Source organism: Ranitomeya variabilis, chromosome 4 (assembly GCF_051348905.1).
Source record: "Ranitomeya variabilis isolate aRanVar5 chromosome 4, aRanVar5.hap1, whole genome shotgun sequence".
Taxonomy (NCBI): Eukaryota; Metazoa; Chordata; class Amphibia; order Anura; family Dendrobatidae; genus Ranitomeya; species Ranitomeya variabilis.
The window spans coordinates 295,711,800-295,772,747 of NC_135235.1; the positions used below are offsets into that span (position 1 = coordinate 295,711,800).

Genomic DNA, 60,948 nt, shown 5'->3' on the forward strand with positions numbered 1-60,948 from the left:
TAGGGGGATGTCTGTATATAAGGGGGATATCTGTATATAGGGGATGTCTGTAAATAGGGGGATGTCTGTATATAAGGGTGATGTCTGTATATAAGAGTGATGTCTGTATATAAGGGGGATGTCTGTATATAGAAGGATGTCTGTATATAAGGGAGATGTCTGTATATAAGGGGGATGTCTGTATATAAGGGGGTGTCTGTATATAGGGGGATGTCTGTTTATAAGGGGTGTCTGTATATAGGGGCATGTCTGGATATAAGGGGCATGTCTGTATATAGGCGATGTCTGTATATAAGGGGCATGTCTGTATATAAGGGGCATGTCTGTATATAAGAGGATGTCTGTAAATAGGGGGATGTCTGTATATAAGGGGGATGTCTGTATATAGGGGATGTCTGTATATAAAGGGGATGTTTGTATATAGTGGGATGTCTGTATATAAGGGGGATGTCTATAAATAGGGGGATGTCTGTATATAAGGGTGATGTCTGTATATAAGGGGGATATCTGTAAATAGGGGGATGTCTGTATATAAGGGGGATGTCTGCATATAAGGGACATGTCTGTATATAAGGGTCATGTCTGTATATAAGGGGGATGTCTGTAAATAGGGGGATGTCTGTATATAAGGGGGATGTCTGTATATAAGAGGGTTGTCTGCATATAGGGGGATGTCTGTATATAAGGGGAATGTCTGTATATAGGGGGATGTCTGTATATAGAAGGATGTCTGTATATAAGGGAGATGTCTGTATATAAGGGGAATGTCTGTATATAGGGGATGTCTGTATATAAGGGGGATGTCTGTGTAGATGGGTATGTCTGTAAATAGGGGGATGTCTGTATATAAGGGGGATGTCTGTATATAGGGGGATGTCTGTATATAGCGGGATATAAGGGGATGTCTGTATATAAGGGGGATGTCTGTATATAAGGGGGGTGTCTGTATATAGGGGGATGTCTGTATATTAGGGGGATGTCTGTATATAGGGGGATGTCTGTATATAAGGGGGATGTCTGTATATAAGGGGAATGTCTGTATATAAGTGGGATGTCTGTATATAGGGGGAAGTCTGTACATAAGGGTGATATCTGTAAATAGGGGGATGTCTGTATATAAGGGGGATGTCTGTATATAAGTGGGGTGTCTCTATATATGGGGGGTGTCTGTACATAAGGGTGATGTCTGTATATAGGGGGATGTCTGTATATAAGAGTGATGTCTGTATATAAGGGGGATGTCTGTATATAGAAGGATGTCTGTATATAAGGGAAATGTCTGTATATAAGTGGGATGTCTGTATATAAAGGGGTGTCTGTATATAGGGGGATGTCTGTATATAAGGGGTGTCTGTATATAGGGGATGTCTGTATATAAGGGGGATGTCTGTAAATAGGGGATGTCTGTATATAAGGGGGATGTCTGTATATAGGGGATGTCGGTATATAGGGGGATGTCTGTATATAAGGGGGATATCTGTATATAGGGGATGTCTGTAAATAGGGGGATGTCTGTATATAAGGGGGATGTCTGTATATAGGGGGATGTCTGTATATAAGGGGATGTCTGTAAATAGGGGGATGTCTGTATATAAGGGTGATGTCTGTATATAAGAGTGATGTCTGTATATAAGGGGGATGTCTGTATATAGAAGGATGTCTGTATATAAGGGAGATGTCTGTATATAAGGGGGATGTCTGTATATAAGGGGGTGTCTGTATATAGGGGGATGTCTGTTTATAAGGGGTGTCTGTATATAAGGGCATGTCTGTATATAAGGGGCATGTCTGTATATAAGGGGCTTGTCTGTATATAGGGGATGTCTGTATATAAGGGGCATGTCTGTATATAAGAGGATGTCTGTAAATAGGGGGATGTCTGTATATAAGGGGGATGTCTGTATATAGGGGATGTCTGTATATAAAGGGGATGTTTGTATATAGTGGGATGTCTGTATATAAGGGGGATGTCTGTAAATAGGGGGATGTCTGTATATAAGGGTGATGTCTGTATATAAGGGTGATGTCTGTATATAATGGGGATATCTGTAAATAGGGGGATGTCTGTATATAAGGGGGATGTCTGCATATAAGGGACATGTCTGTATATAAGGGGCATGTCTGTATATAAGGGGGATGTCTGTAAATAGGGGGATGTCTGTATATAAGGGGGATGTCTGTATATAAGGGGGATGTCTGTATATAAGAGGGTTGTCTGCATATAAGGGGATGTCTGTATATAAGGGGAATGTCTGTATATAGGGGGATGTCTGTATATAGAAGGATGTCTGTATATAAGGGAGATGTCTGTATATAAGGGGAATGTCTGTATATAGGGGATGTCTGTATATAAGGGGGATGTCTGTGTAGATGGGTATGTCTGTAAATAGGGGGATGTCTGTATATAAGGGGGATGTCTGTATATAGGGGGATGTCTGTATATAGCGGGATATAAGGGGATGTCTGTATATAAGGGGGATGTCTGTATATAAGGGGGGTGTCTGTATATAGGGGGATGTCTGTATATTAGGGGGATGTCTGTATATAGGGGGATGTCTGTATATAAGGGGGATGTCTGTATATAAGGGGAATGTCTGTATATAAGTGGGATGTCTGTATATAGGGGGAAGTCTGTACATAAGGGTGATGTCTGTAAATAGGGGGATGTCTGTATATAAGGGGGATGTCTGTATATAAGTGGGGTGTCTCTATATATGGGGGGTGTCTGTACATAAGGGTGATGTCTGTATATAGGGGGATGTCTGTATATAAGGGGGATGTCTGTATATAGGGGGATGTCTGTATATAAGGGGGATGTCTGTATATAAGGGGAATGTCAGTATATAAGGGGAATGTCTGTATATAAGGGGAATATCTGTATATAGGGGGATGTCTGTATATAAGGGGGATGTCTGTGTATAGGGGGATGTCTGTATATAGGGGGATGTCTGTATATAGGGGATGTCTGTATATAGGGGATGTCTCTATATAAGGGGGATGTCTGTATACAGGGGATGTCTGTGTATAAGGGGGGTGTCTCTATATAGGGGGGATGTCTGTATATAAGGGTGATGTCTGTATATAGGGGGATGTAGGATAGCTGCGGAGACACCATCACGTGTTTCTCAACGCAAGCAGTGAATATCCAGGCCTTTCCCCGGGAAGGAACAACCACGGGAAGGGCAGCATCCAATACAGGAAAACCACCTATGCCAAGCATGGTATCCATCCACAGACAGCTGTTTCGGGGTGTTTGCCCCTCATCAGTGTGGAGTAGGAATCTGGCTATTAGGAGCAGTGCCTAGTAAAAGGCTGTAAAAGAACAGATGATTGGCCTCGGGGAGACCAAAACATCCAACACCGCGGAGACACCATCACGTGTTTCTCAACGCAGTGATCCAGAACACTGCCCCCATCCCTTATGGGAAATATGCAAATGCATGTAGGATAGCTGCGGAGACACCATCACGTGTTTCTCAACGCAAGCAGTGAATAGCCAGGCCTTTCCCCGGGAAGGAACAACTACGGGAAGGGCAGCATCCAATACAGGAAAACCACCTATGCCAAGCATGGTATCCATCCACAGACAGCTGTTTCGGGGTGTTTTCCCCTCATCAGTGTGGAGTAGGAATCTGGCTATTAGGAGCAGTGCCTAGTAAAAGGCTGTAAAAGAACAGATGATTGGCCTCGGGCCTGGCTATTCACTGCTTGCGTTGAGAAACACGTGATGGTGTCTCCACAGCTATCCTACATGCATTTGCATATTTCCCATAAGGGATGGGGGCAGTGTTCTGGATCACTGCGTTGAGAAACACGTGATGGTGTCTCCGCGGTGTTGGATGTTTTGGTCTCCCCGAGGCCAATCATCTGTTCTTTTACAGCCTTTTACTAGGCACTGCTCCTAATAGCCAGATTCCTACTCCACACTGATGAGGGGCAAGCACCCCAAAACAGCTGTCTGTGGATGGATACCATGCTTGGCATAGGTGGTTTTCCTGTATTGGATGCTGCCCTTCCCGTGGTTGTTCCTTCCCGGGGAAAGGCCTGGCTATTCACTGCTTGCGTTGAGAAACACGTGATGGTGTCTCCGCAGCTATCCTACATGCATTTGCATATTTCCCATAAGGGATGGGGGCAGTGTTCTGGATCACTGCGTTGAGAAACACGTGATGGTGTCTCTGCGGTGTTGGATGTTTTGGTCTCCCCGAGGCCAATCATCTGTTCTTTTACTGTATATAGGGGGATGTCTGTATATAAGGGGATGTCTGTATATGGGGGATGTCTGTATATAAGGGGGATGTCTGAATATAAGGGGATGTCTGTATATATGAGTGGTGCTTGTATATAGGGGGATGTGGCCAAAGTGGCTACCGAGAAGCTGTGTGCACCAAATTGGCTACCAAGGATTCCTGCATGCAAAAATGGCTACCCTGGGGCAGGGCCCTGCATGCCAGACATGCTCCTGAGGTTCATTGGTAGCTGGCAGCGCTGTTCAAGCACCATGTATTTCTTTCAGGAAATGCCCATCTAGTATTATTATTCGTTTTTTTTCCGGAATTAATGCGTCCCGAACCGCTGCATGCACAGACTCCAGTGAGGCGTCATTTCGAAGCCAGCGTCCATGAGAGGTGTGCTAAGTATTTTTCGTGTCGATCCGATTTGTAGTTTTTTAAAAAATTGCATTAAAAAAAAAAATTCCCATAGGAAATAATGGCGAACTTTCCATTACCCCCAACTTGACCTTCCAAGATGGCAGCTATGCAAATGTACAGTGTCCATTTTAGGACATGATCATTTATCAAAGTCAAACATCAGAATAAAGTGACTGACACCCTCTCGTCCCGCGTGTGAAAAGTGCACCCCCATTCCCGTGGGTGAAAAGTAAGTGTGCCCCCGCCCCCCAAATTGGACCCCCGAGTGGCCCCGCCCACCAAATCGTACCCCGAGTGGCTCCGCCCTCCAAATCGGACCCAGAGTGGCCCCGCCCACCAAATCGGACCCAGAGTGGCCCCGCCCTCCAAATCGGACCCAGAGTGGCCCCGCTCCCCCAAATCGGACCCAGAGTGGCCCCGCCCCCCAAATCCTCAATCCTGAGGGGCTACAACTATCAAACCAGCGCCTGAGGGGCACCCAAATGTGAAAGTCTTGCAGGGGCAGCTCAGGCACCATTCCAAAGCACTATCTGTAGTTCCTTCAGGAAATACCCATCTAGTTATATTTGCTCTTCCTTCCTGCTGAGCCACTCGGGGCCTTCATCTCCTCGTTAAATTCCCTCTTAAAGCGATCCCTCAGTGACCGCCACCGCTTCCTAACCTTTCCACCTGTGAAGACAAGAATGAAAAGAAAAAAAAAATTTGTTAAATGCAATACATTACATTCAGCTCAAAACATCACAGAAAAGTGAATACTTACATAGTTTGCTCTGCTGCTGTGGATGAAGGTCCTCCCACCTCGGAAAGATGTTATGGCACACTTCGTCCCAGAGCCGACAGGTTACCCTGCTATCGGCATGCCTGCGGTCAGCCATGTTCCACAGCGGCTCCCGCTCGCGAACCTCCTCAATGAGACAGTCGATATCTATGTCATCATCAAAGTCTTCGGCGGGAGCATGCTGTGAAGCCTGTGCAAAAAAAAGAAGAAAAAAAAAAAATTAATACACTGAAACACAAAAGTACCAATAGAATCCCCCCCCCAAAAATAAAACTCACTGATGGCCGACCGCGGCGACGATTCTGCCGACTCTGGGAGCGGCTGGGAGAACCTTCACGGCTTGCTGAATGTTCAGCAGCAGCAGCAGGAGCAGCAGGAGACTGAAATAAAGGAAAGAAATTCTCTTTAATGTAGGCATATGTTTTCTGTGTTTAGTTATGTATGAAAATCTGTTTTGTGTATTGTGCAGTGTGATTTGTGAAGCAACTGCTTCACCACTACTTACACTTGGTTCCTCCTCCACTTGCATCTCTCTACCCGTCTCGCCCCCTTCTGACAGCTCCTCATCTGATTCAGCTTCCTGTTTAAACATAATTTATGCATGTAGTGATCAACAAAAATGTAAATTAAAAAAAACAAAAAAAAAAACAAAACCATTTTTGGTGTTAACTTACCAATACACGCTGTTGCTGTGGAGGAGGGCTGTCAGAAGAGGACACTGTGGCGGTAGCAAGGCCAGCGGCTGTGGTCCTGGTGTCTCTGTAAGTTAAAAGACACTTGCAATCTGCTCTACACATTGAAGTAGCAGATTTGGGGTCTTCAAAACTTACTTTTAAAGATTTGTGGCTGTGGTCCTGGTGGGCTGGTCCTGGGATGACGACAGGCGGCGGCTGTGGTCCTGGTGTCTCTGTAAGTTAAAAGACACTTGCAATCTGCTCTACACATTGAAGTAGCAGATTTGGGGTCTTCAAAACTTACTTTTAAAGATTTGTGGGGGTGGTCCTGGTGGGCTGGTCCTGGGATGACGACAGGCGGTGGCTGTGGTCCTGGTGTCTCTGTAAGTTAAAAGACACTTGCAATCTGCTCTACACATTGAAGTAGCAGATTTGGGGTCTTCAAAACTTACTTTTAAAGATTTGTGGCTGTGGTCCTGGTGGGCTGGACCTGGGATGACAACAGGCGGCGGCTGTGGTCCCTGGTGTATCTGTAATAAGTGTAATGGATTTACAGTTAGACCACCCCCCGAACTAGGTAATGTTTAACGATAAACACCCTGCTAAAATGATGTGAGAAATGTTCATTAAAGGTGAACACCAAAACCCAAAAACAGGTGTACATTATACCATTCATTTCCATGTCCCTAAAAAAAAATATTTTGAAATGTGAACCCACCATGTAAAAATATATTTACCACATTTTATTTTCAAAAATCACCTCCGCCAAAAAACCTTTAAAGTAAAACCTTTATTAAAAAATGAGCCCTCAACCAACTCTGTATTGCATGTGTAACCATTGGTACATACACCAGTTTTAAATTTACCTTTCTGAAATGATACTGCAGCGCCCCAGAGTCCTGGTCGTTGCAGTACTGTGGCTCCGCCGCTATGGGGAGCTATGGTGCGTCTGATGGCACTGAAGGAGTTCATCTGATCAGGTATCACAGACACCAATACATTTCACAGTCGGGCCTCCGGGGGGGAGCTAAGGGTTCTATTCACTAGGCCACTCCCCACCATAGTGGGTAAACTGGGGGTCAGGCAGGAAGTGAGATCAGAAAGCTGACTGGGTTGGAACCAGGCAACACCTTGTGGCAGAGGGTGTTGTGGGGGAAGATACAGTAGGGTCTCTGTCAGGGGTGGGATCCTGACAGAGGCTTGGCAACTTGAACGAACGTAACGGGACCGTGCCTGCTCAGGATAGCGGCGGTGCCCAAGAAAGGATCAGAAGCGAGATAGATTGTGCTGAGTGAGAAACGAGATCAAGCAATAGGAGAATACCAGTAGGGGTCGTGCTGTAAGACCGAAGCAACACCCTACTGAGGCGCACTACCGGTGGCCGGAACGCCGAGGGAGTATTATAACATTCAGCTTCAAGCAGTACTCTAAACAGCGGCAGGGCAGTCAGTCTAAGGCAGGCTGTCTAACTTAAATCACCTATGCAGTCTTGGGGGGCAACTTGTGGAGAGGGGCGACTCTAGGGTCCCGGAAGAGCTCCGAGCCTACCCGTCAAACGGGTGCCGTTCCAACCAGAACATCAGGGAGGGACGGAGGATTAGCAGAACATCATCTAATCGAGTTGTGAGGGAACTTAAGAAACAGACACAACAGTTGTGGGGACTTTCTGTAAGCACAGCAGGGAAGGACCACAACACATAGCGCTAGAAGGAAGGCACAGATTTCCACCTGTGAAGAGAACTCTGGAGGTGCCATTGGACCGGCCGGACTTGCGCAGCCTGGTGAACCGTATTCTGGACTGAGGACCCAGAGATCTTCAGTAAAGAGGTAAAGAGACTGCAACCTGGTGTCCTCGTTATTTACTGCACCGCACCACTACAGCATCACCACCATCATCCATATCTATTATTTCACTGTACGCCCCTCGGCAGGGTCACGGACCGGGGCCTAGCCACCGTGACAACCCCAGAGCAGAGACTCAGAGGCCCGGTACCGGGTACCCCTCGGCCCTGCGGCAGTGGGGGCGCTACAACACTACGGACATTTTTTTAATAAACATTTTATTTTTTTATTTTTTTTTACATCACAATTAGGAGCTGAAATGCTCTTTATTTTAAATACAAGTACATCAACTGGGAATGGTTTCAACAGTAATAAGAAAATCAAAACTTTTAAATAGAAAAAAAAAAAACGCACGCTCACACATTCAAACCACATGCTGCACAGACCACTATACTTAGTAAATACATCAGAAAAAGGCAATTAACCAATTAAGGCATGGACAAATGCACATGCAATCAACAAGACGCACACAAACATGCCTGCAAGCACACAGGCGCAGTCATAACACAAGCATAAGGGTATGTGTTCACGTTCAGGATTGCATCAGGATTTGGTCAGGATTTTCCATCAGTATTTGTAAGCCAAAACCAGGAGTGGGTGATAAATGCAGAAGTGGAGCATATGTTTCTATTAGGGTATGTGTCCACGTTCAGGTTTGCTTCAGGCTTTGGTCAGGATTTTATGCAAGTAAAATCCTGACCAAAACTGCACCTGAGGTCACTGGCAGGTCACCTGCGGTGTGCCTGCGTGTTTTGCTCATTGTAGCAACATGCTGCGTTTTGAAAAAACGCACCGCGCATGCGTTTTCGCGGCAAAAACGCATGCGTTTTTTAACGCATAGTGGAGTCGGGATTTCACGAAATCCCCTCCACTATGCTCTAACATCTGGACGCTGCGTTTTTGACGCTGCGGAAAAACGCAGCGTCAAAAACGCAGCGTTTCCTGAACGTGGACACATACCCTTATACTTTTCCTCTCATTGTTCCACTCCTGGTTTTGGCTTACAAATACTGATGGAAAATCCTGACCAAATCCTGATGCAATCCTGAACGTGGACACATACCTATACCCTCCCACATGAACAGGCATAAGATTGGCGAAGGCATAATAAGGTGCAGGCACATGAATACATACATACAAAAGCACACAGCCGTACAAAAATACACATATACACACACACACACACAAAAGCACATAAACTTTATGCAAATACACATATGTACAAAGGCACAAAGGCGGACCCAAACAGAAGTCGCATACGCACACACACGTAAAAAAGGCTGACAGTCCTCCGGCTGGAGCTGAAGCCAAATCTCGACGGACACGACGTATGACAATCCGTCACAATGCGTCGCCAATACAAGTCTATGGGGAAAAAACGCATCCTGCAAACACTTTTGCAGGATGCGTTTTTTCTGCAAAACGACGCATTTTTACGTATTGCAGTTAACGCTAGTGTGAAAGTAGCCTAAGGGTGAGTGTCCACGGTAAGTAAACGCTGCGTGATTGACGCTGCAGCGTCAAACACGCAGCGTCCAGATGTTCCAGCATAGTGGAGGGGATTTGTTGAAATCCCGTGTCCACTATGCGTGGAAACCCGCACGCGGCGGCCCTGCGTCTCCGGACATGCTGCACATCTTTTCAGATCGCAGCATGTCCGTACACCTTGCGGGGACGCAAGGCATATCACAGGGCCCTATGGCGAGGGGTGCGATGATCCCGGATGTGTACTGTACACATCCGGCACCATCGCGTCCCAGAAAGGGGGCGGGGCTTAGCGCCGAGCAGCTTCGCCACTGCGGCGATACCGCCGGCCATCCTGAGCGTGGACACGCACCCTTAGTGGCTGGGGCGACAGTTCCCATTCAACCCTTGTCTGGATGAGAAATGCTCAGGTCACCAGATGTTTTTGTCATTGCAAAACTTTAGTTTCACAGTGGAACATTCTGCTGGGGAGTGGCAAGGAAATGGGGATGCCCTGTCACGGGCACCACAGTGGCTTGTTAGGTCCTGCGTTAAGTGGGTTCTAACAGGCAGTGCCAGTGTCAAACTGATACGCATGTACTACTGCACATGAGGCCTATTGTAGTGCATGAGTCCCTCAAAGTGAAAAATAGGAAAGTCTAATAGTGAGATTAAGTAAAAATAAATTTAAAAAAAGTTAAGAAAAATTTGTAAAATAAAACACGCACAAAAGTCAAATCCATTTTACTGCTAAGAGCACAGATTTGGAGTACATACAAAAATCAACTAAACAAAAGCACAAGATAATGGGCATCACCGTGTCCAGAATGACCTCATCTATAAAACTGTCACTTTACTTATCCCATCTGCTGATCTCCATAAAAAATAAATACATCAAAAAATGTTGATTTTTCATAATACTGGCAAAATAGAATGCGATCAAAAAGTCATATGTAAAAAAAACAAAACAAACTAGTAACACTGAAAATATCAGATTGTCCCACAAATAAACAACCCCTCATATGGCTCTGTTTGCCAAGAAATAAAAATATTATAGTTGTCGCAGTTTCTTTAGAAAAACTATAAATCTGGCATACACGGGCGGCTGTGCCAAATGTTGATTGAACAAACAAAAAAAACCTAAGAGAACATGCAGAACAAAAGGGACAATATTTCTCAATGTTCACTAGTAAAAAAAAAAAAAAACTGAACTGGCTCATTTCCCAATAACTCAAAAACAGAGTTCCTCCTCCCTGCAGGGAGTCACGTGATTGCTGAACCATTTCTGTACAAAGCTCTTCCGTACTTTCTGAACTAGCGGGGAGGAAATCTCAGGGTAAGTCTGATCTCAACTCGGTTACTAATGATCTACAGCGCCTGAACCCCAGACTGATACATTGTGTGATACTTTACTGTCAGGAGAGGAGAGAATCCTTGTGTGATCAGATCACTAAACTGACACATTGTAACCACCACTCAGCTCTATATGGTCTGTACACAGAGGGTGGATATGGTGAAGTTATCATCCACTGACAGCAAAAAGGGATCTTGGAAATAGAGAAAAACTTAAAACCAAGGCCCACTTCACACGTCCCCTTAAAAAAAGTGTAGCGCCCCCACTGCCGCAGGGCCGAGGGGTACCCGGTACCGGGCCTCTGAGTATCTGCTCTGGGGTTGTCACAGTGGCTAGACCCAGTCAGTGACCCTGCTGAGGGGTGCGTACAGTAATAGATGTGGATAGTGGTGGTGGTGCGGTGCAGTAAATAACGAGGACACCAGGTTGCAGTCTCTTTACCTCTTTACTGAAGGTCTCTGGGTCCTCAGTCCGGAATACGGTTCACCAGGCTGCGCAAGTCTGGCCGGTCTGATGGCACCTCCAGAGTTCCCTTTGCAGGTGGAAATCTGTGCCTTCCTGCTAGCGCTATGTGTTGTGGTCCTCCCCTGCTGTGCTTACGGGATAGTCCCCACAATTGTTGTGTCTGTTTCTCGTGTTCCCTCACAACAACTCGATTAGATGATGTTCTGCTAATCCACCGTCCCTCCCTGATGTTACGGTTGGGACGGCACCCGTATGACGGGTAGGCTCGGAGCTCTTCCGGGACCCTAGAGTCGCCCCTCTCCACAGGTTGCCCCCTATGTCTGCATAGGTGATTTAGGTGAGACAGCCCGCCTGTGACTGACTGTCCTGCCGTTGGTTTGAAGTATTGCTTGGAGCTAGATATATGAATACTTCCTCGGCGTTCCGGCCGCCGGTTGTGCGCCTCAGTAGGATGTTGCCTCGGTCTTACAGCACGACTCCTACTGGTATTCTCCTTCTTGCTTTGATCTCGTTTCTCACTCAGCACAATATATCTCGCTTCTGATCCATTCTTAGGGCACCGCCCCTATGCTGAGCAGGCACGGTTCCGTGACGTTCTTTCTTGTTGCCAGGCCTCTGTCAGGGTCCCAAACCTGACAGGGACCCTACCGAATCTTCCCCCCACAACACCCTCTGCCACCAGGTGTTGCCTGGTTCCAACCCAGTCAGCTTTCTGTCTAACTTCCTGCCTGACCCCCAGTTTACCCACACGGTGAGGAGTGGCCTAATAAATAGCACCCTTAGCTCCCCCTGGAGGCCCGGCTGTGAAATGTATTGGTGTATGTGATACCTGGTCAGATGAACTCCTTCAGTGCCATCAGACGTACCATAGCCCCCCTTAGTGGCGGGGCCACAGTACTGCAACGACCAGGACTCTGGGGCGCTGCAAAAGTACACTCAAGAAGATCCGTTTTTACTATGTGTGGGTCTTCTGTTGGCCGTCCATGTGTACCATCCATGCTACATCTGTGTACTGTGTGTACCATATTGTATGCCATCCATATGACACATACTGGAATAGAAATTACAGATTTTTGTGCATATAGATATAGATAATGAACAGCAGCAGCGTTTCCCCCAGTGAATTTAGCGAGACAATGACCCAGACAAGACATGAATAACATGGTCCAGTGTTGCTGGCACTTGCAACCTCAGTAAGGTTCTCAGGTACCTCAGGTATTCTTTCCCTCTCTGGTTCATATTTCTTACATCAGTTATTTTGCACCTTTGCTATGCTTTTTTGAAGTTGATCATTTTACTCCTTAAGTTAGAAAAGCTCAACAAAAACTTTTTAAGCAAAATATTAGAAATATTTACAGGTGTGTGACAGTTAATACATTCAATGTAATTTATCTGCTGTTCGTTGTTGTCTTTTTAATAGTCATGTCTACAGTGGTACCAGATGCAGGTGGAGTCGTGGTTATCTCCCAAGTGAGACCACAATATAATCAAGGAAATGGACGTGAAGAAGTAGAGTCCTGCGATGCTTCCACCAACATGCCCAAAACAGTTCTTGCTTTTTATCGTGGAGAACCCGAAGTTCTGGGGGTACGTCCATGTCATATAAGTCAGTAGAGATGAGCTGCTCAGGGGATATCTAGTTCACCTGTAGGAGAATATTTTGCACATAGTACATAGTAAGGTTGGGGGAAACATACACATATCCATCAAGTGTAACCAAGTGTCGGGAAAGGATATTGAATGAAGGGAAGGGGTATAAAACAACAATAATGAACCAATCTAACCCAAAAGAGTTAATTTTCCCTTCTGAGTCTGAGTGTTGAAAAGACATTGAGAAAATGTAGATATTTACATACTGGAAAAATATATATCTTTGTACCGTGTTAGCCAGTGAATAGAAAATATTAAAATTTTAGAGTCCTCAGTGGTTGATATCTTTTTAATGGCTAACTGAAAAGATGGTAACAAATAGCAAGCTTTCGAGACTACTCAGGTCTCTTCATCGGGCATAGACTAATACAAAATCTGAGGAGTCACATATTTATACACAACAGGACACAGTAATAATGCAATAGATAAGACAAGTGACGTGAAGCAGAACTATCAATGTGTGACAAGGAGAAAACAGTTGTGGCCATAAATATTGGAACAGTTCATAGATGAGGAGTGTGAAAGTTTTATTGTCCTGTGATTGAGGTCTGGTTCTGTGTTGTGATGCCCCCACAAGGTCTGAGGAGCACATTCATTCCTGCACTGAGTATGTGAAAGGTTATCATAAGTTTATACTCACAAATTTTTCTGTCTCTCTGAGATTTGAAGTTACCTTTCAATACAAGTAATTTCATGTCCATGATGCTGTGATCTGGGATACAAAAATATTTGGCCACAGGTAGATCCATTCTTTTTTCTTTTATTGTTAGGTGATGAGAATTAATTCTTCTTGTAAGCTTATATAATTAAGTCCACCACATTAGATGTGATGCGGCTAAAAGCACCTGGGATCTTGTAGTCCTGATGTGAATTGGGGATCTTTACCTTGTCCGTGGTCATTATAAATGGATAGGTTTTACGTTTTTTCTGGTTGCAGGGAATGGTTCTTGTAGCTGTTGGAGAGGACAGGGAGCTCCTGACAATGATGCTTCTTAGATTTGGGGGCTGCCTAAAACACAGAAGGGGGGTTTGGAAATATGGATTGTAGTCGGGCATCTTTTTATAATGAAGGTGGTAGTTTCCGTATAGCTCCCCTTAACACCTCCAGATTTGGATTGTAGGTGACTACTAGAGGCACCTGGTTGCTTTCCTGTTTAGCTTTGCAATGTGGAAGATGATTTCTTGATATTCTGGTGGAACTTGCAATCTGGTTTTCAATTGTTCTTGGATGGTAACACTGGTTCAAAATAGTTTTTTTGAGACCACCAAGGTGTTTGTCTCTGTCCATTGGGTTGGAACATATCCTGTTCTATCTGCTTGGCTGTAGGCAATATAGTTTTTTTATGTGTTTTGAATGGAAAATTATTATTAAATTTATGTATTTCTATATCAACTAAGCAATGTGCTCCTCAGACCATTTGGGGCATCCACCCCTTAAACCTTTGACAGTCCCAGCACCCACTCTCTGAAAAGCATCATGTCCTCACCAGTCACACTTTAATAGTTCCCATTGAACAACATATCACACACATGGCCATCAACCTTTGTTTTGGCCAAAAGATTTTTTAAGCCTGCCACCACGACAAGGTAGACTTTTTGGCTGGGCCCTACTCTACTCTAACCTATGAAACATTTCTTAAAATATCCATTACTATTTTTAGGTTTATTTTAATTTATTTTTCTTTAAGGGAATGTGTTACATATTTTTTTTTTTAAAAATGACCAATAATACCACATACAAGGGACAAATACCATCACACCATGACTAGACCACATATTATCATCACATAGTGACCGAATAATACTATATTCAAGAGACAAAAAACACTACACCATGACCATACCACCTATTACCACCCTATAGTGACCGAATAATACCTCATACAAGGAACAAATACCGGCACACAATCATCAGACCACATGTTACCACCACAAAGTGACCCAATACTACAAGGATCACCAGTGACATTCTACACAGTTGCTCTGTATATATTGTCAGTGTACAGGTAACACAGTGATTACCAGTGACATTATATATATATGAGTTCTGTATATAGTGTCAGTGTACAGGGATCACAAGTGACATTATACACAGGTGCTCAGTATATAGTGTACAGGTCATACAGTGACTCACTAGTGGTGTTATACACAAGGGTTTTGTAGATAGTGTCAGTATACATGTAATACAGGGATCACCGGTGACATTATATAATCTCGAACCATGTCTGCTGCGGTCTCCCATTCTCCTCCAGCCGCAGTGGAGCCTGCTCAGCGGAGATGTCGGTCCCAGCGTCCGGCTCAGGCTGATACTGGACGACTGGTTACTACTGCCCTTCCAGGCTCTGTCATTGTAGCCAGCAATGTTCAGCAGCGAGCAGGTCTTTCTGGGACTAAGTCCCGCTTTTCCCATACTGCGCATGCCCACGGGATGACCTCCCATTGGAGGTCGGGGGTCGCATGCGCAGGTCCTGAAACGGTTCCTGTTGGTCCACTAGGAAGGTCCTTGAGTGCTAAAACTATAAAAGGTTCGCATGGCCACACAGCCATGCGCTAGTATCAAACCAATGTTAAAGAGCTCAGTGCCAGTGTGATCATGCTTGTATGTGGTCAGGGTTTGGCTGAAATAAGCCCCTAGAATACCGGCACCTCCGGTGAGGAGTTTGTATGTTTGGATTCAGGGCTTTGGCTGAACTAAGCCCCTGGAATACCGGCACCTCCGGTGACGAATTGTTTGCTATTCTGACTGCATGACCACAGCTCTGTTTGGCAGCTGTGTTCCTCTGTGAGGTTAACAGGGCACATCATCTTGTTATTCTAGTGAATCTGTGAAGTAACAGAGTTCGCTAATACCACCATATAGTACCGCCTATTACTAGCAGCAGGTTTCTCTCCTGCACGCTGGACCCCGGGTTGCGAAGTCCTTCATCTTCACTTTTCTTCTTCATCCAGTGCAGACTGTCAATTAACAGGTAACACAGTGATTACCAGTGACATTATACATAGGAGTTCTGTATATAGTGTCAGTGTACAGGTAATACAGGGATCACCAGTGACATTATAAACAGGTACTCAGTATATAGTGTACAGGTCATACAGTGATTCCTTACTGATGTTATACACAAGAGTTTTGTAGATAGTGTCAGTGTACAGGTAATTCAAAGATCGCCGGTGACATTATACACAGGATCTCTGTATATGGTGTCAGTGTACAGGTAATAGTGACCAATAAGTGACATTATACACATGAGCTCTGTATATAGTGTACAGGTAATATAGGGATCAGCAGTGTCATTATACACAGGAGCTCTTTGCATAGTAGACAGTGTATAGTGTCAGTGGACAAGTAATACACTGACTCACCGGTGATGTCTCTTGCTGAAGTCCTTCATCTTCATTTTTCTTCTTCATCTAGTGCAGACTGCCATCACTTCTTCCAGCCAGGACTCATTTCTGCATAAAATATCACATAATTATCTAGAGCTCCGCTTCCAGAGCACATTCCCCACTTTTCTCCCAACTTCTACACTACACAGCTGAATACAGAGGTGCACCCTCCATTAATATATAATGAGTTATTATGCAACTTACCATTCCAAAAATAAATTGTAATCCACCATTGTGCCCCCACTAAATATAAATAGCCACTTTTCCCACCCAATAAATAAGTACGCGATGACGTCATTGCATAGGCGCCGTCACCAGCACATCACAGAAAAGTCAGAGGGTACTCCCCTAGAACTGTGCTGCTGTGTAGCTCCAGGAAAGCTCCCTGTTCTGAGATGTGTGCCGCCTGTGCAGGTGCGCAGGCGCACACTATTTTATTATACTCTGGGGCCCGGTGAGCAGAAGCAAAAGAGGGGAGGGGGCCCGGACAGGTCACCAGGTTCTAATTGTAGTTTCAATTATTTTGGACTTTTAGTAGGCTTTGCAATAAAATTTGCCATTTTTTTATTCATTGGATCTTTATTTCTCCAGTTTTTATTTGTGGGTTTATATAATTAGAATTTTGTAGTCTAAACTTTAGCTTTACTCCTAAGACTTTTCATTGGCATGACTCGTTACAACATGGTCTTATATGAACTTGTCAGGAAAATTATCTTTTTTGGGTGCGCATATTAACAAATCTTGTTTGCAACCATTGACCCAAATTTGTGGGACTATTATGTAGTAAGGTATCCTAGATCAAATACTTATTCTGAAAGGAAACTAAAGGTTTGCTGACAAATCGGTTGGTATGTACTCATTTAGGGCTGTTTCAGATGTCTGTGATAATTCGGTCAGATGTTGGATCATAATGGACAGGCTGGTCGTACATCTCCTGACCCTAGTGTGACCGCGTCCCAGTAATATATGAAGCCATCAATCTCGGGTCAGGAGATGTGTGGCCAGCCCGTGCATTATGATCCGACATCGGATCGATTATCCCGGACATCTGAAACAACCCTTCACTTAAGTGTCTCTTATTCTTATACTATTAACGTGATATTTCTCTTATTTTTCAGACCACACAGTTATTTGCTGGAATCGTCCTTATATCCTTTGACATTGTTATGACCATAGCCATTGCCAATACTTTTAATAATGTTGGATTTCTAGTCTATAGTGGTGCCCCCCTATGGTCTGGAATATTGGTAAGATATATGCAGTTAAAGCAGATGTCCAGTTATAATATTTACCTGCTATTTATGTCTTTTAGCTTTTGCTGCTTTTTAGCATAGCCGTGTATTGCAACGTGTGACCGCAGTCTACGACGCTGGAGCGATAATCATACGACGCTGCAACGTCACGAATCGTGCCGTCGTAGCGATGAAAATGCCACTGTGTGACGGTACCCTTAGGCTAGGTTCCCATTGCGTTAATGGGATAGCGCTAACGGACAGCGTTGCACGGCGAAATTAACGCCGTGCACCGCGTCCGTTAGCGCTCCCATTGCCGGCAATGTTAGAGCGCATTGCTAGCGCGTGTCATTTTCGGCACGCGCTAGCGATGTGCCGGTCTTTTGTAGCGCGCCTCGGACGCTGCTTGCAGCGTCCGCGGCGCGCCAGAGGTCCGTTCCCCGCTCTCGCAGATCGGGGATCAGCGAGAGCGGGGACGTTAACGCGACCCCTGAACGCGGCCCCGAAAAAGACATTGCGTTAGCGCAATCCACTAGCGCTCGCGCTAAACGGATTGCACTAACGCAATCTGAACCTAGCCTTAGACACAAGAGATCTGTGACTACAGCCTAAATCCCGTGTCTACAGGAAGTCAGTGGTGGTCTGGGACACAGCTCTTGTCTTAGCATTGGCTCTGGTTGCTTTTCTCTCCCTTCCCAATGAAATGTTGTCTCTTCTGATCGGCTGCTGTGTATTTTAACAAGCCCACCACAAACTCATTAGAGGGAGTCAGTGCACAGAGAGGGAATCTTTACCAGATAATCTACACACAGATGGACGTAAATGAGCCCTACAATGGTGGACTATGGAGGATCGCCTGCAGCTTAATGAGCATCTGATAGTAGCAGAAATGTGCTTGGTCATCGGGAGTAATAAATTATGTCTGTAGCTCTCTCTGCTTCAGCTATTGGTGCCCCTTAATATTAGGATTTTGAACCCTGAGGGGACATCCAGCTTGTATGTATGGCAGATGTACGCATGAGATGTATGGCACACCTTAACACCTTAGTTCCCAGTTGTGCTGTCATTTAAGTGCTTGGATACGGCGCGTCAGAGGTCACTTATGTCACAATGTGATTGCAAAGTGCCAATGGCTTTTCCATTGCAGTCAAAAGGTCTACAGAAGGCCACGTTAGTACCCCTGTGAAGGATTTATTGCAGCTCACTACAACATAGACATCCTGCGGTGAGTTGTGCAAACTATCAAGCAGGTTCAAATTTCCCAAGAAGACTAATAAAAATAAAAACAAATTTAAAAAAAAGTAAAATTCATAGGAGCTGATCTGCAGTACCCCGCAGTGGCCACTAAACAATTGATTGAGATGTGTGGTTCGGGCCCACAACGGTTTGCATCGGGCCGCAGCTAAGAACTGCTGATCGTTGAAGTGCAGGCCCCCTAATAATCTGATATTGATGACCTATCCTATGAAGGGACATCAATATCACAAAAGTGAAACACAGTTTAAAAAAAAATAAACAAATTGGCTAACACGAGAAAAGCCCATGGTTGAGAGTAGGGAAATAAGTGAACCCTGTAGGAGCGCAGTCAAACTGCCTTATAAATGAACGCAATACTCAGACTGGCCTGTGGCTCTCCTGCCCCGAGTGTGACATCTTGATATAGCTCTATGCAGCTGTTACGCTTGGATCTGGAGAGTCACTGGCCAGTCCGAGCATGGTGTTCCGATATTGGTCCGATTTATAAGGCCATATGACTGCACCCTAAAGAGCACCTTCTGATAATTGTCTTAGTACATCCATCTCATACATCAGATAACTATTTCTCCCTTCTGACAAAGGATTTAGGAAAACAGGGCTGAGGGTGACGTGGGATGAAGGATCCACATAGCGCATTCTGTTTATGAATTCTATTTACTTGATCTGTAAAATAAAAGTTGCGTTTATGTCATGTTCATTTTTCTAGTTTGTCATTTCCGGATCTCTGTCGGTGGCGGCTTCTATGAAACCAACGGTTGGAAAAGTAAGAGAAAAGTTTAGCAAAAAGTTTTTAGTAGGCTTCTCGATAACTTCTTAGCCGTGGCCACCGTTCATGGCATCTGCATCACTATATGGAGCGGGCTCTGAAACGGTAACTAATGCATCACAAATGTGACAGCAGCATTTAAGAAGGAGTCCAACATCACGGCCGCCAATTATCATGGTCATTGGCACTCTACAAAAATCTGATCGGGTTCCGATCAGATGCCATAGAAGGAATGAAATGCCCTTTAGAATGGATATTCACTGTCTATAGGACTGCCGAAGCCAAGTACAACCCTCAGTTATTTCCAGCAGTCACATAGACAATATTATTATTATTATTTATTGTTATAGCGCCATTTATTCCATGGCGCTTTACATGTGAGGAGGGGTATGCATAATAAAAACAAGTACAATATTCTTAAACAATACAAGTCATAACTGGTACAGGAGGAGAGAGGACCCTGCCCGCGAAGGCTCACAATCTACAAGGGATGGGTGAGATGACAGTAGGTGAGGATAGAGCTGGTCATGCAGCGGTTTGGTTGATCGGTGGTTACTGCAGGTTGTAGGCTTGTCGGAAGAGGTGGGTCTTCAGGCTCTTTTTGAAGGTTTCGATGGTAGGCGAGAGTCTGATGTGTTGTGGTAGAGGGTTCCAGAGTGGGGGTGATACGCGAGAGAAATCTTGTATACGATTGTGGGAAGAAGGGATTAGAGGGGAGTAGAGAAGGAGACATTGTGAGGATCGGAGGTTGCGTGTAGGTAAGTACCGGGAGACAAGGTCACAGATGTATGGAGGAGACAGGTTGTGGATGCCTTTGTATGTCATGGTTAGGGTTTTGTACTGGAGTCTCTGGGCAATGGGGAGCCAGTGAAGGGATTGACAGAGGGGAGAGGCCGGGGAATAGCAGAGGGACAGGTGGATTAGTCAGGCAGCAGAGTTTAGAATAGATTGGAGGGGTGCGAGAGTGTTAGAGAGGAGGCCACAGAGCAGGAGGTTGCAGTAGTCAAGGCGAGAGATGATGAGGGCATGGACTAGGGTTTTTGCAGATTCTTGGTTGAGGAATGTACGGATTCGTGAAATATTTTTAAGTTGAAGTCGGCAGGAAGTGGAAAGGGCTTGGATATGTGGTTTGAAGGAGAGATCAGCGTCAAGGATTACCCCGAGGCAGCGAGCTTGTGGGACTGGGGAGAGTGGGCAGCCATGCACTGTAATGGATAGGTTCGTTGGGGGGGTCGCGTGAGATGGGGGAAAGATGATGAATTCTGTTTTCTCCATGTTAAGTTTCAGAAATCTAGCGGAGAAGAAGGATGAAATAGTGGACAGACATTGAGGGATTCTTGTTAGTAGGGAGGTGATATCTGGTCCAGAGATGTAGATCTGTGTGTCATCAGCATAGAGGTGATACTGGAAGCCATGAGATTCTATGAGCTGTCCCAGGCCAAAGGTGTAAATGGAGAAGAGCAGGGGCCCAAGGACTGAACCTTGTGGGACTCCGACAGATAAGGGGCAAGGTGAGGAGGTGGTGTGTGAGTGGGAGACGCTGAATGTCCGGTCTGTTAGGTATGATGAGATCCAGGATAGGGCCAAGTCTGTGATGCCAAGGGATGAGAGGGTCTGTAATAATAGGGAATGGTCCACTGTGTCAAAGGCAGCCGACAGGTCGAGGAGGAGGACAGAGTAGTGTCGCTTGCTCTTGGCAGTTAAGAGGTCATTGGTGACCTTAGTTAGGCCAGTTTCAGTGGAGTGGTGTGACCGGAAGCCAGATTGTAAGCGGTCAAAGAGGGAGCAAGAAGAGAGATGGGATGACAGTTCAAGGTAGATGTGTTGTTGCAGTAGTTTGGAGGCATAAGGGAGAAGTGATATAGGGCGATAGCTAGATACAGAGGATGGGTCAAGAGAAGGCTTTTTGAGGATAGGTGTGATTGAGGCATGTTTAAAGCTTGAGGGGAAAACACCAGTTGTTAGTGATAGGTTGAAGAGATGGGTTAGGGTTGGGATGAAGACTGTGGTGAAGACTGTGGTGAAGTTTGGGATGAAGTGGGATGGGAGCGGGTCAAGTGCACAGGTGGTGAGATGCGATCTTGAGAGTAGAGTGGAGAGTTGATCTTCTGTAATGGAGGAGAAGTTGGTTTTGGAGGTGGAGGGCTGGAAAGTCGGGAGGAAGGGCTCTGGGGGTTGTTGACCAAAACTGTCTCTGATGTTATCAATCTTCTGCTTGAAAAATGAGGCAAAGTCTTCAGCTGAGATAAGTGGGGAGGGAGGAGGTGCCGGGGGATGGAGGAGAGAATTGAAGGTGTTGAATAACTGTTTAGGGTTGTGAGACAGGGAGAATATGAGAGATGAGAAGTAGGTTTGTTTAGCTGTGGCGAGTGTGGTCTTGAAAGTAGTGATGGACTGTTTGAATGCGATGAAGTGCTCGTTGGAGTCGGATCTTTTCCATCTGCGCTCAGCAGCCCTGGAAGCTCGCCTCAGTTCTTTGGTCAGGCTGGTGTGCCAGGGCTGTCTGTTGATTTTGCGAGCTTTGGTATGTGTAAGTGGGGCAGCAGATTCCAGAGCTACAGCTATTGTGGTGTTATATAGAGCGGCAGCGTCATCCGCATTGTGTAAAGAACTTATGTCTGTGAGGGGGAGGAGGGATTCAGAGAATGAATGTAGGTCAAGATGTTTAAGATTTCTGCGACAGTGTGAAAGTTTGTGGGGTGGGGATTGTAGACATGGAGTGGAGAGGGAAGAGAATGTGAGAAGGTTGTGGTCAGAGAGAGGAAGAGGTGAGTTAGAGAAGTTAGATAGGGAGCAGAGGCGGGTGAAGATGAGGTCCAGTGTGTGACCATCTTTGTGAGTGGCTGCAGAAGACCATTGAGTGAGGCTGAAGGAGGAAGTGAGAGATAGAAGTTTAGTGGCAGCTGAGAGGGAAGTGTCAATGGGGATGTTGAAGTCGCCATGATGATAGTGGGGATGTCCGCGGAAAGGAAATGAAGTAGCCAGGTGGTGAAGTGGTCAAAGAAGGTGGTGGCTGGCCCTGGGGGGCGGTAAATGACAGCCAGTTGGAGGTTTGAGGGGGAGTAGATGCGCACAGAGTGCACCTCAAAGGAAGGGAGGGTAACAGAGGGTGGAAGTGGGATTGGGGTGAAGGAGCAGTTATCTGACAGGAGAAAACCAACTCCTCCGCCATGTTTGCTGCTGCAGCGGGGGTGAGAAAGGTGGAAGCCACCGTAAGATAGTGCAGCAGGGGAGGCTGTGTCGGAAGGGGTGAGCCAGGTTTCGGTGATGGCGAGGAAGGAAAGTTTGGTAGTAACAAAGAGATCATGGATGTAGGAAAGCTTGTTGCAGACAGAGCGAGCGTTCCACAGAGCTCCTGTTAGTGGGACTGGGGAAGCGGGGGCTGGGCGAATGGGTATAAGGTTAGAGAGGTAACGGAAATTTGTGATAGAGCGTGGATGGGTGGTAGAAATGACTGTGGGAATGTGGTGAGGAGGACCAGGATTTGGAGAGATATCACCAGCAGTGAGAAGGAGCAGAGAAAGTGTTAGCAGGTGGGAGCAGGAGAGGGCATGAGGTGGCTGTCTGTGCTTGGAGACAGAGGATTGTATGTTAAGGAACAGTTCTAAGGAGGAGGTGAGATGGATGGGGAGAACTGAAGCAGAGATAAACAGTTCCTTACTTGGTGTAGGGATTAGGGGAGGTAGCATAAAGTGAAGGATTATAGGGGTGAGAGTGAAAATAAACAGAAACATTGTTTTCAGTGACTCTCCAGTTCCCTTCAGGTTCAATTCAGGTTTTAATTCTACTGTTATCTTCAGACTTTTAGAACACACTTCTAGAAATCACACTGCAGACTAAAGTCATGCAGACTTTAGCTATGCAATATATGTACAACTAAGTTCGTTCAGGTGTGAGGCAGAGAGGAGTGGTCTCTGCTCATCTTGGTCAGAGAATTAAGGGTGGACCAGATGCATACAATCAAGCCTACAAGGTCATAAATAAATAACACAGGGTAAGCTGGGGTTTGCTGAAATGCATACCATGAGAATGCTAGGAGCAGAGGAAAGTCTATGTGCAAAGCTGGGTGATGGGTGTACTATGTGCCCTTCATAGACAGACACAGACAGACAATAGATGGATCGCCCCTCGGGAAGCAATGAGTTATAACTTGCCCAGTTGGGATAACTCTTTACCAACACAACCCTTTAAATAATTAATGTTACTTTGTGTTTCAGGTAAAGTCAAGCTTGGTGATGAATATTATCACTTCCCTAGCTGCATTTTGTGGAATGATAATGGCTACAATGGAGGTTTGCTTGTTATCAAATTTTACCCCATACATCCTGCGGGAATCATATTGTTCATATTATAAAAGTGATAGCCATTGTCTAGGAAACTTTTCTTCTATGGTAAGAATCATCTTCATATTTATAGGTTACAATTGTGCTTATAACAGTCTTTCTCACTGCCGTTGTTATGAGCCATGCTATTTAAGGGGAAGTATGAGTTTAGAAAAACATCACAGCTAGAAGTATCATGTAATGAATTTCTGAGCATCTTAAGGAATTAAAAATCTTGAAGAGATCTTTCTTGATGGAACATATGCACAGCAAGTTGTTTTTGCATTGCTGTGCATTGTGTTTATTCTTTGTAGCTTTTTTAGCGCTTTTTAGGTGATATCAGCCTGAAAAAATAATAATAATATATAATAATCTTTACTTATATAGCGCCAACATATTCCGCAGCGCTTTACAGTTTAAGGGTATGTGTCCACGTTCAGGAAACGCTGCGTTTTTGACACAGCGTTGAGCCGCAGCGTCAAAAACGCAGCGTCCAGATGTTACAGCATAGTGGAGGGGATTTAATGAAATCCCGTCTCCACTGTGCATTAAAAAACGCATGCGTTTTTCCCGCGAAAACGCACATGCGTTGCGTTTTTTCAGAACGCAGCATGTTGTTACAATGAGCAAAACACGCAGGAACACCGCAGGTGACCTGCCAGTGACCTCAGGTGCATTTTTGGTCAGGATTTTACCTGCATAAAATCCTGACCAAAGCCTGAAGCAAACCTGAACGTGGACACATACCCTAACAGTTTCAAACACAACAGTCATAAGTAACATTAACAATACAATTAAAGCAAAGAAGATGTTGTGTGCACATACCAAGGTACGAAAATCTAATATAAGTGTCTACGGAATGACCATTGGAGTTGAATCCGGCAGTGAGTATATTACACACTGTTAATTATAAGATTAAGCATTGTAGCATGCCAAATCCTAACAGATTTGGCATGCTACAGTGCTCAATCTTATAATTAATGCACTTACAGATACTGATGCAGTAATCCTTACCTTGTAAAAAGGCACAATGCTTTATTAACATAGCCATGAATTTCTTTGGATCACGGCATGATGTCTAGCTTTTAAGAATCTTTTGGTCTACTTCACTTTGTCAGGCAAGTCCTATTTAAGTGATTTCTTGATTGAGAACAGGTGTGGCAGTAATCAGGCCTGGGTGTGGCTAGGGAATTTGAATTCAGCTTCCCAGAGATGTGATGAATCACAGTTAATTTACATTAAAATGGGGAAGGCAATCACTTTTTCATATAGGGTCCTGCAGGTTTGGATTTGTTTTACCTTTAATAATAAAGCCCTTCATTTAAAATCTGCATTTCGCCTTTACTTGTGCTATCTTTGTTTAATATTTCAATCTGTTCGGTGATGTGAAACATTTAAATGTGGCAAACATGTAAAAGAATAGGAAATGTACAATGCTTAAAAACAGGCATTGAAATGCTCTACCTAACAAAATGAATCAGGTGTGATCCCATGCTGTCCTGTCTGTATACTCTCTTTTGCTTCGTCCCCTGCCCAGGAGATGTGGTATGATCAGACCGTGTCCCTGTATGGTCAGACACGGCCATTACACTCACTCTGCAATTTCCATTCTGGGCCTTCTCTTCACATTGCCCCTTTTTTCCACATTGCCCCTTCTCTTCAAAGTGCCCCTTCTCTTCACCTTGCCCCTTCTCTTCACAGTGCTACTTCTCTTCACATTGCCCCTTCTCTTCACAGTGCCCCTTCTCTTCACATTGCCCCTTCTCTTCACAATGCCCCTTCTCTTCACATTGCCCCTTCTCTTCACATTGTCTCTTCTCTTCACAGTGCCCCTTCTCATCACATTGCCACTTCTCTTCACAGTACCCCTTCTCTTCTCAGTGCCCCTTCTCTTCACATTGCCCCTTCTCTTCACATTGCCTCTTCTCTTCACAGTGCCCCTTCTCTTCACATTGCCCCTTCCCTTCACAGTGCCCCTTCTCTTCACATTGCCCCTTCTCTTCACAATGCCCCTTCTCTTCACAGTGCCCCTTCTCTTCACATTGCCCCTTCTCTTCACATTGCCCCTTCTCTTCACAGTGCTCCTTCTCTTCAGTGCCCCTTCTCTTCACAGTGCCCCTTCTCTTCACAGTGCCCTTTCTCTTCACAGTGCCCCTTCTCTTCACATTGCCCCTTCTCTTCACATTGCCTCTTCTCTTCACAGTGCCCCTTCTCTTCACATTGCCCCTTCTCTTCACAGTGCCCCTTCTCTTCACAGTGCCCCTTCTCTTCACATTGCCCCTTCTCTTCACAATGACCCTTCTCTTCACAGTGTCCCTTCTCTTCACAATGCCCCTTCTCTTCACAATGCCCCTTCACAGTGCCCCTTCTCTTCACGTTGCCTCTTCTCTTCAGAGTGCCCCTTCTCTTCACAGTAGCCCTTCTCTTCACATTGCCCATTCTCTTCACAGTGCCCCTTCTCTACACATTTCCCCTTCTCTTCACAGTGCCCCTTCTCTTCATATTGCCCCTTCTCTTCATATTGCCCCTTCTCTTCACTTGGCCCCTTCTCTTCACATTGTCCCTTCTCTTCACATTGCTCTTTCTCTTCAAAGTGCCCCTTCTCTTCACATTGCCCCTTCTCTTCACAATGCCCCTTCTCTTCACATTGCCCCTTCTCTTCACATTGTCTCTTCTCTTCACAGTGCCCCTTCTCATCACATTGCCACTTCTCTTCACAGTACCCCTTCTCTTCTCAGTGCCCCTTCTCTTCACATTGCCCCTTCTCTTCACATTGCCTCTTCTCTTCACAGTGCCCCTTCTCTTCACATTGCCCCATCCCTTCACAGTGCCCCTTCTCTTCACATTGCCCCTTCTCTTCACCTTGCCCCTTCTCTTCACAGTGCTACTTCTCTTCACATTGCCCCTTCTCTTCACAGTGCCCCTTCTCTTCACATTGCCCCTTCTCTTCACAGTGCCCCTTCTCTTCACGTTGCCTCTTCTCTTCACAGTGCCCCTTCTCTTCACAGTGCCCCTTCTCTTCACATTACCCCTTCTCTTAACAGTGGCAATTCTCTTCACATTGCCCCTTCTCTTCACAGTGCCCCTTCTCTTCACATTGCCCCTTCTCTTCACAGTGCCCCTTCTCTTCACGTTGCCTCTTCTCTTCACAGTGCCCCTTCTCTTCACAGTGCCCTTCTCTTCACATTGCCCCTTCTCTTCACAATGCCCTTTCTCTTCACAGTGTCCCTTCTCTTCACAATGCCCCTTCTCTTCACATTGCCCCTTCTCTTCACATTGCCCCTTCTCTTCAAATTGCTGTTGTGAATTAGACTTCTTGGCTCCCTCTGGTGGTTATTAGTGATATGACTCTGGGATTTTCTTTCCTCAGTTTGCACCCACCTGGGTCGTTAGTCCAGGGGTGTTGCTATATAAACCTCCTGGATCCTTAGTCCAGTGCCTGGCATCGTTGTAATCAGATCCTTTTTGTTTGCTCCTATCTGCTGGTCCTGGTTCGTGCAAAATTAAGCTAAGTCCTGCTTCTTTGTTTTTTGGGTTATTTGCTTGCTCTCATTTTTGTCCAGCTTGTACTAAATGTGATTCCTGACCTTGCTGGAAGCTCTAGGGGACTGGTGTTCTCCCCCCGGGCCGTTAGACGGTTCGGGGGTTCTTGAATATCCAGCGTGGATATTTTTGATAGGGTTTTTGCTGACCATATAAGTTATCTTACTATATTCTGCTATTAGCTAGTGGGCCTCTCTTTGTTAAATACCTAGCTCATCCTTACGTTTGTCCTTTCCTCTTACCTCACCGTTATTATTTGTTGGGGGCTTGTATCCAACTTTTGGGGTCTTTTCTCTGGAGGCAAGAAAGGTCTTTCTTTTCCCTTCTAGGGTTAGTTAGTTCTCCGGCTGGCGCGAGACGTCTAGAATCAACGTAGGCACATTCCCCGGCTGCTGTTATTTGTGGTGCTAGGATTAGATATATGGTCAGATCAGTTACCACTGCCCTATGAGCTGGTTTTTGTGTTTGCAGACTTAGAAACTATTTCTGAGACCCTCTGCCATTGGGGTCATAACAGTATGCCAGGCCAACATTGAATGTTTATTGCATTGCAGAAGTGGGATAATAAGAAAGGAAATTCTGAGGTTTTTTTTTTTTTTTTCCTCTCTTCCTCCCCTTTACCTTTGAGTGGCTTGTGCTTGCTACAGACATGAATGTCCAGACCTTGATTACAAGTGTAGACCAGCTTGCTGCTCGTGTGCAGGGCATACAAGATTTTGTTACCAGTAGTCCAATGTCTGAACCTAAAATACCTATTCCTGAACTGTTTTCTGGAGACCGATTTAGGTTTAGGAATTTCAGGAACAATTGTAAATTGTTTCTTTCTCTGAGACCCCGTTCATCTGGAGATCCAGCTCAGCAAGTGAAAATTGTTATCTCTTTTTTACGGGGCGACCCTCAGGATTGGGCTTTTTCGCTAGCGCCAGGAGATCCGGCATTGGCAAATATTGATGCGTTTTTTCTGGCGCTCGGATTGCTTTACGAGGAACCCAATCTTGAAGTTCAGGCAGAAAAAGCCTTGCTGGCTATTTCTCAGGGCCAGGATGAAGCTGAAGTGTATTGCCAAAAATTTCGGAAATGGTCCGTGCTTACTCAGTGGAATGAGTGTTCTCTGGCCGCAAATTTCAGAAATGGCCTTTCTGAAGCCATTAAGAATGTGATGGTGGGTTTCCCCATTCCTACAATTCTGAATGATTCTATGGCGCTGGCTATTCAAATTGACCGGCGTTTGCGGGAGCGCAAAACCGCTAATCCTCTGGTGGTGTTGTCTGAACAAACATCTGATTTAATGCAATGTGATAGAATTCAGACTAGAAATGAGCGGAAAAATCATAGACGTCAGAATGGGTTATGTTTTTACTGTGGTGATTCTACACATGTTATATCAGCATGCTCTAAACGCCTAACAAGGGTTGTCAGTCCTGTCGCCATTGGTAATTTGCAACCTAAATTTATTTTGTCTGTGACTTTAATTTGCTCATTTAGTGTAGTGTAACGTGGCACAGCTGTGGAGGTGCACAAAGAGGGTTCCCAAACCAGAAGCTATATATGAAATAAACTTTGGCACTCAACTTGTAATGATGTGAAATTTTTAATGGCAGCCACTTGTACAGACGTTTCGGTCAGACATATTGACCTTCTTCAGTGTACTGGTCTCTTAGAAACACTATTTGTGTGTGGCTTAAGCTCAGATTGAGGTCCTATATATGGATCCCATGTATAAGTATGAATGAGGATACAACGGTGGAGGATAGTGTATGAAGACGTACCACTGCTCGTCTAGGTAATGGAATGGATCCAAAAGCGCCGGCTAGTAGATGTGGTAATGTAATATGTATCCTCCCCAGGAGTAAAAACCTGTATGTTGGTAAACAGCATGGATCCAAAGAATGGACCAAAATTAGGACTCCCTTGTCAGGAGAGGCAGGGGTGTGGATATAGAACGCGGTGTCCGCCGCTGGTTCTGAGGTACGTCTTCATACACTATCCTCCACCGTTGTATCCTCATTCATACTTATACATGGGATCCATATATAGGACCTCAATCTGAGCTTAAGCCACACACAAATAGTGTTTCTAAGAGACCAGTACACTGAAGAAGGTCAATATGTCTGACCGAAACGTCTGTACAAGTGGCTGCCATTAAAAATTTCACATCATTACAAGTTGAGTGCCAAAGTTTATTTCATATATTTAATTTGCTCATTGTCTTCTTACCCTGTTATGGCGTTTGTGGATTCAGGTGCTGCCCTGAGTCTTATGGATCTGTCATTTGCCAAGCGCTGTGGTTTTGTTCTTGAACCGTTGGTAAATCCTATTCCTCTTAGAGGTATTGATGCTACGCCATTGGCGGAAAATAAACCGCAGTTTTGGACGCAGGTAACCATGTGCATGACTCCTGAACATCGGGAGGTGATTCGTTTTCTTGTTCTGCATAAAATGCATGATTTGGTCGTTTTGGGTCTGCCATGGTTACAGACCCACAATCCAGTCTTGGATTGGAAGGCAATGTCTGTGTCAAGTTGGGGCTGTCAGGGAATTCATGCTGATTCCCCGCCGGTGTCTATTGCTTCCTCTACTCCTTCGGAAGTTCCTGAGTATTTGTCTGATTATCAGGATGTATTCAGCGAGTCCAGATCCAGTGCTCTGCCTCCTCATAGGGACTGTGACTGCGCCATAGATTTGATTCCAGGTAGTAAATTTCCTAAGGGAAGATTATTTAATCTGTCTGTACCTGAGCATGCCGCAATGCGTTCGTATATCAAGGAGTCTCTGGAGAAGGGGCATATCCGTCCATCCTCTTCCCCTCTTGGTGCGGGATTCTTTTTTGTGGCTAAGAAGGACGGATCTTTGAGACCTTGTATTGTCTATCGGCTTCTGAATAAAATCACTGTTAAATTTCAGTATCCTTTGCCTCTGTTGTCGGACTTGTTTGCCCGGATTAAAGGTGCCAAGTGGTTCACCAAGATAGATCTTCGTGGTGCGTACAACCTTGTGCGCATTAAGCAAGGAGATGAATGGAAGACTGCATTTAATACGCCCGAAGGTCATTTTGAGTACTTGGTGATGCCTTTTGGGCTCTCTAATGCGCCCTCAGTGTTTCAGTCCTTTATGCATGATATTTTCCGGAAGTATCTGGATAAATTTATGATTGTTTATCTGGATGATATTCTGGTTTTCTCTGAAGATTGGGACTCACATGTGGAGCAGGTCAGGATGGTGTTTCAGGTTTTGCGTGAGAATGCTTTGTTTGTTAAGGGCTCAAAGTGTCTCTTTGGAGTACAGAAGGTTCCCTTTTTGGGGTTTATTTTTTCCCCTTCTGCTGTGGAGATGGACCCAGTCAAGGTCCGAGCTATTCATGATTGGTCTCAACCCACGTCAGTTAAGAGTCTTCAGAAGTTCTTGGGTTTTGCTAACTTCTACCGTCGTTTTATCGCTAATTTTTCTAGTGTTGTTAAACCTTTGACGGATATGACCAAGAAAGGTTCTGATGTTGCTAACTGGGCTCCTGCAGCCGTGGAGGCGTTCCAAGAGTTGAAGCGCCGGTTTACTTCGGCGCCTGTTTTGTGCCAGCCTGATGTCTCACTACCCTTTCAGGTCGAAGTGGATGCTTCTGAGATTGGGGCAGGGGCCGTTTTGTCACAGAGAGGCCCTGGTTGCTCGGTAATTAGACCATGTGCTTTCTTCTCCAGGAAGTTTTCGCCTGCTGAGCGGAATTATGATGTCGGCAATCGGGAGTTGCTGGCCATGAAGTGGGCATTTGAGGAGTGGCGTCATTGGCTCGAGGGTGCTAAGCATCGTGTGGTGGTCTTGACTGATCACAAAAATCTGATGTATCTCGAGTCTGCTAAACGCCTGAATCCTAGACAGGCCCGCTGGTCATTGTTTTTCTCCCGTTTTGACTTTGTGGTCTCGTATTTACCAGGTTCAAAGAATGTGAAGGCTGATGCTCTTTCAAGGAGCTTTGTGCCTGACTCTCCTGGAGTCGCAGAACCAGTTGGTATTCTTAAAGAGGGAGTTATCTTGTCAGCCATTTCTCCTGATTTGAGACGCGTGTTGCAGAGATTTCAGGCTGGTAGACCTGACTCTTGTCCACCTGACAGACTGTTTGTTCCTGATAGGTGGACCAGCAGAGTCATTTCCGAGGTTCATTCCTCGGTGTTGGCAGGTCATCCGGGAATTTTTGGCACCAGAGATCTGGTGGCTAGGTCCTTTTGGTGGCCTTCCTTGTCACGGGATGTGCGGTCATTTGTGCAGTCCTGTGGGACTTGTGCTCGAGCTAAGCCTTGCTGTTCTCGTGCCAGCGGGTTGCTCTTGCCCTTGCCTGTCCCGAAGAGGCCTTGGACACACATTTCCATGGATTTCATTTCTGATCTCCCGGTGTCTCAGGGCATGTCTGTCATCTGGGTGGTATGTGATCGCTTTTCCAAAATTGTCCATTTGGTGCCTTTGCCTAAGCTGCCCTCCTCTTCCGATCTGGTTCCTGTGTTCTTTCAGAATGTGGTTCGTTTACACGGCATTCCTGAGAATATTGTGTCTGACAGAGGATCCCAGTTTGTTTCCAGGTTCTGGCGATCCTTTTGTGCTAGGATGGGCATTGAGTTATCGTTTTCGTCTGCCTTTCATCCTCAGACTAATGGACAAACGGAGCGAACTAATCAGACTCTGGAGGCTTATTTGAGGTGTTTTGTTTCGGCAGATCAGGATGATTGGGTGACCTTCTTGCCGTTGGCTGAGTTTGCCCTTAATAACCGGGCTAGTTCCGCTACTTTGGTTTCGCCATTTTTCTGCAACTCTGGTTTCCATCCTCGTTTTTCCTCGGGACATGTGGAGCCTTCTGACTGTCCTGGGGTAGATTCTGTGGTGGATAGGTTGCAGCAGATCTGGAATCATGTGGTGGACAACTTAAAGTTGTCACAGGAGAAGGCTCAGCGTTTTGCCAACCGCCGCCGCGGTGTGGGTCCCCGACTTCGTGTTGGGGATTTGGTATGGCTGTCTTCTCGATTTGTTCCTATGAAGGTCTCCTCTCCTAAATTTAAGCCTCGCATCATCGGTCCTTACAAGATATTGGAAATCCTTAATCCTGTGTCCTTTCGCTTGGATCTTCCGGTGTCGTTTGCCATTCACAACGTGTTCCATAGGTCCTTGTTGCGGCGGTACGTTGTACCTGTGGTTCCTTCTGTTGAGCCTCCTGCTCCGGTGTTGGTTGGGGGCGAGTTGGAGTACGTGGTGGAGAAGATCTTGGATTCTCGTCTCTCCAGACGGAGGCTTCAGTATCTGGTCAAGTGGAAGGGCTATGGTCAGGAGGATAATTCCTGGGTGGTTGCCTCTGATGTGCATGCGGCCGATTTAGTTCGTGCCTTTCACGCTGCTCATCCTGATCGCCCTGGTGGTCTTGGTGAGGGTTCAGTGACCCCTCCTTAAGGGGGGGGGTACTGTTGTGAATTAGACTTCTTGGCTTTCTCTGGTGGTTATTAGTGATATGACTCTGGGATTTTCTTTCCTCAGTTTGCACCCACCTGGGTCGTTAGTCCAGGGGTGTTGCTATATAAACCTCCTGGATCCTTAGTCCAGTGCCTGGCATCGTTGTAATCAGATCCTTTTTGTTTGCTCCTATCTGCTGGTCCTGGTTCGTGCAAAATTAAGCTAAGTCCTGCTTCTTTGTTTTTTGGGTTATTTGCTTGCTCTCATTTTTGTCCAGCTTGTACTAAATGTGATTCCTGACCTTGCTGGAAGCTCTAGGGGACTGGTGTTCTCCCCCCGGGCCGTTAGACGGTTCGGGGGTTCTTGAATATCCAGCGTGGATATTTTTGATAGGGTTTTTGCTGACCATATAAGTTATCTTACTATATTCTGCTATTAGCTAGTGGGCCTCTCTTTGCTAAATACCTAGCTCATCCTTACGTTTGTCTTTTCCTCTTACCTCACCGTTATTATTTGTTGGGGGCTTGTATCCAACTTTTGGGGTCTTTTCTCTGGAGGCAAGAAAGGTCTTTCTTTTCCCTTCTAGGGTTAGTTAGTTCTCCGGCTGGCGCGAGACGTCTAGAATCAACGTAGGCACGTTCCCCGGCTGCTGTTATTTGTGGTGCTAGGATTAGATATATGGTCAGATCAGTTACCACTGCCCTATGAGCTGGTTTTTGTGTTTGCAGACTTAGAAACTATTTCTGAGACCCTCTGCCATTGGGGTCATAACAATTGCCCCTTCTCTTCACAGTGCCCCTTCTCTTCACAGTGTCCCTTCTCTTCACATTGCTCCTTCTCTTCAAAGTGCCCCTTCTCTTCACAATGCCCCTTCTCTTCACATTGCCCCTTCTCTTCACATTGCCTTTTCTCTTCACAGTGCACCTTCCCTTCACAGTGCCCCTTCTCTTCACAGTGCTCCTTCTCTTCACATTGCCCCTTCTCTTCACAGTGCCCCTTCTCTTCACATTGCCCCTTCTCTTCAAAATGCCCCTTCTCTTCACAGTGCCCCTTCTCTTCACAGTGCCCTTTCTCTTCACAGTGCCCATTCTCTTCACATTGCCCCTTCTCTTCACAGTGCCCCTTCTCTTCACATTGCCCCTTCTCTTCACATTGCCCCTTCTCTTCACAGTGCCCCTTCTCTTCACAGTACCCCTTCTCTTCACATTGCCCATTCTCTTCACAGTGCCCCTTCTCTTCACATTGCCCCTTCTCTTCACAGTGCCCCTTCTCTTCACAGTGCCCCTTCTCTTCACATTGCCCCTTCTCTTCACAGTGCTACTTCTCTTCACATTGCCCCTTCTCTTCACAGTGCCCCTTCTCTTCACAGTGCCCTTTCTCTTCACAGTGCCCTTTCTCTTCACAATGCCCATTCTCTTCACAATGCCCCTTCTCTTTACATTGCTCCTTCTCTTCACAGTGCCCCTTCTCTTCACAATGTCCCTTCTCTTCACATTGCCCCTTCTCTTCACAGTGCCCATTCTCTTCAAAGTGCCCCTTCTCTTCACAGTGCCCCTTCTCTTCACATTGCCCCTTCTCTTCACAGTGCCCATTCTCTTCAAAGTGCCCCTTCTCTTCACAGTGCCCCTTCTCTTCACATTGCTCCTTCTCTTCAAAGTGCCCCTTCTCTTCACATTGCCCCTTCTCTTCACATTGCCACTTCTCTTCACAGTACCCCTTCTCTTCTCAGTGCCCCTTCTCTTCACAGTGCCCCTTCTCTTCACAGTGCCCTTTCTCTTCACATTGCCCCTTCTCTTCACCTTGCCCCTTCTCTTCACAGTGCTACTTCTCTTCACATTGCCCCTTCTCTTCACAGTGCCCCTTCTCTTCACATTACCCCTTCTCTTCACAGTGCTCCTTCTATTCACATTGCCCCTTCTCTTCACAGTGCCCCTTCTCTTCACAGTGCCCCTTCTCTTCACATTGCCACTTCTCCTCACATTGCCCCTTCTCTTCACAGTGCTACTTCTCTTCACAGTGCTCCTTCTCTTCACATTGCCCCTTCTCTTCACATTGCCCCTTCTCTTCACAGTGCCCCTTCTCTTCACATTGCCCCTTCTCTTCAAAGTGCCCCTTCTCTTCACATTGCCCCTTCTCTTCACATTGCCCCTTCTCTTCACAGTGCCCCTTCTCTTCACATTGCCCCTTCTCTTCACAGTGCCCCTTCTCTTCACATTGCCCCTTCTCTTCACAGTGCCCCTTCTCTTCACATTGCCCCTTCTCTTCACAGTGCCCCTTCTCTTCACATTGCCCCTTCTCTTCACATTGCCCCTTCTCTTCACAGTGCCCCTTCTCATCACAGTGCCCCTTCTCTTCACAGTGACCCTTCTCTTCATATTGCCTCTTCTCTTCACATTGCCCCTTCTCTTCACATTGCCCCTTCTCTTCACATTGCCCCTTCTCTTCACATTGCCCCTTCTCTTCACAGTGCCCCTTCTTTTCACAGTGCCCCTTCTCTTCACATTGTCCCTTCTCTTCACATTCCCTCTTCTCTATACTGTGCCCTTACGCTGCACTCCCCTTATACTGCCCAGTTTCACAATGTACAGATATACTCTAAGGATAAATGTGGGAACTGGACCCCTATACATAACACAAGAGCGTTTATGAAATCCCGTACCCGTGATATGTTCATCCAGTACCTTTTTTGTCCTTCTGTCCATGAAAATCCATCTAATATATTTGATTTGGTGATTTAGAGCTGTTATCCTAAATCCCTATGTGCAACATACGTGCCTACAGTATACAGTACAGACCAAAAGTTTGGTTTGCATTTAAAGATTTTTCTGTATTTTTATGACTATGAAAATTGTACATTCACACTGAAGGCATCAAAACTATGAATTAACACATGTGGAATTATATACTTAACAAAAAAGTGTGAAACAACTGAAATTATGTCTTACAGTATATTCTAGGTTCTTCAACGTAGCCACCTTTTGCTTTGATGACTGCTTTGCACACACTTGGCATTCTCTTGATGAGCTTCAAGAGGTAGTCACCGGGAATGGTCTTCCAACAATCTTGAAGGAGTTCCCAGAGATGCTTAGACATTGTTGGCCCTTTTGCCTTCACTCTGCGGTCCAGCTCACCCCAAACCATCTCGATTGGTTTCAGGTCTGGTGACTGTGGAGGCTAGGTCATCTGGCATAGCACCCTATCACTCTCCTTCTGGGTCAAGTAGCCCTTACACAACCTGGAGGTGTGTTTGGGGTCATTGTCCTGTTGAAAAATAAATGATGGTCCAACTAAACGCAAACCAGATGGAATAGCATACCGCTGCAAGATGCTGTGGTAGCCATGCTGGTTCAGTATGCCTTCAATTTTGAATAAACCCCCAACAGTGCCACCAGCGAAGCACCCCCACACCATCACACCTCCTCCTCCATGCTTCACGGTGGGAACCAGGCATGTAGAGTCCATCAGTTCACCTTTTCTGCGTCGCACAAAGACACGGTGGTTGGAACCAAAGATCTCAAATTTGGACTCATTAGACCAAAGCATAGATTTCCACTGGTCTAATGTCCATTCCTTGTGTTCTTTAGCCCAAACAAGTTTCTTCTGCTTGTTGCCTGTCCTTAGCAGTGGTTTCCTAGCAGCTATTTTATCATGAAGGCCTGCTGCACAAAGTCTCCTCTTAACAGTTGTTGTAGAGATGTGTCTGCTGCTAGAACTCTGTGTGGCATTGACCTGGTCTCTAATCTGAGCTGCTGTTAACCTGCGATTTCTGAGGCTGGTGACTCGGATAAACTTATCCTCAGAAGCAGAGGTGACTCTTGGTCTTCCTTTCCTGGGGCGGTCCTCATGTGAGACAGTTTCTTTGTAGCACTTGATGGTTTTTGCCACTGCACTTGGGGACCCTTTCAAAGTTTTCCCAATTTTTCAGACTGACTGACCTTCATTTCTTAAAGTAATGATGACCACTCGTTTTTCTTTACTTAGCTTCTTTTGCTGTGTATCCACCAGACTTCTGCACAACACAACTGATGGTCCCAACCCAATTTATAAGGCAAGAAATCCCACTTATTAAACCTGACCGGGCACACCTGTGAAGTGAAAACCATTCCCGGTGACTACCTCTTGAAGCTCATCAAGAAAATGCCAAGAGTGTGCAAAGCAGTCATCAAAGCAAAAGGTGGCTACTTTGAAGAACCCAGAATATAAGACATAATTTCAGTTGTTTCACACTTTTTTGTTAAGTATATAATTTCACATGTGTTAATTCATAGTTTTGATGCCTTCAGCGTGAATGTACAATTTTCATAGTCATGAAAATACAGAAAAATCTTTAAATGAGAAGGTGTGTCCAAACTTTTGGTCTGTACTGTACATTGTTTGTTAGTATTCCCAAGGCAGATGGATTAGCTTTCAATGTCAATATGGATTTTTGGCTTTTTCTTCTGTTTTCTCCTTAAATTGCAAAAAAAAAAAAAAAACATTAAAGAAATAAAAAAATAAATAAGACATGGGATTGCATTGCAGTTGATTACACAAAATGAGATTTCTAACCAAAACTATTTTTTTTTTGTTTTCAGGATGTTTATTATGGTTTTTTATCATTTAATGTAATCTTTTTTGTGGTGATATTTTGCATTTCCATATCCACAAGTGTGTTTGGATGCAGAACTGTCTGCCGATCGTCTTTTCAAGAAATAGTGAGTTGTCAATTTATAGTCTATTATACAGCTGAGCAAAAAGAGTTGCCGGACCATGGTCTGGTGTCCACATTGGTACTCTATGGTTCCTGGACCAGGACAGTGTGAACTTCCTTGGTCGGATCATGCAAATATTTTTGGTAAACTCTAGTCTATTTCATTTACCAAAATGGCTTGGCGTAACCGCCACCAATTTTAAGTGGATGAAAAATAATGCCTCGTGTACATATAAAGATGTGTGCACATACAGTACCTAGAGCAATGGCACTGAAAGACCCTGATCAAGGGCAACCACTCCGAAACATGTGTTTGCAAATGGAATGTCTAGTCTGGCTTCATATACTAAGACAATTCTTATTAAAGGGTCAATATTGACTTTAACCCCCCTTTACGACCTTGGACGTATAGGTATGCCCAAGGTCGTCTTTCTGCATTTGATGTAGGCTCCAGCACTGAGCCTGCATCTTTCCTGGCACATGATTTGATCAGCTGTCATATGCCTCTAACAGCTGTGGGTGGAATCACAAGTTTAATACCGCTATCAATCTCTGACAGCGGCATTTAACTTGTGCAAGCTGGAAGTGTGTCGTAAGGCCCGCCCTTTGGCTCCCATGTCATGTAATCACGGGCCCCTGATGGGTGTTTATGACAATCGGGTGGTCTGCAGAAGTGCGTCTGTCATTGTAAATCTCATGATCATGAGTTATGCCACACATAGTAGGGCTTCAGCTTTGCTATGTGTAGCACAGGTGATCAGACAGGTGATCAGACGATCACAGCTTCAAGTCTCCTAAGGGGACTATTGAAACAAGTGATAAGTAAAAAAAAAATTAAAAAAATATTTACAAAAAAGGAAAAGAAATATAAAAGTTAAAATCACCCCACTTCTGCCCCATTTAAAAACAAACAATTAAAAAAAGAAAAAAATACGGGTCTCAGAAAGCAGCAACTTTTTATTTTTCCTTACAAACTTTAGAACGTTTATCAGTTTTACCATTTATGGAACATGGTAAATAACAAAAACAAAACCACATAGAGAGACTGCAGACTTGTGAATCCATACAACGTGCAAAATGCGCACTGTCAGGATTCTCCGGTGTTGGCAATGGTTATGTGACCACTGCATATGTGATTTATCTACTTCCATCAATATTCCAACTACACATGTCCGGCCTCCCTCAATTCTCCCCTGTTGAGTGATGCTGCGCTTCCTGACAATGCACAGTTTGCACACTGTGAAGATACACACGTCTGCAGTCACATAGAGTGACTACAGACTTTAAACCCAAGCCTTAAGAACCACTTTAAGGATTGTTACATGCAATAGGTGGCACGAGAGTTCTAGTTGACTTTTTATCTAAAGAAGATTTTGCACAACACTTCATTGAAACTATGGATTGGGTTGTCCATGCTGTGGCAGACAGGGGGGAGAGCATCAATCTGAGAGACCAGTCACAATTCTACACCCTTGTGCACTCGGAGTACTAAAAACTGAGAAAAATATATATGATCAGCAACAAAAGCTAACATGCTGGATGTTGTGCTTAGTTGTTAACACAAGGACATTTCTGCGTGAAAGTATTAAGAATTGTTCCACTTTAGCTATGAGCGAACGTGCTCGGATAAGGTGTTATCCAATCATGCTCGTGTGCTAATCGAATGTCCGAGTGTCTGCGGCGTGCTCCAAAAATATGTTCAACTCCCCACGGCTGCATGTCTCGCGGCTGTTCGACAGTCGAAAAACATGCAGGGATTGTCTGTTTGTTAGATAATCCCTACATGTGTTGCGGCTGTCGAACAGCCACGAGACATGCAGCTGCGGGGAGTTGAACATATTGTACGAGCACGCCGAAGACACTCGGACACTCGATTAGCACACAAGCATGATCAGATAACACCTTATCCGAGCACATTCGCTCATCACTATTCTACTTCTGTATACAAAAAATGTCTTTTATTTCAGAGTGTGGTCATCTATCAAACCACGTCCTCAGCCGTATCTGATACCAGCAGAGATGTTCCTCCTGACTCCACAGCAGCCTTCTCATCTGCCTCAATGACACAGACTTAAAGTCGTTAGTCTTTGTCATAAGCCAGTGACAAGAAGAATACAAAGCAAACTCAATGGCGGGATCCTTATAGGCAACCTGTGACTTTAACATTTCTAGTAACTGGGCAATGTATCACTTCCCAAACATTTAGTTATCAGTAGCATATATGTTCTATTGGATCACCAATTACAGTATATCGTATCACCAAAATGTATTCTGTTTTGTACATTATTCTTTCTTTCTGCTCTTTGCTTATAAATTACAAAGTACCGGTACATCAGAGTAGATCTCCAGACGTATCTTTTTTTTAAGTTTGTTTCCTTTATTTTAAGTGCAACAGTTGTCTGGTTATTATTCATTTTTCATGTAGTGATTTTTTTTCCAAAATTTGCAGCCAATTTGGAGAACTTGTACTGCAGTGTAAAGCGTGGGGGATAGATAAAACTGTTGCCTGAGCCTTGTCGGAGTTATTGAATGGTCAATTTGAACAAGCGGAGCTCAGGGTAATACACAGGGAGAGACTAATTGTTTCTGCGATGAGGCAGGATGCGGCATTCAGACTACAGGGTCGCTAGGATTTCATCATAACTGTTCCATATGTTTTATTTAATCACAAAAGAGCACAGAAAGATTGAGGACCGAGCAGACACATGTGCGATTTTTATCAAAGGGTATGATCAAAATCGCCAATGCAAGTCTATGGGTCCATGAAAAAATCGGACTGCACTGGGATGACATCTGAGCGTGGTCCAATTTTCATGGACTGTCACATAGAAGAAGGTGGAGAGACTTTTTTGTCTTCACGCATGAGAAAAACTGATGACCCCCTGATCAAACTCTTATCAAAATAATCGGTCCATTTTTCTCATACGTGAAAAAAGCGCAGCACTCAATCAGTCTTATTAGGCCCAGCAATTTGGGAAGTCCTCATTACCGCAGCATCAAATAGGACTTCAGCTTTGGGGCTCCATGATTTGTATGTATGCCCCTGGAGATAGATAGTTATTATCCATCCAAGGTTTTGGCTTAGAAATACTGAGGTAAAACGCTGCCACGTGTGACCATTTGTAAGACATCATGGTCATCTGTGAGAACCATGCAGCCTGATGTCAGTTATCTGTTATGTATATGATCAGGGGTGGATTATAAGAGGGTCAATCTGGGCGGTAGCCCAGGGCCCAGTGGTGTGGGGGGGCCCTGGGCTACCGCACAGATTGCCCGCCGCCATCATGGCATTACTGCCCGTGCCCTGACTGGCGTATCATTTATGGGCCCGGTGGGCAGAGAGAGGGGGCCCGCATCGGGCCCCATCTCATCTGCTCACCGGGCCCATACCGGAGCTGCGGCGGTTTCCTATTGACGCGCGGGCGCGCGCCCGCATGTCAATAGTTAACAACAGCCGCCAGCCAATTGGAGGCTGGCAGCTGAAGTCGGCCGCAGGCACAGCTCACACGTCGCTTCATTGTCAGTCGCCGGCGAGTGTGCGCTGCTGGAGGGAGCTCGCCGCTGGAGCGCACAGGTCAGGTGAGGAGAACTTGTTTTTTGGTTTTTTTTTTTTTTTGCGAACGGCAATCCGGGGGGCCTGGGGCAATATGCTGGACACACTGGGGCAGATTGCTGGAGACACTGGGGCAGATGATTGCTGGACACACTGGGGGCAATGCTGGAGACAGTGGGGGCAATGCTGGAGACAGTAGGGGCAATGCTTGGAGACAGTGGGGGCAATGCTGGAGGACACACTGGGGCAGATGATTGCTGGAGACACTGGGGAAATGCTGGAGACACTGGGGCAATGCTGGAGACACTGGGGCAATGCTGGAGGCACTGGGGCAATGCTGGAGACACTTGGGCAATGCTGGAGACAGTGGAGGCAATGCTGGAGACACTAGGGGCAATGCTGGAGGACACACTGGGGTAGATGATTGCTGGAGACACTGGGGCAATGCTGGAGACACTGGGGGCAATGCTGGAGGACACACTGGGGCAGATGATTGCTGGAGACACTGGGGCAATGCTGGACATACTGGGGCAGATTGCAGGACATACTGGGGCAGATTGCTGGACATACTGGGGGTAATATGCTGGACACACTGGGGGTAATATGCTGGACACACTGGGGGTAATATGCTGGACACTCTGGGGCAATATGCTGGACATACTGAGGCAGATTGTTGAACACACTGTCTGGGGGCAATGCTGGACATAGGGGCTAATTAAGGGATATTATTACTGCAGTGATGTATTTATTTTATTTTTTGAGGACATTGTTTTAAATGGGGGGGCGGTCCTGTTACTGTGTAGAGTGACACTATGTCGCCTCTTTTTCTTCATGTGGTGTAATGTAGAAGTTGGGAAAAATTAAGTAATGTGTTCTGCAAGCGGAGCTCGAGATAACTGTGTTATTTCCTGCAGAGACAAGTCCTGGCTGGAAGAAGTGATGGCGGTCTGTGCTGGATGAAAGATGAAGGACTTCACCTAGAGACGTCACTGGTGAGTCAGTGTTACCTATACACTGACACTATACACTGTATACTATATACAGAGCTCCTGTATATAATGTCACCAGTGATCACTGTATTACCTATACACTATATACAGAGGTCCTGTGTACAATGTCACCAGTGATCGCTGTATTAACTCTACACAGACACTGCATACTAAGTACAGATCTCCTGTGTATAATGGCACTAATGGTGATAGTATTGTTTTGTTTTTGTTTGTTTTTTTATTACTGATTAGTATTGTAGAATTCAGTCACTATGTGGTGGTAATATGTGGTCTGGAAATGGTGTTGTGGTATTTGTCCCTTGTATGTGCTATTTGGTCACCAAGTGGTGGTAATATGTGGTCTTGACATGGTGCGGTGGTATTTGTTCTTTGTATGTAATATTATTCGATCACTGTGGTTGTAATTTGTGGTCTGGTCATGGTGCGGTGGTATTTGTTCCTTGTATGTGATATTGGTCAAAATATACCTAAATTGTATTGCATATTTTAACAAATATTTAATAGGTTACAGTAGAGTAGGGCCCGGCCATTTTTCTGGATTAATCTGGTTCAGGTATCACATGACCCCCGTCACATGACCCCCGTCACATGATCGGGGGGGCCCCACAGTGTCTGAACAGTCCGGGGCCCTGGCTACCCTTAATCCACCCCTGGGCAGTATCCTAGGGAAGGACACGAAGAGTACTGTGTTGTAGAGGGTGAGAAACGAAGTCACAGCACAAGGAGAAAGCACCGGGAGGAGTTCTGCCCTGAAATAGGCTGCCTCCTTCTGAGGCACGTAGCCGGTGGCCGGAACACCGAGGGAGTAATAGACTTTACGCTTTACTTCAGAGACCGGCAGGACAGTCAATTCCAAGTTGGCTGCCCGACCTTAATACCTAAGAAGACAGGGTGGCAAATTGTGGGGGTCGGGGCGTCGCTAGGGTCCCTATAAACAAGCCTCAGGCCATCAGTCATACGGGTTTGTCCTATCCATATCATCTGGGGGACAGAGAGGAAGACATCTAGAACATCTACGAAAGTTGTGAGGACCTTACCGAGTTGCTCAGCAGGGAGGTACTACAACACACAGGCGCTAGTAGGAAGGCTACTGATTTCCACCTGGATAAGGGGACTCTGCCTGCCCTGTGATTCGGTGCCTTGAACTGTGGATGCTGAAGACTTCAGTAAAAGGTAAAGAGATTGCAACCTTGTGTCCTCGTTATTCTCTGCGCCGTACATCATCCACCATCACCATCTATACATCTGGGAAGCCCTGGGGATACACTTCACCTGTGGGAAGGTATACCATCTAGCTGCCATCACATCACCCCAGTGGACCCCTAAGCAGCGTCGGTCACCCTGACCGAATACCACAGGTGGTGTCACGAACTTTATACAAACTCGTCCCTTTTATCGGACGCCTCTCTAAGGGCCACGGACCGGGTAAGGCCACCGTGACATCCCTACCGAACCGAAGGACCCGGTGCCGAGTACCCCATTGCCCTTAACGTGGGGGCGCTCCATTAATCTGTTCAGTCTGGTCCGATGGGCATTGCCTTTGTTCCCTCACTCCACCCCTCCTCGGCTTGCATTCTTCGCCGTGAATCTCGCATAGCGCATACAGACTTTGCGCGTGCACATTGCATTGTTACCTCGCACGTGCGCAGTATGCTTGCCTAATTGCGGGCAAAGTTGAAAAGCAGTATGGTGCATGCGCCAGTACTGCGCCGTACTGCTTTTCAGCTTTGCCCGCCTTTGGGCAACCATACTGCGCACGCGCGAGGTCACATTGCAATGCGCACGTGCAAAGTCTGTACGCGCTCTGCGACATTCATGGTGAAGAATGCGTACAGCAAGCCGAGGAGGGGTGGAGTGAGGGAACAAAGGCAATGCCCATCGGACCGGACTGAACAGATTAATATACAGAGCGGGACAAATTAAAAAGGTTTTTATGGGTGATGCATGGGGTGTCGGGGGGTTTCAAATGTAGATGTGGAATGCATACCTGACAAGCAATTAAATGATATTTTTAGCTGATAGAGCAAAAAAGTAGTGACAGGTTCCCTTTAACCTCCCTGCGTGGAGTATCTCAATGTGAATTAAAAATTGTTATCCCTTACTCTGTCTCCTGTCCGTCACTGATCCTGCAACCTGCTGATATATATGTTAATTGCACTGGCCTCTCCTGTTTCCTTGTCCGTCACCTTTATCACATAACATCACTGCCCACTTCCTCCGGTCTCGAAGGAAGCAGTGCAGATATTGTGAGGATATCACGTTTATCACTGGTCTGGTCCTCTTCTGTCCGCCATCATGTGCCACATCTCCATCCTCTTCACTGTAGGCTGGGACTTCCGGCCGCAACTAGGCCTCAAACGTCAATGGGTGTCATTAGGCCATGGCATACGTTGAGATGTTACGAGGTTGGCCGCGTCGGCACTGCTTGAAGTAAAGTCTCGGTCTTGGAGATGCAGATTATGTTGGCAGATCATCTTACCAGCAAAGATGCGGGATCGGCATGGTGTGAACTGTGAACTGGCAGTGCTGCATATAACCATTAGTCAGAGGGAGGCGCTATTATTAGAATTAAGTCACAAAAATTAGAAATTAATTGTAGTTTTATAAAAAAAAAACAACAATGTTGTACCTAGTTAAAACCATTACTGTGGGAGCTGAATTTGTGTGTATGCTAAAAATGATTGTAATATACAGTGCTCAGCATAAGTGAGTACACCTGCTTTGAAAAGTAAGATTTTAATCATTATCTCACTGAACAAAAGAACAAGTTCCAAAATTTTAACAAGACTGACTTTCGTGGAACATTTTTCTAACCCATAACATGAAAGTAAGGACTAATTAATATAGCTTTCATTTCATTTCATTCAATGAGGAATGAGTACATTCCTAATCAAATTCTTCTATGTCTAGTATTTTGTATGACCTCCATGATTTTAAGGACAACACCAAATGTTCTAGGCCTGGAATGAATAAGTTGGCGACATTGTACTGTTTATCTTTATCCGTTATTAAAAGAACAACCTCTTTTTAGAGCCTGGATGCTGGATGGAGAGTGATGGCAACTTATCTATTCAGAATTCCCCATAGGTGTTCAGTTTGGCTCAGATTGTAAGACACTTGGCCACTGAATCACTTTCAATCTGTTCTTCTTCAGAAATGCAGCAGATGTGTGTTTTAGGTAATTGTCAAGGAAAAGTGCACATCTACCAAAGGCACAAAGAGAAGTCAGCATTTTATCTTTCAATATAGAGCAGTATATCTGTGAATTCATGCTAATATCATTGAAATATAGCCCCACAGCAGGACACTGCCTCCACCATGCTCCACTGTAGGCACCATGCATTTCGAAAAATGAATTTAGAAAAATGGATGCCAAAAAGGCACAATTATAGCCTCTGTAAGAGGAATAGAGACTTATAATTTCCAATAGTGTGAGCTCTAACTTAAAGGATCTTTCCTAAAATTGTAGGCTAACCCTAGAATGGGGTTCTGGATTCCAGGCTCTGCAAAGTCCCATCTTGAATGGAACCGAAGTGCGCACAGTCGAATATTTTCAGTTGTCCCATAGACAATAAATTGAGCAGAGTGGAAGGGTGCTCAATTTGTTCTATTCAAGACGTCGATCTGCAGTGCCTGGTTCCCAGCATTCTGAGACATGCTCTGAGGATCACAGGGGGTCCTAGTGGTCAGACCCCAACAATTGAACGTATCATATGGATAAAGCATAACATACATTTTGGGGAATAACCAATCATTATGTTGCTATTTTTGTTGTTATCATTGCACACATAGGATACATTATCGATAAGGGCTAACCAGTTATTTGTGCATCTTATCATCAGATATGGACCTACAGTATTGCTTGAAAGTTTGTGACCCCTTCAGAATTTTAAACTTTGTTATATTTTGCTCTTTTTAAATAAGGAAAATGATCCAATATCATATTTCTGCGAGTGGCATGACGCAGTAGTGTCCACTTTTCTTCCCACGTGCCAGCTCCAGCAGAGACACGACTGACGACTTGCAGAGGATGCCGCTGACACCAGGGCGGAGGGAGATCCTCGCCACATATTCTCCTGCCTTACTATCACTGGCATCTGCAGCAGCTTCGTTATATCAGACAGGCAGTGCAGATGCTTCCCCAGCCAGGCATAATGAGGAATAAAAATAGAGAAGCTGAAATGTGGAGGGGAGTGAACATTCCATCTTGTGTAAATGCTTGAATAAATCTTTAAAGTGATAGGAACTTTGTTGAGCTCCAAATCCTCAGCAAAGACCTACATTTAATTGGAATCCATCACCTGGATATTGCTACCTCCACCTGAAAGCTGGCAGCATGACGTAGGAACGTAGACCCTGATTCCAGCGATGTGTTGCTTACTTGTCTGCATGCTGTAGATTTGATAAAATCCCTGTTTTGTCTGCTAGTTCTGTGAAGGCTGAGCTCTGTATAACCCCGTTCACATTCCTGATTGGTAGCTTGCTATGTGCACTGTGCATAGGCAGAAAGTTGCCAATCAGTGGTGGAGGCGGGGTTATACAGAGATCATTAATATGGAGGACTATCTGGCAGGAGGTTTACGAGTTCTACAGTTATAATCTCCTGCTGATAAAACTGTGAATGTATCAAAACCACAGCACGCAGCCCAATAACTGATACATCACTGGAATCAGGGTCTCTACCCCGACATCATGCTGCAAAAACCCTTTGAAAAAAAACATAATGTTACCTGCAGCCACCACTAGAGGGAGCATACTGCATACACTGAAGTCACTAATAGCACTGTATACAATAAGCTCCCTCTAGTGGTGGTGTTATATCATAATCCCTTGTCTCTATATGGCGTAAATGTAGCTGGTGCAGGTGCCTGTGGTGTTGTACAGCCAGCATCTACCTTTAACAGCAGCAATCGGAGCCAAATCCAATCTCTGCTACATAACCCTTTAAATGCTGTTGTGAATCTCTAGCAAAAGCATTTCAGGGGTACAATCCAGCTAGGGTTTCCATTTGGGAGCTGATCGTCCCCTGGCCGCGACTAAACCTTAGGGTGCCAATGTTTCGCTTTTATAGCCGGTGGCCGGCTGAATGCCCCTGTCGCCGCCATCTTGGTACTCCTGTAAAGTCGTAAGAGATTATGATTTGTACAATATACTGCAAGGCTCATCTGTTACGTTACATTGCAGAATCAAACAACCACCGGTACGAGTCCCTTAGCGGGAACTAAAGAAGTTTTTAACCCCTTCACCCCCAAGGGTGGTTTGCACGTTATGGACCGGGCCAATTTTTACAATTCTGACCACTGTCCCTTTATGAGGTTATAACTCTGGAACGCTTCAACGGATCCTGGTGATTCTGACACTGTTTTCTCGTGACATATTGTACTTCATGATAGTGGTAAAATTACTTTGATATTACCTGCGTTTATTTGTGAAAAAAATGGAAATTTGGCGAAAATTTTCAAAATTTCGCAATTTTCCAAATTTGAATTTTTATGCAATTAAATCACAGTGATATGTCACACAAAATACTTAATAAGTAACATTTCCCACATGTCTACTTTACATCAGCACCATTTTGGAACCAACATTTTTTTTTGTTAGGGAGTTATAAGGGTTAAAAGTTGACCAGCAATTTCTCATTTTTACAACACCATTTTTTTTTAGGGACCACATCTCATTTGAAGTCATTTTGAGGGGTCTATATGATAGAAAATACCCAAGTGTGACACCATTCTAAAAACTGCACCCCTCAAGGTGCTCAAAACCACATTCAAAAAGTTTATTAACCCTTCAGGTGTTTCACAGGAATTTTTGGAATGTTTAAATAAAAATGAACATTTAACTTTTTTTCACACAAAATTTACTTCAGCTCCAATTTGTTTTATTTTACCAAGGGTAACAGGAAAAAATGGACCCCAAAAGATGTTATACAATTTGTCCTGAGTATGCCGATACTCCATATGTATGGGTAAACCACTGTTTGGGCGCATGACAGAGCTCGGAAGCGAAGGAGCGCCATTTGACTTTTCAATGCAAAATTGACTGGAATTGAGATGGGACGCCATGTTGCGTTTGGAGAGCCACTGATGTGCCTAAACATTGAAACCCCCCACAAGTGACACCATTTTGGAAAGTAGACCCCCTAAGGAACTTATCTAGATGTGTGGTGAGCACTTTGACCCACCAAGTGCTTCACAGAAGTTTATAATGCAGAACCGTAAAAATAAAAAATCATATTTTTTCACAAAAATGATCTTTTCGCCCCCAATTTTTTATTTTCCCAAGGGTAAGAGAAGAAATTGGACCCCAAAAGTTGTTGTACAATTTGTCCTGAGTACGCTGATACCCCATATGTGGGGGTAAACCACTGTTTGGGCGCATGGGAGAGCTCGGAAGCGAAGGAGCGCCGTTTGACTTTTCACTGCAAAATTGACAGGAATTGAGATGGGACGCCATGTTGCGTTTGGAGAGCCACTGATGTGCCTAAACATTGAAGCCCCCCACAAGTGACACCATTTTGGAAAGTAGACCCCCTAAGGAACTTATCTAGAGGTGTGGTGAGCACTTTGACCCACCAAGTGCTTCACAGAAGTTTATAATGCAGAGCCGTAAAAATAAAACAAATTTTTTTTCACACAAAAATTATTTTTTAGCCCCCAGTTTTGTATTTTCCCAAGGGTAACAGGAGAAATTGGACCCCAATAGTTGTTGTCCAATTTGTCCTGAGTACGCTGATACCCCATATGTGGGGGGGAACCTCCGTTTGAGCGCATGGGAGGGCTCGGAAGGGATGGAGCGCCATTTGGAATGCAGACTTAGATGGAATGGTCTGCAGGCATCACATTGCGTTTGCAGAGCCCCTAATGTACCTAAACAGTAAACCCCCCCCACAAGTGACACCATTTTGGAAAGTAGACCCCCTAAGGAACTCATCTAGATGTGTTGTGAGAGCTTTGAACCCCCAAGTGTTTCACTACAGTTTATAACGCAGAGCCGTGCAAATAAAAAATATTTTTTTTCCACAAAAATTATTTTTTAGCCCCCAGTTTTGTATTTTTCCAAGGGTAACAGGAGAAATTGGACACTATATATTGTTGTCCAATTTGTCCTGAGTACGCTGATACCTGATATCTGGGGGTGAACCACCGTTTGAGCACATGGCAGAGCTCGGAAGGGAAGGATCATCATTTGCAATGCAGACTTAGATGGATTGGTCTACAGGCGTCACATTGCGTTTGCAGAGCCCCTAATGTACCTAAACAGTATAAACCCCCCACAAGTGACCCAATATTGGAAACTAGACCCCCCAAGGAACTTATCTAGTTGTGTTGTGAGAACTTTGAAACCCCAAGTGTTTCACTACAGTTTAGAACGCAGAGCCGTGAAGATAAAAAAAATAAAAAATTTCCCCCAAAAAATATTTTTTAGCCCCCAGTTTTGTATTTTCCCAATGGTAACAGGAGAAATTGGACCCCAAAAGTTGTTGTCCAATTTGTCTTGAGTACGCTGATACCCCATATGTGGGGGGGAACCACCGTTTGGGCGCATGGGAGGGCTCGAAAAGGAAGGAGCGCCATTTGGAACGCAGACTTAGATGGAATGGTCTGCAGGCGTCACATTGCGTTTGCAGAGCCCCTAATGTACCTAAACAGTAGAAACCCCCCACAAGTGACACCATTTTGGAAAGTAGAACCCCTAAGGAACTAATCTAGATGTGTTGTGAGAGCTTTGAACCCCCAAGTGTTTCACTACAGTTTATAAAGCAGATCCATGCAAATACATTTTTTTTTTTTCCACAAAAATTATTTTTTAGCCCCTAGTTTTGTATTTTCCCAAGGGTAACAGGAGAAATTGGACCCCAAAAGTTGTTCCCCAATGTGTTCCGAGTACGCTGATACTCCATATGTTGGGGTAAACCCCTGTTTGGGCGCACGGGAGAGCTTGGAAGGGAAGGAGCACTGTTTTACTTTTTCAACGCAGAATTGGCTGGAATTGAAATCGGACGCCATGTCACGTTTGGAGAGCCCCTGATGTGCCTAAACAGTGGAAACCCCCCAATTATAACTGAAACCCTAATCCAAACACACCCCTAACCCTAATCCCAACGGTAACCCTAACCACTAGGGTTGAGCGAAACGGGTCGTTCATTTTCAAAAGTCGCCGACTTTTGGCTAAGTCGGCGTCTCATGAAACCCGATCCGACCCCTGTGCTTGTCGGCCATGCGGTACGCGACTTTCGCGCCAAAGTCGCGTTTCAATGACGCGAAAAGCGCCATTTCTCAGCCAATGAAGGTGAACGCAGAGTGTGGGCAGCGTGATGACATAGGTCCTGGTCCCCACCATCTTAGAGAAGGGCATTGCAGTGATTGGCTTGCTGTCTGCGGCGTCACAGGGGCTATAAAGGGGCGTTCCCGCCGACCGCCATCTTACTGCTGCTGATCTGAGCTTAGGGAGAGGTTGCTGCCGCTTCGTCAGAAGCAGGGATAGCGTTAGGCAGGGTCCACTAACCACCAAACCGCTTGTGCTGTAGCGATTTCCACTGTCCAACACCACCTTCGGTGTGCAGGGACACTGGAAGCTACATTTTTTTTTTTCCCTCAGCGCTGTAGCTCATTGGGCTGCCCTAGAAGGCTCCGTGATAGCTGTATTGCTGTGTGTACGCCACTGTGCAAACCAACTGCTTTTTTCAAAGCACATATCCTCTTGTTCCTTCCTTTCTGCACAGCTATCTTTTTTGCTTGTCCACACTTTTTATTTAATTTCTGCATCAGTCCACTCCTATTGCTGCCTGCCATACCTGGCTTACATTACTGCAGGGAGATAGTAATTGTAGGACAGTCCCTGTTTTTTTTTTTTGTGGCAGATTAAGATTGGCATTTCTGCTACAGTGCCATCCCTGTGTGTGCCATCTCTCACTGAGTGGGCCATAGAAAGCCTATTTATTTTTTTCCTTGATTTGTGTTCTAAAATCTACCTCAACACAAAAACACTACATCAATCAGTGGGAGAAAAATATTGGCCTCAGTCAGGGCTTGTGTGCCACTCCTGTGTGTGCCATCTCTCATTCAGTGGGCCATACAAAGCCTATTTATTTTTTTGTTTTTTTTAATATTATTGGGTTTCTAAAGTCTCCGTGAAAAAAAAAAATGCATAAAAAAACAGTGGGAGAGTAATATTGCCCTTTCAGCTTGTGTGCCAGTCTTGACTCCTGGGTGTGCCACCTCTCTCTCTCTAATTGTGGGCCATAGAAAGCCTATTTATTTTTTTGCTTTGTTTAATATTATTTGGTTTCTAAAGTCTCCCTGAAAAAAAAAAAATACATAAAAAAACAGTGGGAGAGTAATATTGCCCTTTCAGCTTGTGTGCCAGTCTTGACTCCTGGGTGTGCCACCTCTCTCTCTCTAATTGTGGGCCATAGAAAGCCTATTTATTTTTTTGCTTTTTTTAATATTATTTGGTTTCTAAAGTCTCCCTGAAAAAAAAAAAAATACATAAAAAAACAGTGGGAGAGTAATATTGCCCTTTCAGTTTGTGTGCCAGTCTTGACTCCTGGGTGTGCCACCTCTCTCTCTCTAATTGTGGGCCATAGAAAGCCTATTTATTTTTTTGCTTTGTTTAATATTATTTGGTTTCTAAAGTCTCCCTGAAAAAAAAAAAAATACATAAAAAAACAGTGGGAGAGTAATATTGCCCTTTCAGCTTGTGTGCCAGTCTTGACTCCTGGGTGTGCCACCTCTCTCTCTCTAATTGTGGGCCATAGAAAGCCTATTTATTTTTTTGCTTTTTTTAATATTATTTGGTTTCTAAAGTCTCCCTGAAAAAAAAAAAAAACATAAAAAAAACAGTGGGAGAGTAATATTGCCCTTTCAGCTTGTGTGCCAGTCTTGACTCCTGGGTGTGCCACCTCTCTCTCTCTAATTGTGGGCCATAGAAAGCCTATTTATTTTTTTGCTTTTTTTAATATTATTTGGTTTCTAAAGTCTCCCTGAAAAAAAAAATACATAAAAAAACAGTGGGAGAGTAATATTGCCCTTTCAGCTTGTGTGCCAGTCTTGACTCCTGGGTGTGCCACCTCTCTCTCTCTAATTGTGGGCCATAGAAAGCCTATTTATTTTTTTGCTTTGTTTAATATTATTTGGTTTCTAAAGTCTCCCTGAAAAAAAAAAATACATAAAAAAACAGTGGGAGAGTAATATTGCCCTTTCAGCTTGTGTGCCAGTCTTGACTCCTGGGTGTGCCACCTCTCTCTCTCTAATTGTGGGCCATAGAAAGCCTATTTATTTTTTTGCTTCTTTTAATATTATTTGGTTTCTAAAGTCTCCCTGAAAAAAAAAAAAAGTACATAAAAAAACAGTGGGAGAGTAATATTGCCCTTTCAGCTTGTGTGCCAGTCTTGACTCCTGGGTGTGCCACCTCTCTCTCTCTAATTGTGGGCCATAGAAAGCCTATTTATTTTTTTGCTTTTTTTAATATTATTTGGTTTCTAAAGTCTCCCTGAAAAAAAAAAAATACATAAAAAAACAGTGGGAGAGTAATATTGCCCTTTCAGCTTGTGTGCCAGTCTTGACTCCTGGGTGTGCCACCTCTCTCTCTCTAATTGTGGGCCATAGAAAGCCTATTTATTTTTTTGCTTTGTTTAATATTATTTGGTTTCTAAAGTCTCCCTGAAAAAAAAAGAATACATAAAAAAACAGTGGGAGAGTAATATTGCCCTTTCAGCTTGTGTGCCAGTCTTGACTCCTGGGTGTGCCACCTCTCTCTCTCTAATTGTGGGCCATAGAAAGCCTATTTATTTTTTTGCTTTTTTAAATATTATTTGGTTTCTAAAAAAAAAAGTACATAAAAAAACAGTGGGAGAGTAATATTGCCCTTTCAGCTTGTGTGCCAGTCTTGACTCCTGGGTATGCCACCTCTCTCTCTCTAATTGTGGGCCATAGAAAGCCTATTTATTTTTTTGCTTTGTTTAATATTATTTGGTTTCTAAAGTCTCCCTGAAAAAAAAAAAATACATAAAAAAACAGTGGGAGAGTAATATTGCCCTTTCAGCTTGTGTGCCAGTCTTGACTCCTGGGTGTGCCACCTCTCTCTCTCTAATTGTGGGCCATAGAAAGCCTATTTATTTTTTTGCTTTGTTTAATATTATTTGGTTTCTAAAGTCTCCCTGAAAAAAAAAAAAAATACATAAAAAAACAGTGGGAGAGTAATATTGCCCTTTCAGCTTGTGTGCCAGTCTTAACTCCTGGGTGTGCCACCTCTCTCTCTCTAATTGTGGGCCATAGAAAGCCTATTTATTTTTTTGCTTTGTTTAATATTATTTGGTTTCTAAAGTCTCCCTGAAAAAAAAAAATACATAAAAAAAACAGTGGGAGAGTAATTGTAACGCCGCTGGGTTTGTACCTTGTTTCTTCGGCGTTACTTTTGCAAGTCTCTGCTTTAACCCTTTCTCCTCTCCCCCTAATGTGCAGGGATACTGTTGTCTGTTACCTGTATGGATGCTGCTCAGTTCCCTGCCACCGCTGCGTAGCTGTACATGTGCTGTGATGACTTTGCTCTGCTGCATGGCCACTCGCATGTGCGGTCCCTGGCTGCTGCTTGGAAGCTAGCCACGGCTTGCGAGGTCCTCTGCAGCTGGTGCATGGCTTCTCACGTGTCCAGGCTAGCAGCCGCTGCCAGGTGCCCTAAGCCACAGTTCCTGTGCTGTCAGTGCTATAATGGTTTCTGTTTGTGCTTAGGGTGCGCGCGGCCACACCTACCCTGCTTTTATCAGGGATTGAGTGTGCACCTGTGTTGCTTCCTCAGCCTATTGCTGAGGAGCAGCTCCTATATAAACTTCCTCTTTGCTACTGGGCGTGGCCAGAGCATTGCATTGTGTTTCTGTGTCTTGCCTTGTGAGGTATCCAGCTCCCGTTCTGTCTGCAGTATGTTCTGGGAGAACTGATGCCTGTCTCTCGCCTGTTCTGGGGGCCGAGTACCCAGATCCGCCTATCCTGGAGGCTGTATATCCAGATCCGTTTGTGTCTTGTTTACCCGCCTGTTCTGGGGGCAGAGTACCCAGATCCGCCTATCCTGGAGGCTGAATATCCAGTACCTGATCCTGTCTGAACCTGTCTCTGTTATGTTTCTTAAGTCCTATTGTGTCTGGCACCCCGCACCCTGTGACTGAACTTTCCGGGCTCATCTTTCAAAGATGGAGTTCGGTGTTCTTGCTGAGCGCTTACTATTCTGTGCTCAGTCTTCCATGCGGTGCTAACCCTGTCTGGCCCAGTTCCAGTCCAGCGGAGCTAGCACCATCACGCTTGAGTTCCTTCCTAGGTCTGATGTCCGGAGCCTGACGGCCGAAGTTATGAACCTGATGACCTCCGCTACCTGGTCCTGTGCCCTCCGTGTCCCAGCCGATGACCTGGGCTGCCACGCCAGTGTCCAGCCTGTGTTTGATGTCCTTCCGGTGTCCGATGTCCTGATTTCTGGGCTACCACGCCAGTGTCCCAGCCGATGACCTGGGCTGCCACGCCAGTGTCCCAGACGTCTTTCCGGTATTCCTGATGTCCTTTCATTATCCGATGTCCTGATTCCTGGGCTGCCACGTCAGTGTCCCAGCCGATGACCTGGGCTGCCACGCCAGTGTCCCAGATGTCTTTCCGGTTTTCCTGATGTCCTTTCATTGTCCGATGTCTTGATTCCCTGGGCTGCCACGCCTGTGTCCATGTGTCCTGCCTGTTTCCAGATGTCCTGCCTGTGTCCTGAGGTCCACCCTGAGATGACGTCCTTCTGGGATCGGTGTCTGATGTTCTCCTGCTGTGCCTGTGCTACGTCCGAGGCCTGAGAGATTGGCCGTCCTAGTATGCCCGTGCCAGATGACCCTGGACTGCATCAACCCGTGATGACTCCTGCCATCGTCAGACGTCCATCTAAGCCTGTGTTCCTGATGTCCTGCCTGTGTTCCTGATGTCCTGCCTGTGTTCCTGATGTCCTGCCTGTGTTCCTGATGTCCTGCCTGTGTTCCTGATGTCCTGCCTGTGTTCCTGATGTCCTGCCTGTGTTCCTGATGTCCTGCCTGTGTTCCTGATGTCCTGCCTGTGTTCCTGATGTCCTGCCTGTGTTCCTGATGTCCTGCCTGTGTTCCTGATGTCCTGCCTGTGTTCCTGATGTCCTGCCTGTGTTCCTGATGTCCTGCCTGTGTTCCTGATGTCCTGCCTGTGTTCCTGATGTCCTGCCTGTGTTCCTGATGTCCTGCCTGTGTTCCTGATGTCCTGCCTGTGTTCCTGATGTCCTGCCTGTGTTCCTGATGTCCTGCCTGTGTTCCTGATGTCCTGCCTGTGTTCCTGATGTCCTGCCTGTGTTCCTGATGTCCTGCCTGTGTTCCTGATGTCCTGCCTGTGTTCCTGATGTCCTGCCTGTGTTCCTGATGTCCTGCCTGTGTTCCTGATGTCCTGCCTGTGTTCCTGATGTCCTGCCTGTGTTCCTGATGTCCTGCCTGTGTTCCTGATGTCCTGCCTGTGTTCCTGATGTCCTGCCTGTGTTCCTGATGTCCTGCGGTCCACCCTGAGATGACGTCCTTCTGGGATCGGTGTCTGATGTTCTCCTGCTGAGCCTGTGCTATGTCTGAGGCCTGAGAGATTGGCCGTCCTAGTATGCCCGTGCCAGATGAACCTGGACTGCATCAACCCGTGATGACTCCTGCCATCGTCTGACGTCTGAGTCCTGTACCCTTCCTTGTCATGTGGAATCGGGATCCTGACATCATTATGTTTTGTTATGTACTGTGCTATCATTTAAGTAAACTTTGTTTCTTCATACCTGAAGTTGTGCGGTGTAGTCTAGTTCTGCATATCTACATCTTGTTCACATGCTCAGCTGCCACAGACCCTGCTCGCTACCGTTCCCTAGTCTGGGTAGGTCCAGGTTACTCTGTGGTCCAGTGGGTCCACATTGCGTTCCTTTTTGGGACGCTCGCCCACGTCGTCATGGTCTGGCGACGTGGAGGTGTCGGCTCGGCCACGTTTGTGGTCGCAGCTGCAACAGTAATATTGCCCTTTCAGCTTGTGTGCCAGTCTTGACTCCTGGGTGTGCCACCTCTCTCTCTCTAATTGTGGGCCATAGAAAGCCTATTTATTTTTTTGCTTTTTTTAATATTATTTGGTTTCTAAAGTCTCCCTGAGAAAAAAAAAAAAAAAAAATTAGGTGGGAGAATAATATTGACATTAGTGCTTGAGTGACAGTCCTGCGTGTGTGTCATCTCTGTGATTTTGTGCCACAGAAAACAGAGTGTGTAACATTGTGCCTGATTTTCCTTGTGGTCTCACCAACCTGTTAAGGGATATAGAAATCATACTGAAGTTATAGCTCACCGTGTAAGTTGTTTGACAGCAACAAATAAAGTTACTTTGGTTAATTTTTTAAAACAATGAGGAAGTCTGGTGCAAGAGGTCGTGGCCGTGGGTGTTCATTGTCAGCTGGTAATGATGGTAATGGTAGTGGAGCATCAGGTGGTCGTGGGGATAAAAATATTCCACCTAAGTCTGGAGCTGTGGAGCCAGTTTCGTCGTCTGGCTACACAAGGCCTCGAACGCTCTCTTTTCTGGGAGTAGGAAAAACGCTTTTAAAGCCGGAGCAGCAACAGCAAGTTTTGGCTTACATTGCAGACTCAGCCTCTAGCTCTTTTGCCTCCTCTTCTGAAACTGGTAAATGTAAAAGCAGCGCGTCGCTTGTGGATGTTCACGGTCAGGGACAAGTCGCTTCCTTGTCCTCCTCAGCAAAAACTACAACAAGAGAGAAGGATGCAGCAGGCGACACAACGGGTCACTCCATGGAGCTCTTTACACATACCGTCCCTGGCTTAGAAAGTGAAACACTTAACAGGCCATGCCCATTACAAGTAGATTCTGACATGGAGTGCACTGATGCACAGCCACAGCCAGAGTACTATGCTGCTCCTTTGACTCAGACCACCACATTGCCCTCTCAGGGTACAGATCCACAATCAGACCCTGATGAGACTATGTTGCCCCGCCACGAACGCTATACCACAGACCGACACAGTGACACAGACGAAGTTGCACACGAGCTCGAAGAGGAGGTAATAGATGACCCGGTTGTTGACCCCGATTGGCAGCCATTGGGGGAACAGGGTGCAGGCAGCAGTAGTTCAGAAGCGGAGGTGGAGGAGGGGCCGCAGCAGGCATCAACATCGCAACAGGTTCCATCTGCCGGGCCCCTATCTGGCCCAAAACGCGTGTCAAAGCCAAAACCTGTTGGAGCACAGCATTGCCATCCGGTTAAAGCTCAGTCTGCAATCCCTGAAAAGGGATCCGATGCTAGGAAGAGTGCAGTCTGGCATTTTTTTAAACAACATCCAATTGATCAGCGCAAAGTCATCTGTCAAAAATGTTCTACTAGCTTAAGCAGAGGTCAGAATCTGAAAAGTCTCAATACTAGTTGCATGCATAGACACTTAACCACCATGCATTTTCAAGCCTGGACTAACTACCAAACGTCCCATAAGGTTGTAGCACCCTCGGCCAATGAAGCTAGTCATCAACGCAACATCCCTTCCGTCACTGTAAGGCCACCATTTTCCGCACCACCGGCAGTATCTGTGCAGGTTTCTTTGCCAGCCAAAAGCAGTCAGGGTCAGGGAATCACCAGTTTTGTAGGCAGAAATATTGCATCTAGGGCACCGGAGGAAACAATACCGTCTCCAACCGTCTCTCAGTCTGCCATGTCCACCGGCACACCCGCAAGTTCCACGATCTCCATCTCTCCAGTTCAGCTCACACTACATGAGACTCTGGTTAGAAAAAGGAAGTACTTATCCTCGCATCCGCGTACACAGGGTTTTAACGCCCACATAGCTAGACTAATCTCGTTAGAGATGATGCCCTACCGGTTAGTTGAAAGCGAAGCTTTCAAAGCCCTGATGGAGTACGCTGAACCACGATACGAGCTACCCAGTCGACACTTTTTTTCCAGAAAAGCCATCCCAGCCCTGCACCAGCATGTTAAACAGCGCATCGTCCATGCACTCAGGCAATCTGTGAGTACAAAGGTGCACCTGACTACAGATGCATGGACCAGTAGGCATGGCCAGGGACGTTATGTGTCCATCACGGCACACTGGGTGAATGTGGTGGATGCAGGGTCCACAGGGGACATCAATTTCGGGACAGTTGTGCCTAGCCCACGGTCTAGGAAACAGTTGGCTGTAGGCGTTCGCACCCCCTCCTCCTCCTCCTCCTCGTCCTCCTGCAGAAGCTACAGCTCTTCCACAGACCGCAGTCGGCCAACCACTCCATCGGCAGATGACACTGTTGCACACCAGTTGTCCCATTATGGGCCAGCTACTGGCAAGCGTCAGCAGGCTGTATTGGCTATGAAGTGTTTGGGCGACAACAGACACACCGCGGAAGTTCTGTCCGAGTTCTTGCAACAAGAAACGCAGTCGTGGCTGGGCACAGTAGATCTTGAGGCAGGCAAGGTAGTTAGTGATAACGGAAGGAATTTCATGGCTGCCATCTCCCTTTCCCAACTGAAACACATTCCTTGCCTGGCTCACACCTTAAACCTGGTGGTGCAGTGCTTATTGAAAACTTATCCTGGGTTCTCCAACCTGCTCCTCAAAGTGCGTGGACTTTGCTCACATATCCGACGTTCGTCTGTACACGCCAGCCGTATGCAGACCTATCAGCGGTCTTTGAACCTTCCCCAGCATCGCCTAATCATAGACGTTGCAACAAGGTGGAACTCAACACTGCACATGCTTCAGAGACTGTGCCAACAGAGGCGGGCTGTTATGTTTTTGTGGGAGGATACACATACACGGGCAGGCAGTAGGATGGCAGACATGGAGTTGTCAGGTGTGCAGTGGTCGAAGATACAAGACATGTGTCAAGTCCTTCAGTGTTTTGAGGAATGCACATGGCTGGTTAGTGCAGACAACGCCGTAATAAGCATGAGCATCCCCCTAATGCGTCTGCTGATGCAAAGTTTGACGCACATAAAGGAGCAGGCGTCTGCACCAGAGGAAGAGGAAAGCCTTGATGACAGTCAGCCATTGTCTGGTCAGGGCAGTGTACAGGACGAGGTAGCGGGCGAAGAGGAGGTGGAGGACGAGGAGGATGATGGGGATGAGTATATTTTTAATGCGGAACCTTTCCCGGGGGCACTGGAAATTGGTTGCGTGTCAAGGCCGGGTTCTGGTTTTTTGAGGGACACAAGTGACGTAGATTTGCCTGCAACTGCCCCTCACCCAATCACAACCGGAGATTTGACAACTGGAACTTTGGCCCACATGGCGGATTATGCCTTACGTATCCTAAAAAGGGACACACGCATAACGAAAATGATGAACGATGACGATTACTGGTTGGCCTGCCTCCTTGATCCACGGTATAAAGGCAAATTGCAAAATATTATGCCACATGAGAACTTGGAACTAATATTAGCAACCAAACAATCAACTCTTGTTGACCGTTTGCTTCAGGCATTCCCAGCACACAGCGCACGTGATCGTTCTCACACGAGCTCAAGGGGGCAACAGACTAGGAGTGTTAGGGGTGCACACATCAGAAGTGGCGTTGGACAGAGGGGTTTTCTGACCAGGTTGTGGAGTGATTTTGCTATGACCGCAGACAGGACAGGTACTGCTGCATCAATTGAAAGTGACAGGAGACAACATTTGTCCAGTATGGTTACTAACTATTTTTCATCCCTTATCGATGTTCTCCCTCAACCGTCATTCCCATTTGATTACTGGGCATCAAAATTAGACACCTGGCCAGAATTGGCAGAATATGCATTGCAGGAGCTTGCTTGCCCGGCAGCAAGTGTCCTATCAGAAAGAGTATTCAGTGCTGCAGGTTCAATATTAACCGAAAAAAGGACTCGTCTGGCTACCCAAAATGTTGACGATCTAACATTCATTAAAATGAACCACAACTGGATTTCGAAATCTTTTGCCCCACCTTGCCGGGCGACACCTAGCTTTCCTATGAAAAGCTCTTGCCTGTGAATTACTTTTCTAATGTCTAATTTGCTGCAGCTGATTGTACAGCATACGACATGTTTACACCTCCCTAAATGGCCAAACTCCCCACACGGGGCCGTGGTATCGCGACTTGGCGCAAGCACCCGTGAGACTGCTGTTTGTCTGAAGAGGTGGGTGTGCTCGCTTTTGGTTGACGGCATTGCTACTGGGTCCCTCATAGTACAATGTAGTGTCTCTGGCGGTGGTGGTGCGCACCCAACGTCAGACACACCGTTGTAACATGAGGGGCCCTGGGGCGGTCCCGCCGGCCTCAAGAGAGTTCCCCCCTCCCCCAGCTCAAACTGTGCTCTACCACATGCAAAATTATGTCGCACAGCTCCACCAATCTTTAGTCTATTCGCTGACATCATTCAATGTCTGGCACTGACAATACAAATTTGTAGACATCTATGATGCAACTTAAAGTAGTCTGTGTCTGTGTCCTATATTGGCACCATTAAATAGTTACTGCCAAATTACTATGTCAGAAACTCAGCAGATGAGCCCACCCCTGTACCTAAGTATGCCACCTTTTTTTTTTTTTTGGTTGTTTTGCGAGACATTAACATCTATTTATATTTTGGGAGTACTGGGACAGACACTCCTTGCAATACTCCTCCACTGACCACCAAGCTGCCTGCCCGTGTATCCATGTAACCGATGTAAAACAGCCATGAGCCTATTGTTTGTTATTTTAGGCCTTTGATAGCCTGTCTGCGGTCCCTACTTTAAATACTCCTCCACTGACCACCAAGCTGCCTGTGTATCCATGTAACCGATGTAAAACTGCCATGAGCCTATTGTTTGTTATTTTAGGCCTTTGATAGCCTGTCTGCGGTCCCTACTTTAAATACTCCTCCACTGAC

At 45.6% G+C, this 60,948-nt stretch overlaps 1 protein-coding gene across 2 annotated transcripts; it reads left to right on the forward strand.

Moving 5' to 3' along the window:
• The first annotated feature begins 10,666 nt into the window (after nucleotides 1-10,666).
• LOC143764560 (membrane-spanning 4-domains subfamily A member 4A-like) lies at nucleotides 10,667-40,007 on the forward strand. 2 transcript variants are annotated; one of them, XM_077250233.1, is made up of 7 exons: nucleotides 10,667-10,746; nucleotides 12,650-12,816; nucleotides 17,382-17,510; nucleotides 19,459-19,515; nucleotides 23,736-23,909; nucleotides 37,382-37,501; nucleotides 39,465-40,007. In XM_077250233.1, the coding sequence occupies exons 2-7, from the start codon at nucleotides 12,652-12,654 to the stop codon at nucleotides 39,570-39,572; spliced, it is 753 nt and encodes a 250-aa protein (XP_077106348.1). In that variant the 5' UTR covers nucleotides 10,667-10,746; nucleotides 12,650-12,651; the 3' UTR covers nucleotides 39,573-40,007. The 2 variants fall into 2 exon arrangements, with proteins under 2 accessions (XP_077106348.1, XP_077106349.1); XM_077250234.1 differs by lacking the exon at nucleotides 19,459-19,515 and having other exon boundaries at nucleotides 39,465-39,762.
• The last annotated feature ends 20,941 nt before the right edge of the window (nucleotides 40,008-60,948 follow it).

Bases quoted from the DNA above. Each gene is read 5' to 3' on its own strand.
- LOC143764560 (XM_077250233.1), top strand. From the start codon at position 12,652: ATGTCTACAGTGGTACCAGATGCAGGTGGAGTCGTGGTTATCTCCCAA. The intron at 19,516-23,735 runs GTAAGAGAAAAG...TTTGTGTTTCAG, and splicing joins TGAAACCAACGGTTGGAAAA to GTAAAGTCAAGCTTGGTGAT. The intron at 37,502-39,464 runs GTGAGTTGTCAA...CTTTTATTTCAG, and splicing joins GATCGTCTTTTCAAGAAATA to AGTGTGGTCATCTATCAAAC.